The sequence below is a fragment of the Dipteris shenzhenensis genome, chromosome 1, assembly GCF_047967505.1.
Source record: "Dipteris shenzhenensis isolate YYH24624 ecotype China chromosome 1, Dip_SZ_1.0, whole genome shotgun sequence".
In the NCBI taxonomy this organism is placed as follows: Eukaryota; Viridiplantae; Streptophyta; class Polypodiopsida; order Gleicheniales; family Dipteridaceae; genus Dipteris; species Dipteris shenzhenensis.
Genome location: NC_141596.1, coordinates 57,925,313 through 57,997,401, shown reverse-complemented (window position 1 = coordinate 57,997,401; position 72,089 = coordinate 57,925,313). Strand labels below are relative to the sequence as shown.

The following is a 72,089-nucleotide window of genomic DNA, read 5'->3' as shown; positions in this document are numbered from 1 at the left end:
GGGGCAACAAAAGATGACAAGGAAAATGCCCAGCACTTCTATGGTACACATTGTTGATGATGATCTGTTGGTGTGCCCGAAGATTAGCATAATCACCCGTGCGTGTACCAAGCCGCAAGGGCCAACTCCCAATAAACGCAACAAGCTGCTGGATTGGCCAGCACAGGAGCAAGTATGACGATAAGTCCACGAGTTGGTGATGGAGGAGCCACCATTGATGCAACTGGCAAAGTCCACAAAGGTGCCCATTGGGGCACACGGTGCAGTTAGCAAAACTAGTTATCCAACTAGAGTCGGATGCACAAGGAAAGTTCAAACTTCACTTACTGGGGAACGGCCCGAATGCTGTTAAAGCAGCTCCCTTGCCGGTGGCTAACCAAGCCAAGAAGCAAACAAATTCTCCACAACGAGGGCCGGGGTTGGAATGCATTCTTGAAGCACCGATCCAGATCTCACTGAGGAGATTATGCAACTTGGTTCCTGGATTCCACTGGCAATTGTTGCACTCCCTTCACCCAAAGTCGGAGCTAGAAGAGGTGGATCTATGCCAAGTGGATTCCTCTCGTACTAGTGGCCCCTCTAATGGACATGAGAATTCGGGTGATATCCGCAAAAGCACAAGGTCGGACCTTCACTCACGTTCTAGTAGATGGAGGTTCAGGGGTCAATATAGTCACTTTGAATACCTGTCAAGAAATGAGATGGATGTCCTGGGAACCGGTGCCATTCCTAGTCTGCATGGCTGATCAACGCCGAGTTCAACCACTCGAAATCTTAAGGGCAGTGGTCTTGGAGGTGGCAGGCATCTCGTTCATGGTTTCATTCATGGTGCTAAATATGAAAGCAGCAACACCGGAGTATAGTGTACTCTTGGGCAGGCCCTGGTTGTGACAAGCAAAGGTCAAGCAGAACTGGGAGTAGAATGTCATCTCTGTGCGATGCAACTAGAAGAAAGTTTGGGTCACAATGGGAGTGGTAGCACCTTTGGCGAATGCAGTTAGACCCATGTTGGCCGAGACGGTGAACATGGCAGATGGTGGACTAGAGGATGAGGAGGAGGATCCTATCTCAAAGCAAATCCGGAACTGGTTCCGATATTCACCATCGATGTGGAAGGCATTACGAAGAGTTACCTGCATCTGAATCTTCAGGCGGGTTCAATCAGCATAGTTCCAAAGGAGGTGATTGCTTAGCCAAGTAGCAGTGGAAATGGATCTGTGGGATCTCCTACAGCAAGAGAGAGAGTTCGAGGAATGCATGAGCTACATCACACATGTGCAAGAAGATGCTCTGGATATGGTATATCTAGGGGATGATGTCACATCTAAGCTAGTCAAAATTAGCACAATTGTTGACGGTCGATTTTTGCAATGAGCTGATGGCCCTACCTAAGGATTTCTCCAATGTGTTTGCATGGGATCATGCTGACATGAAAGGTATGGCTCCAAAATTTTACCAAGATCGGGTTAACCTCAAGCCAAATGTGACTCCGACCAAGATCCAATGCTATCGCATGAATCCGCATGTGGCCAAGCAAGTATGAGAGGAGCTGGAGCACTTTCTATGGGTGGGATTCATTGCACCAATCGAGAACCTCGAATGATTCCTCCTATTTTCATTGTGCCAAAGAAGAATAAGAAATTGTGGATTTGTGTAGATTACCGCAAGCTGAATGCGGCCACGGTACCAGATCCCTTCCCTCTCCCGTACATGGATTCTATGTTGGATGAAGTGGTGGGGCATGAGGTATACTCTTTCCTGGATGGGTATAGTGGGTACAATACCCAAACCCCCCACCCTAAACCCTAAATCCTAAACCCTAAACCCAAACCCCCAAAGCCTAAACCCTAATCCCTAAACCCAAACCCTAAACCCTAACCCCCAAATCCTAATCCCTAAGCCCCTGAGGATGGCTATGGAAGACCAACCCAAGATAGCATTCATCACATCATGGGGGGTCTATGTCTATACATTCATGTGGTTTGGATTGCGGAATGCTCCCTCTACTTTTCAACGAGCAATGTAGGAGACTTTCAGCTCTTATTTGATAGATTTCATGCATATTTTCCTAGATGATCTCAGTGTGTTCGAAACATTCACCGAGCACCTAGAGCATTTATGAAAGTGCTTCCAACGATGCAGGGAGGTCTCCTTCAGCCTGAATCCTATGAAATGTGCATTCACAGTCTATGCAAGCACCTGCTCCCACAATGCCTAAAGAGTGCTTGCGCTTTCTTGGTCAAATTCGATGGCATGGAAGACATCTATAGTTCCTGGCTCATATGGCAATTCCCTACGACAGGGGGACTCACTTTGTCAACAAGGTCATCAAGCGGATGAGCTCTTTCTATATGGTGATTCACAAGAAGTCTTCCCCCTACTATCCGCAGGCTAATGGATTGGATGAATCTACAAATCATACTTTTAAGCATATTATTTCGCTGTTATTGAACGAGCATCGCATGGATTGGGATTGATAAGAGCACTGTGGGCTTACCGCACATTGTTCAAGGTGGCCACTGGGTTGACTCCTTTTAAATTGGTGTTTGGGTTGGAAGCAATTACACTAATTGAGCATATTGTTCCGAGTTTGCGGATTGCGGTGGAGGACGGGCTTCTTCCGCAAGAGTTTATGGTGTTCCGGTCAGATGTTCTGGATCAGTTGGATGATATGCAGCTAGAGATACTATTTGACTTTGGAGGTTCAAGCAAGGTAGAAGCAGAGAGTGGATTTGGCTTCAAAGAAAAAATCTTTTGAGTGCGGGCAATTGGTTTTGAACCGGGCAATCCTCAGAACAAATTGTGAAATAGGATCCAAGCACTTCATTGAGTTAATGAGTATACTGCTGATGCAACTAGAGTGAGTCCAAGTTGTGGATCATATGTGTTACCACTAGAGGTGGGCAAGCCATGAAATTTCCCATGGACTACTACTAGGGTTGATGTGCCATGGCCTCCAGATCACGGCTTGCTCTACCTCTGCCTCTACCTCTTCCAACATTTGAGAAGAAGATAGTTTCTTTTGAAGTTCCTCTTGAAGAAGATGCACCACCATTTCTCTACTCTTCAGAAATTAGAAGAGCAATCAACTCCTCAAAATCAAGAAATTTTTTACGAACAGCCATGGATGTCTAAAACTGTGCATAATCCTTTCCTAGACCATTCAAGGTCACAGAAACTAAATCATCATCTTCCACTGGCGACCCAATGGAAGCAAGTGCATCTGCAATCTTCTTTACCTTCATGTGGTAGTCATTGATGCTCATATTTTCTCTTTGCACATTGTGCAACTCCTGCTTGAGCTGCATTTTCCTAGCTTGCATATTTGTGCTGTACATTTTTGCCAAAGTATCCCATGCCTCCTTTGGCATGCTTCCATCCTCAATATGCACAATCATAGAATCTGAAATACCAATAGACAGCCAGTACATAACTTTTCTGGCTCTCTCATGCCAGCCTTTAAATGCCTGCATTTCCTGTTGATTGGGAACATTAGGAAGAATTGGTTCTTCTTCATTTCCTATAATGAACTCCCAATAGCCTTTTCCCATAAGGAAATTCATCATTCTAAACTTCCATGCTTGGAAGTTGTTCTTGTCAAGCTTTTCAGTGACAATCTGTGAAAGAGAGTCAGACGCCATTACAGAGCACTGCAAAAAACACAACTTCTGCCTCACAAGGCAAATCTACAAAACTGACAAAAGTTGTATTTGACCACATAGTCACTTCCTAGTGATGATTTTGCATCAACAGGCAATAAGAATGATACTGTCACTCCCAATATCTCTGACCATAGGCATACGATGCAAATTTTGTGACAACTTTTCATCGACCTGCAGAACAATGGTCGCTTAGCCAAAATAGGGCACTTTTTTGAGTGCCTGTGAAAAACTTTTGCCACCAAAATGGGCCCCGAAATGGCCTCAAATCTGAGACAGTGCACTCTTGACCTCAAAACTACCCTCTCGCTGCACCGCGAATGGTGTCTCAATCTGAGACAGTGCACTCTTGCACTTTTCGGCTGTGCTACCTATAGAGATTTGCTCCCAAACTCAAAAAAGGAAAGCAACACTGATCCTCTTACCAAGACACTACGAACTTGGTTTGACTCCTTGAGCTCCTTACCATGAACTAAGCTCTGATACCATGTGAAGAGAGTGGGAAAGAGGTAAGGAGTCTCACTTGCAGCTTTATCACATACACAATGGGGGAATATGCATAAAGGTGGAGGCTGAAAACAGTTTTCCTCTTTTTAGTTGTGAAAGCCAAAAAACTCTCTCTCTCGTACAAAAGGAATAGATGAACCCTATATGTGGGTCTCAAACCAAACTCAGCTAACCTAGGTGGCATACTAACTAAGCCACTAACTAGAGTACATAAAGATAGCTGTCATCCAGCTATTATTCATGGGCGGTGTACCAACTGCATGTGCAACTAACAAGTCGGTGACATAAATGCACAATAGTCACCCTGGCATATCACGAGTGGAGCTCGATATCTCAACACTATCCCTATAGGGATCATACCCTTGCCGCTCCACCCATGACCAACCCCACACCCTTGTGTGTGAGGTGCGCGACCGAGCATCTGTTCTAGGACTGTCCTGTGAGAAGATTGAAAACCTCGATCATCCCTCTAAAGAGCACTAGCCTTAAACTACTTAGCATTCAAGTGGCTAACGTGTCCCTAAAAGTCATCACAGGGATGCAAGCCAAGGCATTAGGCAAGGCAATGAGGAAACTAGCAAGAAAAGATAAAGGGTTTCTACTACTGCGAAGCCCTGAGATCCCTCAACATCCGCTGACCTAGTCCAAGAAAGCCATAAGGGTAGGTGGTGGGTCTAAGAAAATGCTTATCCAGGACGATTCCAATGAGGAGACATCCACTCTCACCACCTCCTCTGCTTTTTGACGTGCTTACACCCAGGGTGACCCCTGAGGTACTGTGACATGAAGTTGGGGATAATAAACTTCTTGCACCTCTTCTTTTCCTACTACTTTCAAACTCAGTAATAGAGATATTTATCACTAGGAAAGGGACATTAAAAGGAATCTTTTATACCAAGAGACCACACCATACTTTCCTCCCTTAGATGAGAATGAAGATGGTAACATTCCAAGTGCTATTGTACTCAAGCGTAGGGAGAAGGAAAGGATCAATGGAGGCCATAATCTCAGCAAGCTGGCCTGCACCAAAGAGAAGAGCGATACATTGTTGAAAGAAGATCTTGCGACTCAACATGACATGAATGATATATATCAAGGAGTTTGAAGGGGCTGATTAGGTCGGATGGGTAGGTTCCGAGGAAACATTGCACCTCCTTCATAGAGATACCTTTACAATTAGCTCCTACGAAATATCATAAGGCACAAAGACCCATAACTTCAGCAAAGACATGATATCAAATATTCAAAAACATATTAAGATGCGCCTTGAAATGGGCTTCATTTGATATAAGTTTTGTAAGAAACAGAGAAGCGGTCGTAAAGATATGGGTGGTTTACTCGACGAGGGTAAAAACTATCTAAAAACAAAGAAGTCACACAGAGAGCCATAGACTTTTGGTTTGACATCTAATATAATAGCTGAAGACATATGATGGTGCTTCTTGAAGAGAGCTTTGTGTTGATATAAGTTTTGTCCAAATCAAACCATCGAGCAAAAAGTTATGAGCAAAATACTGATAGGGGGTCAAACTGTCATGAAAAACACATACTCCTTCTACTGGTGCCGACTTGGGAGAATACTACCTACATGCTTAGACTTCATCAATGATCCAAGTCCCATACAGGTTGCCTAGGAGGGAAGGAAGAGCTCCCTTTGTGTCTTGGGAAATAGATAAACCATGTATGTGCAATGAGCAGCCGAATAGACAACACTTTTGAGCACTTCGGAAGAGAAAGCAATGGAAAAAGGGAAGAGACACTCAAGAGAGAAAACCTGAAGTGACCTTCATTTTACCAATAGAGTGAGACTCCACTCCAATGAAACTCAAAATACTATAAACACAAGGGAGAAGAAGAGGTTTCATATATACAAGAGGGAGTGCAAGCTCCAAGACTACTCATAGAGAGAGAATGAACTAAAGAGAGATGGACTCAAGAGTCTACATAAGAGAATATCTACAAGTGGGAGAGAAGGCTCATGGAAGAGGCTTGAGGAGACTAGAGCTACAGTAACATGAGGCCTAATGCTGGAAGAGATGATGAACAAGGGAGAGGAGGGCTCCTTTTATAGAGATTTTGTCACCCTCCTTCACCCATTTACAATAGTTGCCTATAGATTCCTTTCCCCATCAATAACATAAGCCCGTATGCCACCATCCATGTCCTTTTTGGTTACTCTTGCCATGTGTCCCATCAAAAGATGCTCAAGACTCTTAAAATGTTAAGAAAGTCAAGAGTCTCCCCACATGGAGCCCATAGGGACCCTCTCTTTTCCATATTTCCACATCTTCCTTATTCCACATAGGAATTCTAGAAGGATTCCTCTTGACTCCACACTCTTGACTTGCTGGAGAGGCATCTTCATCGACTTGGCATTGGGCTGAAAAAGTAAGTTCACTTGCGGGTGGACATTGAGGGGGGGTGTTAAATATCAATGCTCCACTCTCATGTAACTACACGGGAACCAACTAACTCTACTTGTAAGCCCCTCATATGAGGAGAAGGCATTTGAGTAGTTCGGTTATCTGGCAGATGGGGGCCATGTGTGGCCTGATGGCTGGACGGAGTTGGCACACTACCAACTAGGCTACATGCAAGTGCGGGAAGGCATCCCATGATTGACCGCATTGAGGGTAGATAGAGCATTTCTCGAGGCAGCCCACTCTCGAGTTGCGGGGCCTGTTTGGAGCCCCAGATGAGCTCGGATGGCTTTGGGCCGCCGAATGGACTCCGTAGGTTAGTTGCTCTATTTTGCACCACGGTTCTATCATGTGGTCGGTGGCCTATTTCGGGACCGACCCCTAGTCACGACTGTTTTGGGCAGACTAGGTCGGTCACCAAATTGGGTCTAATTGACTACGACTAGTGGCTATATAAGAGCAAGATCGTGGGCCCATTTCATCACTCGCTACAGCAACCCTGATTCCTTAGCATCCATCCTCTGTCCTCTACTATTTCCAGCATGCCATCGAAGCTTCTTTCACAGGCGCACATGGTTGGGAGGCAGCACCATCTATTGTATCAGTTCTGCAGTAATCAAATTTTTTATTCTCCATACTATCTGCTTTTCTCTCTTGCGTACGAGGTCCTGTTATCTATTGAGCATAGACGTTGTATTGTTTTCTTACACCTTCCACATGCTTGGCATGTGATCTCTCTTATATTGTTGGAACACATGGACATGAGCCCACCTCTTTATATAACTCTCTTCCTATTCTCTAAAAACCCCATAATATCCCATACGCACCCCATTCCAAGGTATTTATCATTCATACACATGGTATTTACAATGATCCATTCCACTCGTCCTCTCAATCCCATACAATATCTTAGAAAATAGAAATAAGTGAGAGCCGCTAGGCTATCACTTGATACTCAAACTCTTATCAAACATAGAGAAAAACAATACCAATTCCAAATAAAAAATATCAATTTTTGGCATCACAGTACCTCCAAGTCCAAAGGTAAAAAAGCCAGTTCAGGCCCAAGGCCTAGCACCCTCACCCTCCTATAAGGAGACCTATCTTGACCTAGTCCTAGAAAAGCAATATGTAATAGATGCTCGAGACTTGGCCAAGAGAAGTTTAAGCTTCGACTCAAAGCAAGCAGAGGGTTAGATACTATCCATCCAACCCACCTAATGGGCCACCGAGGGGCAAAATCACTCAAGGTGCCAGAAAAGGTGGAGAAAGAGCTTCAATCAATCAGAAGCTCTGGATCTTATGCAAAAAATGTTCCAAGAAGACCCAGTGTTGCAAAACCTATAGGAGGAAGGTGACCTTTACGGTTCTGAGGACCTATTATTTATGGAAGGAGAGTCTTCACAAGAACCCTATGATAGTGCTAGTTGGCTACCTTCCTATCGACAGAGATAAAAATGCCAATTGCCTCCCTGCTAAGAGGAAATCCCATCTTGGGGTGCAATCTATCCAATTGGATGAACAGATTGCTCTTGCCCCCAGGCCTTGCTAGCCCCCCTAAGCCCAACCAATCATCGTTGAAAAAGTGGTAGAACCTACCCAAGGTTCACATCAACAAGCTAGACTAGTACTTCAAGGGTGATGACACGAATGCCGCTATCCCTACCATTATCTATATCAACACCAAAAGGTTGATGCCATCCTCGATGGGGGAGTGGAAGTGAGTGTTTGTACCAAGGAATGCTAGGTGAAATGGGGAAATCTCATGCTCGAGCAAACCCATCTAGTATAAAGTTAGCCGATGGTAGAATTGCCGAGCCCTTGGGAGTGCTTACTGGCATAAACATTAAGGTATACGGATTCACGTACCCCGTTAGGTTTGTAGTCATGGACTTTACTTGGCAGCCAAGATATGAAGCTATTCTAGGCAAGCCCTTCTTACAAATGTCTGGGCTCATGCACGACTAGAGTACTGATAACATCTACTTGCGACATGAGGAGCAAATCATGCGAGTGGACTTGCACACCTACACGCAAAATCCGACACCACCACCCAAACCACATCTGTGAAGCTATTCCAATCCTGGGACGGGGAAGAGGATGAAAAGAAGTCTGATGAATTCTGGTATGCACCACTTCTCGAGACGGAATTCTCTCAAAATTGGATGCACATCTTAGCCAATATAGATGTCCCAGAGAGAATGTCCCAGAGAGAACAGGGTTCCAAATCACCACCCTAGAGCTTCAGGTTCTAACCCCAGTGGTTCTTGTAAGAATGTTTAACATGCTCAAGCCCCGAGAGGTAAGCAAGGGAACCATAAGGGTAAACTTCGATCTCCATTGGCTATCATATGTAGGTGCCATGATTGCTCACCATGAGTTCTCCTCTAATTGGGGAGCCAAGGAGTAAGATAACCTCCCCCATTGGCTCTATAAGCGCAATGGAAGAGCCCCCTTCAGGCCCAAAACTCCCTGTATCCAAAAGCTTGGCTAAGGCCAAAAGGGCCACTGCTCCTGCAGAAATAAATGAGGAGGCTGAAGAAAAAGAGGACCTACAATAGGTACCAGCCCATTACAAGGCCTACATGATTGAGGATTGCAAGATCTTATACCAACCAGCCAAGAGATCTCGGGAAGATCGGTGCTCCCAAGGGGATGTGCACATTTTTCGAGCAAAAACCTATAAGCAGAAAATTCCGAGCAATAATGTTCGACACTAACCATGCTAGTATATTTCTCAAAGGAATATACAATTCTTTCTTAATTTCTCATTTATGGAACCATATACTTACTTATTTATCATTATAGCCATCATTTTAGTGAACGTCATCTATATAAGAACAAATAGTGAACACTTTAGAAACTCCTATAAATCCCTCCCTACCATAGTCTCTTTTGAGGATTATATGGTAATTCAATCGATTTAAAAGGGTTTCCCTTAGCTTTATCAATCCCATATTTAAAGTATTGAGAAGATCTCATGTAACAATGTATACCATATTCCTTGGATGAGTAGGGAAAGGATATTGAAAATCTCATAATTGAAGCCATTATTATCAATCATAAATAAATCTCTAATACATTATCAAATATGGGAAGGCATGGGAGGTATTTTCAAAATATTCCCAATTCTCCAAACCTAGTACTTTTAAGGAAATGTGGTCCCTAGTCAACTCCTTCCTACCATAATATGAATTAGGAAAAAGTTGTAACTCTCATACACATCTTGAAATTTCCAATTTATCTCTCCTATAGCATTCGTTCCAAAGAAGTAAGTTCCTCCAATACGCTCAACATCTCCAAGTTTTTGCTCCATTCAGCATCTCCAGGCCCCTCTTCTTTGGTAGTCCTTGTGTTTTACATCCATTCATCTGTACAACAAACATAAAGCTAGGCTTGAACTTGCTACCAGTTGGCTCCCACACCAAGCCACTGTCCATACTGTTTGACCAAGCTTGACCACTAGATGCTTTGGTCCCGTGCCTTCCCTCTCTCTTTTGGCCATGAACTCTCATATATATCTTGAAATTTCCAATTTATCTCTTCTATGCCTATAAAAAAAATTATAATTTTAAGCTTACCATTGCATATATCTTGAAATTTTGAATATTTTTCCTTTTCACAGCTCCTCAATCTGAGCTAAGGAGCAAAAGTTATCACCCATTCTTTGTAGGCTCTCCAAGGGTATTCTGCCAACGGAATAGTGTTGGGGCAAGCTCTTCAAACCATATTCCTCTAGCAAAATACATTCAAAGGGTCTATTAAAAAGATGCTGTATATTTTTCTTAACTCATTGTGAGAAGCTGTGAAGAGGATATTTGCTCAAAATTTCATGATCCAAGCAATAGTGAAAGGAAAAGAAAGGATATTTGAAAGTCATAAAATAAGTCGCCATTTGGACATTATATATGTATATTATATAAAAGTATTTTTATATCTATCTTTGTTCATCAATATTTCATATTTAGTTACATATACCTTGAAATAATTGGGAATTTATTGCTCCCCAAAAATGACTCGAGCGTATATATTTTGACCCCTCCCACCTTTTGTCCACTCATCACTTGGGAGTTTTCGCTCGAAAAAAGGAAACCCCCCTCCCAAGGGTACAATAGGCTAGCCCTGGTCAAGGAGGTGAACCTAGCCCCAGAAGGGCAGGACCCCCAACCTGTATTCATCACTGATGATCTTACCCCCAACGAGGAGAACGCTTTAATAACTCTGCTACAAGCTTACAAAGACTGCATGGCCTGGAAGTACACCAACATGAAAGGGGTGCCTGCCGAAGTAATGCAACACAAAATCCCCATGTTAGATGATGCTAGGCTAGTACGTCAATGCCCCTACCCTATCAATCCCAAATACACACTCATAGTGAGGGAGGAAATCTAGAAACTCATAGATGCAGATTCATCTATGAGATTGAGCATACGGAATAGGTAGCACCCATCATGATAGTCCTAAAGAAAAATGGAAAAATTAGAGTATGCATGGATTTGAAAAAGTTTAGCACTGCCACTAGATGTGACCACTACCCTTGCCATTCAGTGAACATGTTCTGGAAAGGGTAGCCGAAAAGGAATCCTATAGCTTCCTAGATGGGTTTTTGTGTTACAACCAAGTGTCTATCGCCCCATCAGACCAACAAAAAATGGCCTTCACAACTAAGTGGGGTGTGTATGTAGCTAGGGTGATGATATTCGGATTAACCAATGCCCCTGCCATGTTCCAATAGATGATGATCATGGTATTCAAAGAATATTTGAGAGACTTTTTGGAAGTCTTCTTGGATGACATATGCATGAACTCAACGTGGGATGACCACCTAAAGTACCTTAGGCTCGTCCCTGAGAAGTGCAGCTTATACCACATATCCCTAAACCCTCTTAAGTGCTAGTTATGGGTCAAGCATGCTATCATTCTTAGCCACATAGTGTCCCAGAATGGAATCTCTATGGACCACAATAAAATCAAACTCATCTTGGAGTTACCACCCCCCACCAACACCAAGGGAGTCCAATGATTTATTGGCCACATGAGCTATTACAGGAGGTTCATCTTATTCTACATGAACATAGCCCACCCATTACTACTAGTATCCTTTGAGTGGACCGAGGAATGCTAGAAGTGCTTCAAAACCCTCAAACTAGCTCTAGCCACCGAATCGGTGTTGAGATCACTCGACTGGAATCTAATATTCCATGCCTACATTGATGCCTCCAACTTTGCTATCGGGTGTGTGTTAGCCCAACCAAGGGAGCATAACCTGGACTACCCAGTATACATTGTGAGCCACCAACTAAACAAGGTTGAGGTTAACTACACCACAACCGAGAGGGAAGGTCTCATGGTCTATGCAATCAAGAAGTTCAAGCACTACTTGTTGGCTAACAAGTTTGTCTGCTTTGTGGACCCACCAAGCATTGTTATACTCGGTCACACTGGCCAATGGCCTACCACTTGCCAGGGCCTTAAGAAGGATAGAGCCTACAAACTCATTAAGGATGCAGCGCTATATCAGCTGCTGATAGTAGGCCAACTATATTGCAAGTGCAAGGATGGGATCCTGCGAAGATGTGTGTGTGAATACAAATACATCAATGTGCTTGAGAAAGCCCCTCGGGAATCACAAGAGGTCATTTTGTCATTGATGTTATAGCACATAGCCATCTATCTTGACTTGGATTTGTACACGGCCAAGTTAAGCACTCTTGTCAGAGCCTAGCGAGCCTCACCAATAGAAGGTTCTTTGGTTTGTGAAAAAAGGGATACTATCTAGCTATTGCATCCTTGATCCCCAAATCCTCCCAAAGTAATGGTTAGGAAAGAAACACTGTTCACAAAAAAGTTCTAAACTATAATTTCACACTGCCTTGCATACGGTTAGAAAAATACACTAACTTGCATATGGTTAGAAAAATACACAAACTTGCATATGGTTAGGAATATACACAACCTTTAGGATTATTGAAAGACATGTAGATTGGCACAAACTTTTCCTTTCCACCAATAGATAACACAAAATCTTCTAATATTAAATCAGTACCCAAGAGCATCTCCTTTTCAAGATTTTGTATCCCTTACTTCCTTCCGTTGATTCACCTCACAGTACTGTAAGCAAATAGATTAAAAGGAGTTTGATGAAGAAGCTATCGACGCATCTCATGCAAGGCAAAATTTTTGGAGTTTGTGTTCAAAAAATCCGTGCTCTTGGCAGAAGCTCACAGGTTAATAGGAAGGGCAGGCCAAAACTATTGAGTCCACCCTTTCCTATTTGTATTTAGAGCCCAATCAATGGGATGAAAATGGATGTCCTTCTCAACTCTGCAGCTAAATGCTCCATCACAGTGACCAAATAAACAGGGGACAGAATGAATAGAGAATGATAGCAATCCCTGAAGCTAAATGCACCTTGGAGTCATGCACATGCCATGACCATGACCATACATCAATAGAAAATGTAGGTGACCTTAGGAGGGGTGTTCTTCTCTCACTTCACTTGACTAGAGCTCCTGTGCATGGTGGACAACGAACAAGACCTGGAAGGTAGGAATTGCTCCCCCACGAGCTTTGCTAGTTGTTTTCTGACATCAAGAAGGTAGTACTCGAGCACCAGGATCTCCTTCTTGCCTCTCTTGACAAAGTAGAGGGGGTGTTGGGGGATGGATTTTGAGATGAGAGAACTAAAGGTGCAGAGGTGCTCCAATTCATCGGACAGGAGGTGGGATATGCAGGAGGAAGTGGCTTTGTGCAAGCAGAGGTGGGCACTGCAACAAAAGGAGATGAGGAAGAAGGCATGCTCCATTATGCGAGGGGAAGGGCCATGATCATGAGGAGATCAAGCAGGTTGGCTATGTCAATGAAGCTCTGGTGATTTGGCTATGGAGGGATTGAAGAAATAGGGGAAAAAAAGAAAACCTACGAAATCAATTCGGCATTTTGAAAAAAAATCCCAAAATCCATTTCCCCCCACACCCCCACTACCGTTTAGTAAGTTTGGTTCAGCTCTCTAATCGACTTGTTTTCTAAAATTATCTTCAAATTAGTGTGCAACCTTATAGTTTCTTCAAGAATCCGATTAGCATGCAACCTTATAATTTCTTGAAGCATACATTTCTACCTAGCTATATGGTAGGTATATGTGGTGTGCAACGGTTGCACTATTACAATGTACAAGGTGTCCTCCTTTTTCACATCGTTACCTTCTTTTGCACAAGACATACGACTCCAAATCATCATCGTACTAGAAACAGGATCCAAATGCACAAATCATTACAATAAAAATATCCTTTTAATTCACAATAATCGATCCATCCAAAAGCTAGCATAAATGACCAGTACAATATTACTAGTCCCCCTAATCACAAGCCCAATTCCTTCAAGTGGGGGACAAATGCCAATAATGTACCTCAAATCCTTCATGTAAGGTGTCCTTATTCATAAACATTACAAAGGTCCCCCAGTTGGGGATGAGTCTGCATACCCAAAAATCACAAGGGACCCCAAGGGGAAGAGCGTGCATGCGTGCGTGTGTGTGTGTGTGTGTGTGTGTGTGTGTCTTGTGACCCCAAGGGGAAGAGCATGCATGCATGTGTGTGTGTGTGTGTGTGTGTGTGTGTGTGTGTGTGAAAATCCATATATAGTTAACTATAACTATGATGAAGAAAAAGATACTACTTCTAGACTAAAGTATGAATTATATAAATATAAAGGTCTATAAGTAAATATATACAAACAATTAGAAAGGTCGAATTTCCTTTACTTTTACGTAATTAATTGAATGTCATGACATTTATAACTAAGCTAAGGAACCTAAAATGTTTTATTTTAATAACTCAAATAAGTACTTTCAAATTCAAACAAATAAATATACTATAATCCTGGTATGAGCTTTCTTGTTCCCTGGTATCATATCCAGCATCCAATGCACCTTACACTATGCAAGGACATTAAAACAAATTGTTTGAATACCTTTACAAAGTTTGGTGCTGATCCGATGGGGGGATATACGGATGTCGGTGTCCGTTGCACATTGTTCTGTCATATCGCGTAGCATCCATGTGTGAATATGTGCATTTTTGCTCCCCGGTGACACATACAGCATCCAATCTACATAAAACTTTGTACAAACATTTAAAACAATTTCATAAGACCCTTGCAAATTTTTATATTGATCTGATGGTGGGATATATGGATGCGGATGACCATTGCACATCCTTCCTTCACATACATAGCATCCATATGCAAATATGGGCATTCTTGCTCCCCGGTGTCACATCCAGCATCCGATGCACCTTACACTTTGTAAGGACATTAAAATAACTTGTTTTAAGACCATTGAAAAGTTTGGTGCTGATCCAACAGTGGGATATAGGGATGTCGGTGTCCATTGCACATTTTTCCTTCATATCGCATAGCATCCATGTGCGCATATGTGCATTCTTGTTCCCCGGTGGCAAATATGGCATCTGATTTACTTGATAGTTTGCAAGGACATTAAAACCAATTGTTTTAAGACCCTTGCAAAGCTTGGTGCTGATCCGATGGTGTAATATACAAATGCGGATGTCCGTTGTGTGTTTTTCCTTCACATACATAGCATCCACATGTAAATATGGGCATTCTTGTTCCCTGGTGTCACATCCAGGATCCGACATAGATGTTAAAATACAAAAGACTAGTGTAAATTACAAAAGTTTCGGAAGGTTGAGAGAATATCCCAGCATGCAACATGGACATTTGCAAACTCTTTAGGAAGAGTGGTTTATGTCTTGTGACATAAAATGAGACCAAAACATTAAAGAAGGGTTGAAATCCCTACCCTGGATTTTTGTGGTGATATGTAGTCTTTACATTGTGTCAAATAATTTTCCTCTTACATTGTCTCTATAGGAAGGAAACATGATGATGTGGATTCAATATTTTGCATTTTTTATAAGATTTGTCGTCGTGATGGGAACATATGTCTAGGTTTGGTAGCTATGGATTATTGGTTCCTAAATCAAGGCCCTTTTTAAATCTATGGGGTAATCAAAGAATTGGTGCTTGTATTCTTTCCTAATTTGGATGTTAAAGTGTTAATGTTTCATACATGATGACTAGATAGATACTTATGATGACTAATTAGCAGGTGGTTTAGCAAAGTTGCTTCCATAGAAGGGGTCTAATGGATATATGCTCCTATATGTTATTGCTTTTAAAGGTCTTATTATATATGGCTCTAATTCAATTGGTGTGTACTATCAATTAAATTTTTTGGTAAGTTTACATATTTTTTTACAAAGTCTAAGGTGCATCAGATGCTGGATGTTTTATCGGGGAACAAGAATGCCCATATTTGCATGTGGATGCTATGTATGTGAAGGAAAAATGCACAATGGACATCTGCATCCATATATCCCACCGTCAGATCAGCACAAAACTTTGCAAAGGTCTAAGAAATTTTGGTATTAATTTTCTTCCAAAGTATCAGGTGGATTGGATGCCGTTTGTGCCATTGGGAGCAAGAATACACATATTCGCACGTGGATGCTACATGATATGAAGGAAAAATGTGCAACGGACCCCGACATTCGTATATCCCACTGTTGGATCAGCACCAAACTTTGCAAGAGTCTTAAAACAAGTTGTTGTAATGTCCTTGCAAAGGATCTTAAAACAACCGGGAGCAAGAAGCACATACTCGCAAGTGGATGCTACGCGATATGAAGGTAAAATGTGCAAGGGACACCGACATTCATATAGCCCATTGTTGGAGCAGCACCAAACTTTGCAAGGGTCTTAAATCATGATTTTGTAATGTCCTTGCAAAGTGTAAGGTGCATCGGATGCTATTTTTGCCACCGGGGAGAAAGAATGCTCATATTCACATGTGGATCCTACATATATGAAGGAAACAAGTGCAATGGACACCGAGATCTGTATACCACACCATCAAATCAGCACCAAATTTTGCAAAGGTATTAAAAGAAGTCTTTTTAATGTCCTTTCAAAGTGTAAGGAGCATTGGACGCCGGATGTGACACCGGGAACAAGAATGCCCATATTTGCATGTGGATGCTATGTATGTGGAGGAAAAATGCACAATGGACATCCGCATCCGTATATCCCACCATCATATCAGCAGCAAATTTTGCAAGGGTCTTAGAAAATTTGGTTTTAATGTCCTTCCAAAGTATCAGGTGGATCGGATACCATATGTGCATCCGGGAAGCAAGAATGCACATATTTGCACTTGGATGCTGCGCAATATGAAGGAAAAATGTGCAACGCACACTAACATCCATATATTCCACCGTTGGATCAGCATTAAACTTTGCCAAGGGTCTTTAAAAACGTTGTTTTAATGACCTTGCAAAGTTTAGGGTGCATGGGATGCCGATGTGCCACTGGGGCACAAGAATGCTCATATTCGCATCTGGATGCTATGTATATGAAGGAAACAAGCGCAATGGACTCCGAGATCTGTATACCACACCACCGGATCAGCACAAAACTTTGCAAGGGTCTTAAAACAAGTTTTTTTAATGTCCTTGCAAAGTGTAAGGTGCATTGGATTCTGGATGTGACTCTGTGGAATTCAAATGCCTATATTTGCCGCGTGGATGCTATGTATGTGAAGGAAAAATGCACAATGGACATTCACGTGTACATATCCCACCATCGGATCAGCTCCAAACTTTGCAAGGGTCTTTAATTAATATTTTTTTAATGTCATGTAAAGTGTAAGGTGCATCGGATGCTGGATGTGCCACCAAGGAACAAGAATGCTCATATTCTATGGATGCTATGTATATGAAGGAAACAAGCGCAACAGACACCGACATCCTTATACCACACTGCCAAATCAGCATGCAAGGGTCTTAAAACAAGTTGTTTTAATGTCCTTACAAAATGTAAGGTGCATTGGATGCCGGATGTGACACTGGGAAATAAGAATGCCCATATTTACATGTGGATGCTATGTATGTGAAGGAAAATTGCACAATGGACATTTGCATACCGTCGGATCAGCTCCAAATTTTGCAAGGGTCTTTAAAAAATTACTTTTAATTTGCTTCCAAAGTATCACGTGGATCGGATGCTGTATGTGCCACCATGCAGCAAGAATGCACATATTCGCACATGAATCCTACTCGATATGAAGCAAAAATGTCCCATGGACACCAAGATCCGTATACCACACCGTCGGGGATCAGCACCAAACTTTGCAAGGGTCTTAAAACAATTTGTTTTAATGTCCTTGCAAAGTGTAAGGTGCATTGGATACCAGATCTGACACTGAGGAACAAGAATGCCCATATTTGCATGTGGATGTTATGTATGTATGTGAAGGAAAAATGCACAATGGACATCCGCATCCGTATCTCCCATTGTCGGATCAGCACCACACTTTGCAAGGGTCTTGAAAATTTTGTTTTTAATGTCCTTCCAAAGCATCAGGTGGATCAGATGCCGTATGTGACACCGTGGAACAAGAATGCACATATTCGCACATGGATGCTATGCGATATGAAGGAAAAATGTGCAATGGACACTGAAATCCATATATTCCACCCATCGGATCAGCACCAAAATTTGCAAGGGACTTTTTTTTTTAAAAATTAATGTCCTTGCAAAGTGTAAGGTGCATTGGATGCTTTATGTGCCACATGGAACAAGAATGCTCATATTTGCATGTGGATGCTATGTATATGAAGGAAACAAGCGCAATGGACACCGACATCTGTATACCACACCGGTAGATCAGCACCAAACTTTGCAAGGGTTTTGAAACAAGTTGTTTTAATGTCCTTGCAAAGTGTAAGGTGCATTGGATGTTGGATGTGACACCGGGGAATTAGAATGCCCATATTTGCATGTGGATGCTATGTATGTGAAGGAAAAATGCACAATGGACATCCGCATCCTTATATCCCACCATCAAATCAGCTCAAAACCTTGCAAGGGTCTTTTTTTCTTTAATTTTTATGGCTAGAAGTACACTGATGCATGTATTTCAATGCTAGTGCAATTAATTGGGGGTCAAGGACTAGGCCAATTAATTTTTATGGCTAGAAGTACACTGATGCATGGTGAACAACTAGAAAATATCCATTCCAAGCCATGTAATTGACATTAGATGGGCATGATACTTTGCACAGGCATTGAAATTACCTTGTTTAAGGCTTGTGCAAAGTATCACTCCTAGAAAATACCATTTTTATTGTTAGAAGCACACCAATGCATGTTTTTCAATGCTCATGCATGATGCATTCCAAGTCATGAAAATGAGATGAGATGGTCATGAAACTTTGCACAGGCCATGAAATCACCTATTTTAAGGCTTTTACAAAGTTTTGTGTCTATGTAATACCATTTTCATGATTGCTAGAAGCACATCAATGCATGTTTTTCAACATTCATGCATGATGCATGGTGAAAAACTAGGAAATATCCATTCCAAGCCATGCAAATGACATCAGATGGCTACGACACTTTGCACAGACATTAAAATTACCGAGTTTAAGGCTTGATCAAAGTATTTTGTCCATCAAATACCATTTTCAGGGCTACAAGCACACCGATTCATGTTTTTGAATACTGATGCATGATGCATGGTGAAAAACTAGGAAATATCCATTCCATGCCATGAAAATGACACCAAATGGCCATGATACTTTGCACAAGCCTTAACTCACCCATTTTACTACTTGCACAAAGTATGATGCTTATCAAATGTCATTTGCATGGCTAGAAGTTGATAGATGCATGCTTTTCAAACAACCATGCATGATGCATGGTGTGAAACTAGGAAATATCCAATGAAAATGACATCAAATGGCCATGATTCTTTGCATAGGACTTGAAATCACTTGGTTTGAGGCTTTTGAAAAATATCATGCACATCTAATACCATATGCATGTTGAGATATCGAGCTCCACTCGTGATATGCCAGGGTGACCGTTGTTCATTTATGTCATCGACTTGTTAGCTGCAGATGTGGTTGGTACCCCATGAATAATAGCTGGATGACAGCTATCTTTATGTGCTCTAGTTAGTGGCTCAGTTAGTATGCCACCTAAGTTAGCTGAGTTTGGTTTGAGACCCACATATAGGGTTTATCTATTCCTTTTGTACTAAGAGAGAGTTCTTTTGGCTTTCACAACTAAGAAGAAAAAAAATGTTTTCAACCTCCACCTTTGTGTGTATCCCCCATTGTGTATGTGAGAAAGCTGCAAGTGAGACTCCTTACCTCTCTCCCACTCTCTTCACATGGTATCAGAGCTCGGTTCATGGTAAGGAGCTCAAGAAAGCAAACCAAGTTCGCAGTGTCTTGGTAAGAGGATCAGTCTTGCTTTCCTTTTTCGAGTTTGGGAGCAAATCTCTGCAAGTAGCACAGCTGAAAAGTGCAAGAGTGCACTGTCTCAGATTGGGACGCCCTTCATAGTGTGGCGAGAGGGTAGTATATGCTACAGGATAAGGGCAAAGCCCTTGGTGACATTATTTTTTTAATTCGAGGCCGTTTTGGGGCCCGTTTTGGTGGCGGAAGTTTTCCGCATGCACTTAGAAAGGTGCCCTATTTTTGCTGTGCGACCACTAATCTGCAAGTTGGTAAAAAGTTGCCACAGAAATTGCATCATATGCCTATGTGTAGAGATATTTGGAGTGACAGAATCATTCTTATTGCCTGTTGATGCAAAATCGTCACTAGGAAGTGACTGTGTGGTCAAATACCACTTTCGTCAATTTTGCAAATTTGCCCTTGTGAGGCAAAAGAAGTGTTTTTTGCAGTGACAAAATATTTCTGCAGTGTTTTGTAATGGCGTCTGATGCTCTATCACAGATAGTCACTAAAAAGCTTGACAAGAACAACTTCCCAGCATGGAAGTTTAGAATGATGAATTTCCTTAACAGAAAAGGCTATTGGGAGTTCATTACTGGAGCTAAACAAGAACCAGTTATTCCTAATGTTCCCAATCAACAAGAGTTGCAAGCATTTAAAGGCTAGCATGAGAGAGCCAAGAAAGTTATGTACTAGCTATCTATTAGTATTTCAGATTCTATGATTGTGGATGTAAGCACGCCGATGGAGGCATGGGATACTTTGACAAAAATGTATAGCACAAATACGCAAGCCAAGTGTTAATGGAAATGAGAGAGAGGGAGAGAGAGAGGATTGCACATGATATAGCTACCTGTACACTAATTGTATTCCAAGGAAAATAGGAATATATACATGGACCCCTTAGGGTTAGGGTTAGGGTTTGTCCCATAACCCTTATGGTGCAATTTACACACACCATTCTCAACACCCCCTCTTAAATTGCACTGCATAAGAAGAGGGTGAGTTACAAGACACAATTTTTGGATTTTCTGACTGTTGCATAACGGCAACAAAAATAAAGATCAGAAAAGATGCACAAGAGTGCAAAAAAGAGCACAGTGGAAAAAAGTATGTACAAAGGTGTACAACTTAGAGTTCACTTCCCCCTCTTAAGTTGCAATTGGCGAATGCCAAGATGATGTCGAAAGTGTGCAAACTTATCAAGGGAAAGTGGCTTGGTGAAGATATCTGCGACTTGTTCTTGTGTGGGACAATGTATCAAGTCGATTTCTTCACTAAGAACTTTCTCATGAACAAAGTGATAATGCATTTCAATGTGTTTTGTTCTGGCATGAAACATTGGGTTCTTTGCTAGTTGAATGCTGCTCATATTGTCCAAATAGAGCACAGTAGGGTCTCTAGAAAGTATCTCAATCTTTGAAAGAAGCCTTCTGAACCAAATTGCTTCACATGTTGCATTAGTGGATCCTCTGTACTCTGCTTCAGTGGAAGACAATGCCACTGTTGGTTGCTTCTTGCTTTGCCATGACAAGGTTGCAGAGCCAAGACTAAAGCAGTATCCACTGGTGGATCTTCTATCATTTACACTTCCTGCCCAGTCAGCATCTGTGTAACCATGGAAATGTAAGTCGGATGACCTGGCATAATGTAGTCCATGATCCCATGTACCATGAAGGTATCTGAGTACTCTCTTCGCTGCAAGGAGATGGGCTGCAAGGAGATGAGTCTTCTTGGGATTCTGCATGAACTGGCTAAGCACACCAACTGCATAAGATATGTCCGGTCTGGTGATTGTCAAATAGATCAAGTTGCCAATGAGTTGTCTGTACTGTAGAGGATCTGAAGCTGGAGAAGTGTCAAGTGGTGACAACTTGATATTGCATTCCATAGGAGTAGGGAGTGGCTTGCAGTCATGTAGATGAAACTGCTTAAGTACCTTTTGAGTGTACTTTCCCTAAGAAAGTGTGATTCCTGTGTCATCTCTCCATATTTCTATACCAAGAAAATCATGGAGTTCTCCCATATCCTTCATGTCAAACTCTGAGGTAAGCTGACTCTTTGTTTCTGAGATGAGATGTCCATTGGAGCTGGTGATTATCAAGTCATCAACATAGAGTACTACAAGAAGGATGTATTTTGTAGTTTTTTTGATGTAAAGAGATGGATCTAAATTTGATAGCTGAAAACCAGATGTTAGAAAGTGACGATGAATCCTTGCATTTCATGCACGAGGAGCTTGTTTCAAACCATAAAGTGATTTCTGCAACCTACAGACCTTCTTTTCCATCCCAGTAATAGCATAACCTGGAGGTTGTATCATGTAGATTTCTTCATATAAAAAACCATTGAGGAAGGCATTCTTCACATCCATCTAGTGGATGGGCCAATCAAAGTGAGCTGCAAGAGCTATGGCTGTCCTGACAATAGTCATCTTTGCAACTGGTGCAAAGGTCTCCTCATATTCTGTGCCATACTCTTGGGCATATCCCTTGGCTACCAACCTGGCCTTGTATCTATCAACCTTACCAATTGAGTTGAGTTTGACTTTGTAAACCCATTTGCATCCTATGGGCTTCTTCTCTGTAGCAAGATCTATCAAGGTCCAAGTCTGATTCTTGAGAAGAGCATTGTACTCTTCATCCATTGCATGTTTCCACTCAGGGACTTGCACTGCATCTTTGAAGGAGGCTGGCTCAACAAAGAGACAGTGTAGTAGCCAAACCCCATAGATCTGAATGGATGATCTAAAGAACATCGGTACTTCGAGTCGAAGATGTTGGAAAGTGCTCTCTGTGTTGCTTACCCATGCAACAAGCCTCACATACATCTTTTTGAAAGTACAATTGTGGAAGCCCCTGTACCATGTTTGTCTTTTTGAGGGCTACAAGGCTTTTGAAGTTGAGATGACCATACCTCTTGTGCCATAATGTACTCAAATAGGCATCTTGATTCTGATGATGAGCTGCTAGGGCTCTCTGGATTAGAATGGCAGAAGATAGCTTGAACATTTTTCCAATCTTAACACCCTGAGAAATGATGCATTCAAGACTCTTGAGCTCTCTCATGGTACATCCATACTTGTTGAAGACGACTTCCATGTCACTCTCAGTCATCTGTCCAACAGAGAGAAGGTTTTGTGCCATTGTGGGGACATAGAACACATCTCCAATGCTCCCTGCGGTGCTTGCATTACTGTGCAAGGGTATGCTACCGATCCCTTTGATTTTGTGGGGTGTGTCATCCCCCATCATGACGTTCTCTTTTGGATTTCGATTGGGACGGAGATTAGAGAACCATTCTTTCTCAGGTGTCATGCGGTTGCTTGCACCAGAGTCAAACCACCATGTGTCCTCATCCTTCTGAATCTAAGATGCGATATGAGAACTTTGTGTTGATAGTCCTGAGAGTTTTCATCATAGGCATAGTGGGCGGATTGCCGTTGATGATGGTTTCCTCGATGAGGGTTGTGAGACCTATTTGACTGGCCTGCATTGCCTAAGTCCCTTTGTTTCTTTTTGCATTCTAGTTCCCAATGGCCTGGGATGCCACAATAGTTGCAATTTCCCTCGCATCTAGGAGTACTTCCTTGATTTCCTCCTCTTCCAGAGTGACCTCTACCTCTGGGATTCCATGTCCCCCTCTGAGCGGGCGGACCATGAGAAGGCAACATCTACTTTATTTAGACATGGCTTATGTGGTGGCATTCAAGAGTTTACCACTGGGGAGAATACATTTTGAAAGTAAGTGACTTGAAAATTTTAACATTGTTAATCCATTAAAATTTTGCATCACTGCTTCCTCCTTACCAAAGTTGATTTCCTATTCTTGTGTAGGAGATGGAGGCTGAAGAACATTACCTTGCTCCTAGGACTAACCTGTCTGAATCAATATGTGGTATTGGTTGAGCACAAACAATGGCATCAAGTATGTGTCATTGTATGATGCATGCATCACTGAAACGACTATAGCAATCTTGCAAAGTAGTAAACAAGGATCCTACATGAGAGGCAAGCATATTGGTGAAGGTCCGACAGTGCAAAATTTGAGAAGAAGAGAATCTATGTGGAGTAAACAATCCTATTCGAAAGGAAATTTCATTGACCTTACAAATGATGTGGCTACAAAACTTGGAGTGGCACACAAAGGTGGGATTGACCTTGGAGATTTTAGAATAGTGCAAAAGAAAAGACCAAAGTCCATATCCTCTGCAATCCATAAAGATGACTCCCACAAACCTGAGTATCAAATAGTTAGCACACCAGTTCCAAGAAGAAGACATTCAGGTTCAATTCTAATTGACAATAACAATTCAGAAAAGGTCAAGGAAATCTGGGCAAGGCCATAAAAAACATTTAGAGAATCAAGCTAGACCTGAATTTCGAGAGGGCTAGAGAGTTCTTTAGAAAAACAAAAACTAAAGATATGAGTGCAAGGATGGATTCAGCAAGGGCTATGGAATGTGAGGTGAATGATGTGGAGCCTAAGGAGTATGTGGAGTTTGCTGTTGGTACAACTAGGTCTCGCATGAGGGGGCTTTAGTATACATTGACCATATCTATTTTTCCATCTTGCACTTGTGAAGACTTCCTAGGTCCCCTAAAATCCTCCTCAACCACACTGCCTCACAAGAAGCAAAACATGCTGATTTGTACTCAGCCTGCCTCAGTAGAAGAGCTCTAGAGGAGCCTTTGCCCTGCTGGCCTCTTTAGGAAAGGGCTGCCGATGCTGCTTGCCCATCATGCAAGCTTCACATACATCAGGCAGATCTGAAATTTTTGGTAGGTCTGCAATCATTCCACTTTTATGCATCTCCTTCAAAGAACTAAGGTTTAGATGACCAAACCTCTCATGCCACAGCTTAGTGTTCTTCCAATCTGCTCGAGCACGGAAAGCTGAGAGTTCGTAAATGTTGTTGTGCCGTGTACCTTTACCAACGACCTTTCCTTGAAGATCCAGGATCTGTGCACCATTCTTATCAAATTGAACCTTGAGGTCCCGATCCGTGATCGCAGAAACAAACAATAAGTTCCTCTTGATATTTGGCACATAAAGAACATTGGATAATTGTTTTACAACTCCATCTAACTTGAGAGCAATTGTACCTTTTCCTTTTGCTGGACCTTTTGCATCATTGCCGATTGCTACCATGATGTCATTGCCTATCGGCTGTAGAGAGGTATACCAATCCTTCTGACTGGTCATGTGGCGTGATGCACCACTGTCAATGATCCAAGGTTTATCCGCAGGTACATGAACTGCCTCCGTGCAAATCTTCTCAATTGCGATGAATAGCTCTATTGGTACTGCCTGCGCGCTGTTGCTGGACTCTTTCTTTACTCCGTTCTTCTCATCTGCAATCTTCTTTCGGCACTCATTCTGCTTGTGCCCTGCCTTGTCGCAATAGAAGCACTTGATCTTCTTCTTTCTCTTTTTATCATCAGAAGAACATGGGTTACTAGAGTCCTTACCCTTACCTTTCTTTGATCGGGTCCAAAAAGCCAAATCTTCTCCAGTCCTCGTCTTTTGATGCATCTCCTCCTCCAGAAGCATCACACTGAAATCCTCAAAGTTGAGGGGCGGATTTCTGTTTTGCGTATTTAGCACTGTAACAAGACCGTCGTACTTTGGTGGGAGAATCCGTATGCACCTTCGTGCTAGATTCTCGCTGGTGATGGTGATGCCAATCGCAGTCATCTGATCGCGCAGATTCTTTACCTCGGTGATGAACTTCTCTGCTGCTTCAGACTCAGACTTCACGTTCGCGAGTTGAGTCTCCAGATTCTGAATCCGCATCTGATTCGTGGTCTCGTACTGATTTTTCAAGACTGTCCATGCCTCCTCCGCTGTGGTGACATGTTGAATTAACGCCATGATGGAATCACTAACTCTGCAGACAATAGAACACAGCGCATCTGCATTTCTTCTTGTCCACGCGAGAATCTCATCCGCAGTTGGTACTATCTGTTGTCCTACATTGGCTGGATCCGGTCTCAGAACCGGCCTCACGTCCACCCCAGTAGCAGTGTCCCAAAGCTCATATGCACTTAGGATGGTCTTCATCTTGAACTTCCAGAGAGGATAGTTAGAGCCATCCAACTTTCCGCTTTCACCGAACGGTGGGATTCGCAGTCTTGCGGGCTGGGCCATCTCTCATAATCTGCTCGCAAACAAAAACACACTACCAAATCTTCTTGCTAGAGTCCAGGCTCTGATACCATGTAAGAAAATAATACAACGTCTGTGCTCAACAGATAACAGGATCTCGTACGCAAGAGAGAAAACAAGATAGTATGGAGAATAAAAAATTTGATTACTGTAGAATTGATACAATAGATGGTGCTGCCTCCCAACCGTGCGCTCCTGTGAAAGAAGCTTCGATGGCATGCCGAAAATAGTAGAAGATGGAGGCTAGATGATAAGGAATTAGGGTTGCTGTAGCCAGTGATGAAATGGGCTTCACGGGCTTGCTCTTATATAGCCACCAGTCGTAATCGATCAGGCTCAATTGGGTGGCCGACCCAGTCCACCCAAAACGATCGACTGGGGGTCGGTCCCGAAATAGGCCACCGACCATACGATAGAACCGGTGCGCAAAATAGAGCAACTAACCTATGGTTACCGTTCGGCCCACAGCCATCCGAGATCATCTGAGGCTCCAAACGGGCCCCGCAACCCGAGAGTGGGCTGCCCTGGGAAATGCTCCGTCTACCCTGAGTGCGGTCACTCAAGGGATGCTTTCTCGCACTTGCATGTAGCTTAGTTGGCGGTGTGCCAACCGTATCAGAAGCCGTCTAGCCATCAGGCCACACATGGCCCCCATCTAGTGTCTAAACCAGGACCTACCGGATAACCGAGCTACTCAAATGCCTTCTCCTCATATGGGGGGCTTACAAGTAGATTTAGCTGGTTCCCGCATAGTTACACAAGAGTGGAGCATTGATATCTAACATAATTTAGATACATTTTCTTTTAAATATCATATAATCTAAAAACAAAGGAAAAAACTATAGAAAAGTCTTCATATAATTTGTTTATAAAATTTTGTGTAATTTTAATACCAATAAAATGTAGTTTTTAATTTTAATCAACCAATGAATAATATCTTTTACAAAATGAAATTGTATGGTTTTATATGGCGTTCCATTAATGGATAATAATTCAGGAATAATTATTTATCATTGGAGACAATGTTATACAAGGAAACTAGAGGAATTTATATTTTCTTAAAATTTTACGATGCATTAAAGATAAGAAATAAAGAAAAGTATTGAGTTTCCTCAATTTTAACCATTATTTTCACTTGGAACCTAATTTAAAGATATCATAGCTTTTGTCACTTATTTTTTCTGTATAGAACATGTAAAATCAAGACTTTAATATAATTTTTTATGCATTTGGAATCCATTTAGAACATATCCCACTTTATTGCCATATTTAAAACCTGTATATAAAAAGATTAGTTTAATGCTACCTTTTAGAATTTCATAAATGAAAATTTTAATGCCACTTTTTTAAATCTAAAACATGAACAATGACATATTTATAACGCTTTTTTTCCATTAAAAATATTAAAAATGACACTCTTGTGCCATTTACGACATGAGAAATGGCAATCATGTTTTCACTTGTTGTTGTTCCTAGCATAAGAAATGGCCACTTATATGTCACTTTTTTTTTGCCATTTTCTACATTAAAATGGCAAAATTAATGTAAAATTTTTCCATTCCAAACGTAATAATCGGTAACTTTAATATCTTACATTTGTCATTTCAAACATAATAATCCAAAACTTTTACATTTAATCTCAATTCTAGTGCCATTTCATACAAAAAAATGGCAAAAACAAATGGCACTTTTTGTTGCCATTTCATACAAAAAAATGGCATTTTTATTTGCCATATCCAAAAAATGGACAAAGTATATGGCACTTTTGGTTGACATTTCATACAAAAAAATGTTAAAAATATATGGCACTTGGTTTCCATTTCATACATAAAATGGCAAAAACTTATGGCACTTTAATTAGTTGCCATTTTTTAATAGTTTTGTAGTAGTGACCCAAGGGTGTTGTGGTACACATGCAATGCCACAAAAGCACTGAAACATCCCAACCCATAGTTAGTAACTACACATATAACAACTTATACTTTAAATTGTTTTTCGGTACTTTTAGGGACACCATTACATCTATAGTTCTCTCAGGGTACTCTGGAATAGAGAACATTAGGATATTTTGACAATAGAGAATGCATATTGTGAATGTATGCATTAAACAAAACTTAGAGTATTCATCCAACAAAGGCACATGCGCATATCACATGTCCAGGAAAAAAAGAAGCATTAAACATTCTAGAATAATTAAGTTGTTCAACATTGAAAGATTCTCCCACACCAGCTCCTTCGTGAGCTCTGATATTCTTTTGAATCTCTCCTAGATGCCATTTGTTTACATCAAAATGTCGACATTTGTTAAAGAAACTATTTAAGGTACGATGACATCACACATAGTACTTAAGGAAGGTTGCTGCAATATTATAGGATAGCCATTCTTCTTCGGATATGTGAAGGCACCATATATGTAAATCATTGATAAAGGAAGAGGACCGAGGTCTACCCCTCTTGATCTCCCTAACTTTAACTCATCAAATATGTTATTAATAAGGAATTGCTCATTCAAGAGCTTGTAGTTGCAAATCAAGAGTCATATATTGATAAGAACATGAGTGATAATGTATGTTGATTGCAAAGTGAGTCCCTACTCGATCTTGAGGAGGGGCTTATTGAAAAACCAAAAACGAACCATGGAAGAGGTATATGTGGAAGGTTGTGATTGCTCTCAAGGGTAGTAATTTTGTGAAATTATTAACAATCCCCCCGCTTGATTTGATTCATGTGAACATGTTTTGGTTCCAAACAACCTTCCTGGTTGCAAGCGATATTCATCTAGAGAGGATAGCTTCTAAACATGTCTAAAATATTAGCAATATGATGATCATATATTTTTGTCTAATTGGATCTGTAGTTTGAACTTTGTGTCCCTTGAAGAATGCACGCGTCAAAAAACTTGTAGGGGAGAATTAATATGGATTCTCCATTGTCACCCATCCAAATAGACCACTTGGGCAATCTAGACTTATTACAAAACTCCATGAAATACCAACCCATACCAACAATTCCAAGTTCATAATTGGACAGCTGCATGGTTTTTTATTTCATTGTCAGCAAGTCTAGGCATGCTATTGACAAAGAGAAAGTAACAATATAGGTAAGAGACTTTCTTAAAGTATTGTTCCTCATTGACTCAGGTGTATACGCCCGGGATGACACCGGGGCAACCCTCCGTAGATTTTCCTGTAGGGCAGTCATGTTTTTGTTGGCAACAACGAACGCAGTAGCGATTGTTTGCAGGCTCGACCAAGTTGACGAAGAAAGAGTAGCCCGCACATGCTCCATTTATGGGGGAATTGTTGTGGTCATACTGTCCACCTTCGTCCGATTGATTTGTGTAGATCTGCCCATTTATACTACCCGTTACCTGCAGCACCGAGCACCACAAAGAGTTATAAGTAGATGTCACATGCATGATCGCACTCTAAACCAAAGAGGGCGCATCCCATACACTCGTGAGGAAGAAAGGTGCTAGGTTATCACCTGCGCGTATGTGGTATTGTTCTCAAAATTAGCCGTCTGGATGAAACCCGAAGGGAAGGACTGGCATGCGGAATCAGAATCAAGGTCAGGGCTCGTGCAGAATGCAATGCCATCGGCCTCATGATCGCCGATCAGTTGGCCGGGTTGTGGAGGAAGGAAGAAACCGAAATCGGTGTTAGACTTGACAATCACAGTTGTTCCAGTGTTATTAAGTACGCCGAGAGACAAGACAGGGCACCAGACCACAAAGATGAGCAAGGGCAGAGCATTGGCAATATGGGTATAGGCCATTGATCTGGATTGAAAGCTGATCTTTGTGGAGAAGATGACTGCCAAGCCACAAACAGAATTGGCTTTAGAAGCCGTACATCCTTGGGCTGCAGGCCTGGGCCAGCAAGCCTTTGATCTTGGAAAATAATGTAGGCCTCGGCCAGCTTGATTCCCAAAATTAGAAAATTCAATGTTTGTAGTCCAACGGTTTTCCAAAATAGAAAAATCAAAATGACGGAACTTGCAACAAACCTTCAAAGAAGCCGGTAGGCGTAAAGGTCCGAGCTTGGCTGAGATTACATCTCAACGATTCGATCGGTCCATTTTCGAAATGGGAATCAGCCTCCCCCATTTGTATTAAATGCCCACACTCGAAGCGGTTGCCACCCACCATGCAATTCAAAGCTCGCTAGTCCTACTACGCGATGTGGCGATTGTGTGCACCACGTCATCGATGCACTGTGCCATGTCATCGGCCCTCGCCTCACTCTGACCCTCCACATGGGGGGATTATTCAGAGTGATTGTCATTGATTTCGGGCTCGAAAGTGCTCGAAATCAGGCTCACTGTTGTTGGTCGTTTGTTGGATTCCACACAATCTCTAACCCGACCCACTTCCCTAAACCATTCCCCATTACATCACTAAACAAGTCTCAACATGCCCACAGATGGTTCTATCTTAGCCCTACTGGTGGTAGCCAACTTGAAGTGCCCATGGTACTTGCACTATTGCATTGTCTTTTTGCTCAGCTGTACAATGCCAACCTGGTAGCTATTATTTGAAGCCTTGCTAGCACACAATTCCAATGCCCAAGCATTGTGATTGGCCTACAAACATTGTTTCTTCCAAAATGCCCAAATATTGTGATTGGCCCTACAAACATTGTTTCTGCCATGCAATTAACTTAAATAACATGTCAAATCAGGTTATCCTACTCTGGGATCATGACAAGCCTCCATGGGGACCTATTTTTGCAATGCTAATGGAGCATCCCAAGGCTATAAACACCCATTTTATTAAATTTGGACTAGTGTGATGTCCAAAACAATTTCTATAAATACTTTTGAATAAAGGTAGAACACTCTATCTAACAAATTATTAAAAAAAACAACTCTTAAAAGTTTAGCTAAATTTGAGAGTTTTAAAGCAAATACAACTAAAATTATAGAATGAGTTGATGATATCAATTGAATGTGATATTCTTTAAGATATCAAGACTTAATAATGATGTTTATGAACACCTTATAAGCCTTCTCAAAAAACACTTAGTTCCCAAAGCAGGATGATTGGTAGATTCTATGTCAAATGCTATGCTTGCTCCATATCATCTAGTCATTAAGTAGACCATGATTATTAAATACTATCAAATAATAATCAAATCTCTCTATCTTTCTTCAACGGCTTGTGCTTCAACCTAAGGATATGGCCCAAAATGAGCACTACAAATTGACATTTTGAGCAAACCATATAGCTCTTCTCTACTTGCATTCATTTTGTGTACTTGTTATTTTGAATCTTTTCTTTTTCTTGAGCTCTTCCTTCTCCTAGATTCTTTCGAGGGAGGGGGGCCCTCATAAACATGTGAGCGTAGCATGTGGGTTTAACATATTCTAAAGTAATTTTTTACAGATAAGGGGTTTTACAGATAGGCGTTGAACAGAAGTGATATTATATAGTGTTTATACATATTGAGCCCCCCAAGCTTCTGGTGGTTTTGAGCAGAGAACTCTTCCTATTTGTACTCTCTCAGTGATTCATGTCTACCTTGTGCTCCTCATGAACTCTTTGTTGTGGGCGACTCATCATACTTTTCTCCATAGCAGATATTATTGTTAAGAGATCCATTTTGAATATGATATGGAAAGAAAGAGAAACTATAAAGATAGCTTTCTCAACTACAAGGAGCAGGAGATGAGAATGGAAGTGCTTTTGCAAATGAGGAGGAAACACGAAATGAAGTTTTCTTGCAATGACAAGTAAACAACTCGTTCACAACCACAAGGAGGAGGAGAAGATAAATGAAGAGCTTTCAAAATGACGAGAAGCCGAAGAATGAAGTGCATTTCGCAAAGAGGAGGAGATAAAAATGCTCTATTGGATGCAACTAGAAAATATTGTCAAATGAGAGATTTGAAATAAAGTTCTTGAAGAAAATTATATTCCCAATGATTCTCATTGGAAGACAGTTAATGCAATTTAAAAAGAGGAGTATGTTGAGATATCGAGCTCCACTCGTGATATGCCAGGGTGACCATTGTGCATTTATGTCACCGACTTGTTAGCTGTATATCGGTTGGTAAACCGCCCATGAATAATAGCTGGATCACAGCTATCCTTATGTACTCTAGCTCGTGGCTCAGTTAGTATGCCACCTTAGTTAGCTGAGTTTGGTTTGAGACCCACATATAGGGTTCTTCTATTTCTTTGTATTAGAGTTCTTTTGGCTTTCACAACTAAGAAGAGGAAAACTATTTTTAGCCTCCACCTTTGTGTGTATTCCCCCATTGTGTATGTGAGAAGGCTGCAAGTGAGACTCCTTCCTTCTCTCCCACTATCTTCACATGGTATCAGAGCCTGGTTCGTGGTAAGGATCTCAAAAGCAAACCAAGTTTGCAGTGTCTTGGTAAGAGGACCAGTGTTGCTTTCCTTTTTCGAGTTTGGGAGCAAATCTCTACACGTAGCACAGCCAGAAAGTGATGAGTGCATTGTCTCAGATTGAGACACCCTTTTTCTGAAGAGCAGAGAAATGGTGGTGCATCTTCTTTAGGAGGAACTTCAAAAGAAAGTGTCTTCTACTCAAATGCTGGAAGAGGTAGAGGCAGAGGTAGAGGAGGCCGATCTGGAGGCCATGGTAGAAATCAAAATATGCAGCAAACTCAAGAAAATCAGTCCTATGGAGGAGGACGTGGTAACTCTAGAGGCAGGGGGGCCAAAGAGGTCGTGGTGGATGGCAGAGAGGCCAAAATGCAAACAGCAATGTTGAATGCTACTACTGTGGTAAAATGGGTCATATGGCTAAAGACTGCTATAAAAAGCAAAATGACATCCTGAATGGAAAATTGCAACAAGGGAATTATGCATCTTCTAGTAGACAAGGTGATGACAAAAATGAGCATCTGTTTATGGTGTAGCACATGACCAATTCTGTGACAAGTGCAGAAGAAAGCAATGATGTGTGGTATGTTGACTCAAGTGCATCAAACCACATGATAGGTCATGCAGAATGGATGTAGGATGCAAGGAAAATGGAAAGACCAGGATTTGTCGAGACTAGTGATGATACTACACATCCTATTGTGCAGATTGGTAAAATTCCTTTGTCTATGCAGGATGGGAAAAAGAAATACCTGTCTGATGTATTTCATGTTCTGAATATCACCAAGAACCTGGTTTCTGTTGGTCAAATGGTTGAGCACGGCTTGTAGGTCAGATTTAATCCTCATGGATGCTTTGTTGAGGATATGAAAAATAAGGAGTCACTTGATAGCAAAAGGAAAGAAGAAGGGCAGGATGTTTATGTTGGATGCGGACATGCTTGAATTGAGTGCAACAATTTTTGCACATGGGAACGGTGTAGTTGCAGATATTGATATCTGGCATAACGCATTGGTCATGTTAATGTACTGCGACTTAAATCAATGCAGGACCAAAATATTGTTGCAGGATTGCCTAAATTCAAGGTTGCAGAAATGCATAAGGTATGTGAAACTTGTCAATTTGGAAAACAGGCAAGGAAACCATTTCCTAGACATGTTCAAGAGAGTAAGAAGCCATTGGAGAGCCATTGGAATTAATCCACTCTCATGTGTGGACTACTAAAGCTGCATCTATTAGAGGCTGTCATTATTTTGTCACTTTTATTGATGACTACAACAAAAAAGTTTGGGTGTATTTTATGAAAAAGAAAAGTGAAGTGTTTGGGCATTTCAAAGCTTTTAAAGCTATGGTTGAAAAAGAAACAAGCCTACAAATCAAATGCCTAAGGTCAGATGGAGGGGGAGAGTACCTCTCAAATGAGTTTGCAAGGTTCATGCAGGAGCATGGCATAAAGCAGCAATATTCATGTAGTCATACCCCACACCAAAATGGACTTGCAGAAAGGAAAAACAGGCATATTGGAGAGGTATCTAGGGCCATGCTAAATGAAAAAGACCTACCAGATTATTATTGGGTTGAAGCAATTGCTACAGCAGTTTACATAATGAACCGGACTCCCACTGCAGCAATACATGGCATGACGCCAGAGGAGATGTATACTGGTAGGAAACCAGATATTTCTCATTTGAAAATTTTTGGTTGCATTGCCTATGTTCATGTGCCAGATGAGTTGAGGTCCAAGTTGGTGGACCCAAAAGCTAAGAAGTGCATCTTTATTGGTTATTCTCTGCAGGAGAAAGGGTATAGATGCTATAACCCTTCTACTCGTAAGTTTACAGTATGCAGAGATGTTGTTGTTGATGAGATGAGCAGCTGGTATAAACCAATAAATGTGATTGATGATGTAGATGCACAAAATGGTAATGCTGCACATAATTCATAGTAGCAATCACAAAATATTAGTGGATATGCAGTGTCCTCTAGCAGTGGTTCACATACTTCGCCATGGACAAGCAGATTGAGATTAGGAGAATCTCCTCAAACCAATGCAGATAGTGGTATGCAGGTATCACGAAAAGGAAAAGAGAAGGTAGATCAGCCCATGTTTGATGTGAATGCAGGTCACTTTTATGTGGATGGTGAATCTAGTGGCTCAGAACAGAGCATTGATGATGAGTTGGGTATTCCTTCTGTTGTTACACCTTGAGTAAGGAAGACCAGGGATGTTTTGAGAGCACCAAGAAGTGAGCCTATTTTGCGTAGGTCTACCAGAGCTAGGTATCCTATGGATAGGCTAAATTATGATGGATTTATAGCCATTCAGTATGCCTATATGATCAAACTGATACAGGAACCAGAACCCACTTCTTTTGAGCAAGCCATGGCAAAAGAAAAATGGGAGAAAGCCATGGATGAAGAAATGGATGCCTTGGAAGCAAATGCTACATGGGAATTGGTGCCTTTGCCTAAAGACAAGAATGCAATTGGATGTAAGTGGGTTTATAAGGTGAAGCACAATGCAGATGGTTCTGTGAACAGATAGAAGGCAAGATTAGTTGTCAAGGGGTATGCACAGACATATGGCATTGATTATGAAGAAACATTCAGTCCGGTTGCAAGGATGGCAACCATAAGAGCAGTCATTGCTATGGCTGCATCAAAGGGATGGTCTTTACATCAGATGGATGTAAAGAATGCCTTCTTGCATGGTGATTTACAAGAAGAGGTCTTTATGGAGCAACCACCAGGTTATGTTGATGCTGTTCATTCTGGTCTCGAGTTTGTTTGCAGGGGTTGAAGAAAGCCTTGTATGGCTTGAAGCAAGCACCTAGAGCATGGTCTGACAAGATAGGACAATATCTTGTCACTATTGGCTTTCAGATTTCCAAGGCAGATTTCTCACTTTATTTGAGAAAAACAGAGAAAGGTATTATGCTGCTTGTCATTTATGTTGATGATTTGATCATCACAGGTGATAGTGATGGAGATATCCTTCATGTGAAAATGCTATTACAGCAGAAGTTTGAGATGAAGGATTTGGGAGAGCTACGTTATTTCTTGGGCATTGAGCTGATTAGATCACCAAGTGGGATACGGCTCTTGCAGAGGCAGTATGGATTGGACATGCTATCCAAATATGGGATGATATGCTGTAAGCCTATTTTAGTTCCTTTGGAGCAGAATGTGAAGCTAAGTGCAGATGCAGGTGAGCTTCTGGAAGACCCTACTATGTACAGACGCATAGTAGGAAGTTTGATTTATATGACTATTACCAGGCGAGATTTGAGCTACGCTATTGGATTGGTAAGTCAGTTTATGCAGGCTCCAAGGAAACCGCATTTGGATGTGGCTAGACACATACTTAGGTATGTGAAGTCCACATTGCAGTATGGACTATTTTGTGAGACTGGGGTTCAGATACAGTTGCATGGATACACTGATGCTGATTGGGCTGGTAGTATTTCTGATAGACGATCTACCAGTGGATATGTGTTCTCTTTTGGGAGTGTTGCAGTCACTTGGAGCAGCAAGAAATAGCCTTCAGTTGCCTTGTCGAGCACAGAGGCTGAGTATAGGGGTGTAGCAATCGCTGCATGTGAGGTAGCTTGGTTGCATAAGCTACTTTATGATATGCATCAGTCTACAGATGGGACAGTTGTCATTTATTGTGACATCATGAGAAATATACACTTGGCAAATAACCCAGTCTATCATGCTAGAACAAAGCACATTGAGGTGCATTATCACTATGTGCAGGAGAAGGTTTTATTAGGTCTTATTAATCTAGTTTATGTCAGCACAAAGGATCAAGTAGCTGACATATTCACAAAGGCATTGGGCGCAGAGAAGCTGTGCAAGTTCAAAGACCTGCTTGGTGTGTAGGAATTGGGATTGAGCTTGAGGGGGAGTGTTGAGATATCGAGCTCCACTCGTGATATGCGAGGGTGACCGTTGTGCATTTATGTTACCGACTTGTTAGCTGCAGATGCAGTTGGTACACCACCCTTGAATAATAGCTAGATGACAGATATCCTTATGTACTCTAGTTTGTCGCTCAGTTAGTATGCCACCTTAGTTAGCTGAGTTTGGTTTGAGACCCACATATAGGGTTCTTCTATTTCTTTGTACTAGAGTTCTTTTGGCTTTCAGAACTAAGAAGAGGAAAAATGTTTTCAGCCTCCACCTTTGTGTGTATTCCCCCATTGTGTATGCGAGAAAGCGGCAGGTGAGACTCCTTCCTTCTCTCCCACTATCTTCACAGAGTATATTCCCGATGACTCTTATCATGAGACAATTAATATAATTAAATATAAAGAGCACATGAAATATAATTGTATTTTCATTAAATTTGTTTTCCTTACAAGAAATGTTGGCTAGTTTGGATTAAGGCCATGCACATGCTCTCAACGGGCAAAATTTTCTATCGAGAATCTGGAGGAGACCGCATTTGATTTGTGAGCCTACAATAGGTGTTCAGTAGGCCTCATGAGTGGGCGTTTCGGCAATTTCATCTTCTAATTTTTTTATATATACCCTTGCACTCAATAAATTAGCCAAAACTAACGATAGTAGAGAAGGCGCATCAAACATGTCTTCTAGAGTTATGACCCTCAATTGTTTAAAGAGCAACTTAGGAATTTTGGCATTATTCAAGTACTATTTTAAAAATCCTTATAAATTCTTTAACTATTCTAGGGAAAAAATCTTAGGCCATTTGGAAAAGTAAATTTACCATTTTTAACCATTGAGAAATGGACTTCCATGGGTTTTGCTTGATGGAAAATTCTTATGCTCAATGAATCATAGTAACAAGGTTTGGTTTTCGGTTTGGCTTTGAATCCATAAATAATACAACACCTCAAATCAGTATCACCCATATAAGAATTCATCTCATTAATTATGTGGTATGGATTTCTAAATCTACAAATCTAGGACTAATAAAGTATTTACCTTGTAATATGTATCTCCCTATCACTTCCATCTCCCTACGTAGCTTGCTATCACTTCCATCTCCCCCCTCTCTTTTCAGCCCTCTGCTGATCATCCTACCACACCTCCCTTGCCCTCTTTCCCCCTACCCCTTAGTCTTCCACTCTCGCACTGCCATCTCTCTCCCCCTCTGTCCTTGTGGTAGCAACAAGTTTGGTATTCTTTGTGTTACATGTTCTTAGATGTGTAGGAGTTAAATTGCTACAAGAGTGCAATAACTTTTTATAGGCGCTAGAGTTGGACAATGAGAAACTTGAAAACTAAGCTAGAATAGAAGATTGCAAAGTTTATGGATGCTATCTGTCCAGTGAGAAACATTTGTGTGAGTGTGTAATCTGCTAGATGGGTTGAGGAGGGGATACAAATGCAAGTGGTCTATACCCAGCATTGGGCGCTGAAACATCAAGGGGATGCTATAGTAGCTAGTCCCTGCAATGTGTGATGGAGTTTATGGTTTTCAACCTTGTGAGTGACTATCATGAGATTGAAACTGCACTGTGTTGAGTTTTCAGAGGATGAGCTTTGGCACATTGCTAGATTCATCTAGATATATTTCTTGCCGTTTTAGCAGACATGCAAAGTTCTCCTTTTGAAGTTTTTGTCCATGTTCATGCTGTTGTTGCACTAACATTATTTCTATCTTAAGTGGTGTGTTGCACTATCAGCTAGCTTGTAAGCATTTTTTGCTTGGAAATACTTGTTTGGGAGAGACTAAAATAAAATTATATAGTCTTCACAAGTAGTCGTAGCTTAAATGAAGAGAATGTGGATTATTTTTTGATTAGCCTTCTCCATTAGTGCTATGTATGATAAGATGCTGGACATCTGGATGGGTCGGATGAGGTGATTGCCAATGCAAGATTTTGGACACTGTAGTTTTGCTCCTAGTGAGTTGCTGGATGCCCGTTGTTTGTGAGCGTAGTCGTTCATTGGTGTCCGTCTACTAGATTTGACCTCAAAGAGGGCATCATAGGGGGCTATGTAGCATGGTGATGTAATTACCACAGGATAGCGGATCTTGTAACCATGGCAGATCAGTTGGATTTTGATATCAGTACAGGACCAGACCAGAGGAGTTTGCCATGCGCATGTTGCTTGGGAGCTTGCACTTCAGGTTTCGAGTGATCATAATGAGACGGTTTGTGCCAAGGGGAGGCATCTTCCGACAATACATGTGTCAGTGTTCAACGATGGTGGTTCACGCGATGGATTCCTTCAGATACTCCAATGGCACACCCAGCTTCCTGGAGATGATGCTACATCTAGACAGATATCATAGAGCAAGGTTGATAAAGTATGGTATGGTTTGCCTGCCACGGTATCTAGATGGACCAGCTTCCCTCCTTTCAGTACAGTATGGATGCACTGATCGAGTTGATCCCACGTGATGAGATTAATTGTATCATACGGTTAGATCTCCTCCAGCTCCATACATCTCAACTTGGGGGTGGTTAGGAGTTGCCACCAAGATTTAGTTCTATCACGACCACTTTTTGAGAGTATCGGAGGATGGACTCATCATCAGACCCCCTGTACCCTCGAGAACAAAGGATGTTGGAAATGGATAGGTGACCTCCCCATTTGTAAGCCCCCATGTAAGGAGAGCATTGGGGAGGGTTTGGAAGAGTGCCACATGGGCAGAATTGTGGTTGCCATGTGGGCATCATTCCTACAGAGAGAGAGAGAGAACTATGGGGCTGCCACATGGGCAGCAAATAGACTGCCATGTGGCAGCACACCTCACAGCATACCTGGCAATGATGGCGTGGACCAACAACAACTGTATGGCGATGCTGGCAGTGGATGGCTAGAGCAGGATCTAAGGGTTGGAACATGCCTGAACAGATGCAGGACCAGCAGTACTACATGGAGGACAGAAGGCGCAAAGTAGCATGAAGGGCACTAATCAATGAGGATGCAATAGATTCTAGGGAGAGGTGGAGAAGGTGCCGTTGTATGTGAGAATGGATGTACACTACAAGTTGGCAAAGCTCAAAGAACAAGTTCAGCTACTGTCCCACTGAGGTGTCAATGTTCAAAGTTGGTTTAAATAGGCAAATGGCTTTGATGACCAGGATGAGTCGTAAACTAGAAATTAAGATACTCATAATAATTCTACGTTTCTTTTTGTAGAGGAACCCAAAATCCTTCTTGCTTGGGGTGTTCTTATCCCAACATTCCTTATTGCCCTCACCCAAGAATTGTCAGAGGTCCTAGTATCTTGGAGTCAGAATAGAAGATGACGATGCTAGGCAAGGTGCGGTTTTAGCTGCCAACGGTATTCCCAGTACGAATGGTAGAACAGAAGCTATAATTTGGAGGTGCTCAGAAAGGTATCCTGGGTTTCAAATGATCTGTCATTTGGAGGTGCTCTCTATCTGGAGTTGATCAAGTAGTTGTGTATGATTTTGAAGAAATAGACGCAAGAGATCCAATGGTCTTATCTAGTGATTCTCAGAGGACGGCAGCAGCAGTTGTGTAGAGGTCAAATGCAATAATGACTCTGTTTGTCACTTGCAGAGTAGAAGTTTGCAAAATTTTATAAAAGTTCTCTTATGTACACGAGTAACCTGACCCGTCTACAATGGGATAGAGACCCGCTCTGCTGGGTCCCCCCCCCTTCTCTCTCTCTCTCTAAAAATTAACGAAATAGGATTATATGTTTATATATATATTATATATATTGAATTTATTCATAGTCTATTTTATATAAATATAAATATACGTATGTACATAAATATGTATACACACGCTCACACACACAAACACACACACACACACACACACACTTTCTATGGTGGTGTCTCTCTATGGTACCTGTGCACTTCAGCTTGCTCATCTATATGTAAGCCGCCAAGTGATATTTTACAAACCACATGCAACAAGTTTACCAGATGTAGGTAATAGGGAATAACTTGAAGCCCAGTTGGACATTATTAGATGCACTAGCCAAATGTGATGTAGCGTCCAAGTGATGTAGTGTTACCTCTCCCCCTATTCCACCAGCGGAATAGGGTAGGGAGGCCATAAACTTGAAGCTTCCATGTGATCTTCAATAATCTTGTATGCTTGAGATACAATGAGATTGAAGTATTCTTCAATATTCTTGGATGATTGAGATGCAAGTGATCTTCAATATTCTTCAAAATCATGGCAATCCCCTAATACATCAACTTGAAGCTTTGACATAGCTTCCAAGTGATCTTTTAGATGCTTGAATGCTTGAGATCCAAGGATACTAATGGCAAAAAGGGACCTAACAGTCTCCATTCTCTTAAATTCATTTCATCAAAAGATGTATTCCTTTCATTAAAAAGCTATTTTAGTTTATCAAATGCATTCAATAAACTATATGATTCCTATCAAGTGCATTCCAAAAACTATACAATCCCCTATTCCACTGGTGGAATAGGGGGAGAGTGACATCAGGAGGTTTCTTAATAAGGGGGATAGATTCAATCAAAAGCTTTTTCAACCCAAAATGAAAGACTCTCTATCTCCTCTTCTAGTGCTACATACCTTCAATGGAAGACTCTCTATGTTCTCTCTAGTGCTGCATACCTTTAAGGCCAGAGACCCTATCAAAAGCATGCTAGAGCTCCCAACTCTTCAAACGCGTAGTCGGCCATCTTCAAGAGAGGCGCATCCATACAAGCCTCTAGTGGCTTCAACAAACCAAGGCCAGGACAATCTCCAAGGCTCCAACTTTGTGAACAAATCAAATCCAATGCCCGTAGCTCAGTCTCCATGGCCAGATTCCTTTCACCAACCGACCTTCAACGTCCTTGAAGGAGGCAAGTGGCACTATTCAAATCCCCTATTCCACTGGCAGAATAGGGGGAGAGAGAGACTCACAATGTGGGAAGAAGCAATCACTAAGCTAAGGAGCAACAAGCTATAACGACAGCATAAACTATTAAGGGAGAAAATGAACATTCCTTATAATGTCTCTCCCCCCTATTCCGCCAGTGGAACAGGGGAGATAGAAGCTTGAATTGATCGGTGGACTAAGCTTGCACACATCAAATGACTGCAAAAAGAGATGGATGGTGCGAACCTCGAAAACTAGAATCAAAGGAAAATAGGAAGCAAAGAGGAGTAGAGGAAAAGGAGGAGACAATGAACTTGGAGGCGGTGTGTAAGAGCTATCTGTTGCATGTCGCTAACTCATAAACTGCAAGATTCTTCCAAGAAGAACCAAACATTCATTCTCCTCCAATTGCAAAATTCAGAGCCCACACAATTGCAAAAGTCAGAGCCCAAAGTCGAGGAAAGGCTTGAGGGCATGTTCAGTAGAAGACCAAAGTTTGACATGCACTCTTAGAGCGATTCCTAGGCCATGGTCAGTGCTTGGGAGTGGTACAAAGCTCAGCTTGCATCCAATCCCCTCCGCATCTTGTGGGCTATGGGAGATGTCATGGCTCAAGGTCTCAGCTTCTGGTCGTAGCAATAGTAGCATCACCCTCTAGTACACACCACACATTCCTCATCCTTCGAAGAGCATGACGAGCTCAGAGAATCCTCGAGCTCCGATGCCTGCTGTTGCTACTTGCAACTGTGATTGATGAGGTTAATGATCTGGAGGTGCTGCTCTTCATTCTCTGCACCAAAAAGCTGAAGAAGCTTATTGCATCCGGCTTCATCGCCTGGACGGATCTCCCAGGCAGTAGGGAGGTGGGATTGGTGGCGGGATGAACGGAGCCGGAGAAACAACGAGGAGGAGGATGGGAGAGCTTCTTCTTCTTTGAAACAAAGAATTTGAGGACACGCATGATGCTCGAGGGAGAGAAGAGGATGCTTGAATCGAGCTTAATTCTCTGGATGTGCTGTGTGGAGCTTCACTAAGGAGCAATCTATATGATTAACAAAGAAGAAGACATGCTTCTACCTTCCTTTCCTCACTCTTTCAGTGTGCACTATTGCCATTCTCCCGCTGAGTTTGTGATCCAGTGATGAAATGCACAGAGAAACAGCACCAAACTTGCTTTGGAAAGATGACACAGAAAGTAAGGGAAGGAGAAAGAAAGAGGCAGAGAGAAACAGTTACACACCACACATTCCAACATGTCCCGCAAAGGTCTTTGTCCTACAACAGACTTACACAAGCTTTGACATGCATCTTCCCCTATTCTGCTGGCAGAATCTGCTGGCAGAATAGGGCAATCTTGAATGAACTGGTGAATGCTGTGACTCCTCAAAGGAGTTTGACATGCATCTCCCCCTATTTTGCCGGCGGAATAGGGCAATCTTGAATGAACTGGCGAATGCTGTGACTCCTCATCTGCCCCTATTCTGCCGGTGGAATAGGGCCATCTTGCGTTCAAGCTCTTTGTAAGCTTTGCGTTCAAGCTCTTTGTGAGCTCTTCGTCCCTCCCCTCGCAGTTAGAGCTTTTCGTAGCAGCCTCTCTTTGTAAGCGCTTCCCACCTCCCCTCTCAGTTATGAGCTTTTCATAGTAGTCTCTCTATGAATCATCATGCCTTCATTGTAGCTCTCATCATCATCCACAGTCCGCCTTGGCGTGGCAATGACTTAAGCAAGAATAGGGAGCACTCACTTATGACCAAGATAGAAAGTAAGGTTTCAAAAGATTTTAATTAAGATGTGAAGCTCATATGGTCACAAACCAAAGAGAGGGCTATGAGACACCTACATGCTTACTTTAGAAAACCTTGAGTAGAGAAGAAGGAGCAGCTCACATTACCAGCAACAAGAAGAGCTATAGTTGGTGTGCATTTTCACCACATCCTACAGAAGAGAGCAATATGGATCTAGTGAAGAAGTTTATTGCACCTTGAGAACCACATGAGAAGAAGCTCTATTAGGAAAGGTATGGAACGAAGTTAGCAACAAGGATTAATCGTGAACTCCTTGCTGAGAATCGTCAACTATTTGTCCATAATTTGTTTGGCAGCCACGACTTAAGCAAGAACAGGGAGCTTTTGACTCTACAGACTACCACCATGATCTTTTGAAAGCAAGAACAGTTTGTGGTTGAAAGCAAGAATTCCCATATCTCTTTCTCAATTTTGTGGATTACGATGGCCTCCGCAACCTATCTACCTTGCAACTTCCGACTGTCTTCAAGCATTTGGCTATGATGCCATGTTAAATGCCTGGCTTGCGACCTACCTTCCTTTTTACACCTCGGCAGTAGCAAGATCAGCAGCAGCAGTAGAGCAAGGAGGCGATCTAGAAGCTCCAACCTCCTCAACTCTACTTGGCACTCTTTCATGAAGCAAAGCAGAAGTGAGCAAACAGTTGACGAACAGTGCAAACAGCTTGGACATGGCTAATTTTGCTCATAAAATGGACGGCTAGAGTTTGATGAGAGTGCTAGAAAACCTCAAACCAAACCTTGGATGGCAAAGCTGCACTTAGAGACCGTTTGTTACAGTAGAAGACCACTTGTCGTAGCTTTGGCGTGAAGATATCGAATGGTAGAGGTCGAGTAAATGCATGCAAGACCACTTGTCCACTCCATCATATGTACAAAAATGGGTGTTTCTCGAGGTTGATGGTTTCAAATCTAGTGCTCGAGCATGGAGATTGTAGTCACATGCATGATTGCAATGTTATCTTTCTCACTCTGAAAAATGATTTATACCAAATTTTACAATTGGCTTGGATTAATTATTATCGGATGTGCACAGTTTCCGAGCAAAAACCTACGAGCAAAAAAGTCCGAGCGATAATTTTTGACACCAACCATGCTTGTATATTTCTCAAAGGAATATACAATTCTTTCTTAATTTCTCATTTATGGAACTACTTATTTTTCATTACAACCCTCATTTTAGAGAACATCATCTATATATGAACAAATAGTGAACACTTTAGAAACTCCTATAAATACCTCCCTACCATACTCTCTTGTGAGGATTTTGGTAATTCAATCAATTTAAAAGAGTTTCCCTAATCTTTAGCAATCCCATATTTGAAGCTCTCATGTAATAATGTATACCATATTCCTTGGATGAGTAGGAAAAAGATATTGGAAACCTCATACTTGAAGCCATTATAATCAATCATAAATTAATCTCTAATGCATTATCAAATATGGGAAGGCAAGCTAGGGATTTTTAAAATATTCCCAATTCTCTAAACCTAAGTACTTTTAAGGAAATGTGGTCTCTATTGAACTCCTTCCTACCATCATATGAATTAGGGAGAAGTTATAACTCTCATATACATCTTGAAATTTTTAATTTTTCTCTTTTATAACTATAAAAAGTATAGTTTCAAGCCTACCATTGCATAGATCATGAAATTTTGAACATTTTTCCTTTTTATAGCTCCTCAATCTGAGCTAAGGAGAAAAAGTTATGACCCCTTTGCATAGGCTCTCCAAGGGTGTTTCGCCGGTGGAATAGGGTTGGGACAAGCTCTTCAAACCATATTCCTCTGGCAAAATACACTTAGAGGGTCTATTGAAAAGGTACTATTTATTTTTCCTAGGTCATCCTCAGGAACTGTAAAGAGGATATTTGCTCAAAATTTTATGATCCAAGCAATGGTGAAAGCAAAAGACAGGATTTTTGAAAGTCATAAAATAAGTCACCACTTGGACATTATATATGTATATTATATAAAGGTATATTTATATCTATATTTATTATCAATGTCTCATATTTACTCACATATTCCTTGAAATAATTTGGAATTTTTTGCTCCCCAAAAATGACTTGAGCCTATATATTTTGACCCCTCCCACCTTTTGTCTGCCATCGCTCGGGGGTTTTTGCTCAGAAAATGGAAACCCCCATTATCAATGCAAATGAATTTCATATTTTTTTTCATAATTTAAAATAAAACATTTATGATATCAAAATATAATATTTAAACAAAAACAATGCAAGGCATACACTAAGTTTTGAGTCAATTTTATTTAAATGCAAAGTTGATAGATTTAAAAAATAACATTTCTACATCATTAGATAAATATTCCTTAGTAGTTATGCAGTTGTATGTGATCAATCTTTCACATTGTCATCTATCTTTTGCAAGACATGCATTATAATATGTTTTTCAATCACCCCCTTAAAATTTAGAAGAATACATGCATTTAAAAGTATACCCCATCCTTTCATTGGTGGCACACACTTTTCAAGATCGCGTTACTATATTACTACTCCACCACCTTTTACTACTCCACCACCTTTCATGGCATTTATAACTATATCAACACCTTTCATGAGTGCCATGCAATTTAAGAATTGTCATTATACTGAATCACTACTCTAGCACTTACCTCCAAGTTTCATAGCTCTGTTCGCACCTGCCTCCATGTTTAACTTCAACCATCATTTTTTCTTGGGTAGGTCCATATAGCATTTGAGGTGCATGTTTCACGTTCAATACTACCTCAACCACTTACTTTTGTGAGTTGCAGCCGCGTTCTTGTTCTTTTGCTTTGGCACCATTGAACGTCCCTAGCATGTGAGGTATCTCCACCTTCAAAAACTTTCCCTCCCTTTTTTGGCATTATTTATGGGGCATCGGATGGTAGATACTTCCTGACTTCTACAGTCTACTACAATTGCTTTCATAGATTTTGAAGCTTCTTCTGTAAAAGGAAAAGCATTTATCCTTGTTCAAAAGCTTTTTGATGGAAATGGAGAGTAGTGCTATGCTTCATGACGAGAATGGTGTTTTGTTGCTACAAAAGGTTGCTCAAAATGGTGTGTGCATGCTTGAGGAGAATGAAATAGTTTTGGTCTTCAATTTGATTTCTTCTACCATCAGGATTTACTAGTGTATGGATGTGTCACAGTGAGAGGTTGTGTTTGAAGTGCCATTTGCAATGAGAGGAGATGGGAAGGAATATACCTTGGACATTCAATTCGGGAATAAGTTCATTGTGACTGGGGATAGATTGCCTTCGACAAAAAGAGACAAAGATAAGCCATTCCACAGTGTCGTTGACTTGTTACATAAATTGCCACCTTCTAATTCTCTTTTTATTTCTTTCCAAATGGTCTCTTCAATTAATTTATCAAGGAGATACCTAAGTCATATGATGGAAATATTTTCTTCGAGCTGCCTCCAACATTCCAGGAGCAAAAGACAGTAGGATTGGAAAACAAGTTTGATGGTCATGTATGGAGTGAGGATGTTACAACAAATATTGCTAGCTTCAATGGGATAGTTAGATTGAGGAAATGTGCAGGTCGATTGCAATGTGATAGTAAGATGTGTCCTTTCTTTTTGAGATCAGCTGTTAGAAATGAGAGTCATTGGGGGACGATTAATAAAGATTACAGAGATCCACCAAGTCACCGGTGACACTCTCCAATGCTATCATTGCAAGACTAGTCTACTTTGCGTTGTTAGCTATCCTTGCAAATTGTACATATGTCTTCCAAGAGACACCATGGAGCATCTAGTGAGTAGATGTGCGATTCACATTGGATTTCATATGCATTTGGTGGCAAAGGGATTCATCTAGGAGTGAGTTGGATGAGTTGAAAGGAAAGGTTTCTAAAATGGTGGAAAGTAAGCATCCTTCTAGGCCTAAGGCTTTGCAAAAGATGGTGGCGGAAGAGATGGTGTTGGAAGCCATCATTCCAAACAATGATCAATCCAATCCTTTGACTGATACTGAACTAGATTTGTTGCTAAAAAAGATGGAGCCTTTGATTGACAATAAGAGGTGAGGTGTTTAGTACTTTTTCATTACTCTTCTTCTTGAATGCACAGTTCCTACCTTTGATTTTAACGAGTTCAGTTTTGTGCCTATGTGTAGGGTGTCTAGATGGAAGAAGGATGTGGATGAACAAAAGGGTGGAGGTGAACAAAGCCTTGATAGATTTTGGAATTGAAGTCAAGGAGTAGATATGAATACATCCAAAGTATTGTTTTCCGAGGACAGTTATCTTTTTCATCCTTCAATAGATGCCGCATTTTCAAGATGTCTACAAAGGGTCCTGGTTCTGGTGTGGACCTAGTCAACAAAATGCGACACAATGGAGAGCTTGGGTAGTGCTGGGTTTGCTTTGATCATGTGAAGAGGATTCGAGGTCGGTCAACCATGGCTTGCCATGTTTACAACCCTCATCTTCAAGAACTCCAAACAATAGCCATTAGGGATTTCAAAGGTGAGGACACAGAGTCAGGTGATTTTTTGGGAATTGTTGAACCCAGTCATGGGGAAAGAGGGTTTTCATAAAGCACAGTTTCATGGTTTCATGGGGGATGAAGCTCAGGCAAATTGGAGGGCTGTTAGGATTGTCTTTAATGGGGGCCCAGAGAATGTGATGATGGGAAAGGAGCGCACTTGTTTGTAACATTGGGAGGATAATCTTCATAAGCATGCTACAAAATGCATCCCACCTCATGACCAAGAGGAGTTCAAGATGAGATGTAGACAATGGAAGAATTCTCCAACCTACCATGCATGCATTCAAATCATTGTGTGAATGGCTTGAAAATGGTCATGCATTGAGGGCAACATCCACTTTATTTAGACATGGCTCATGTGGTGGCACTCAAGAGTTTACCACTTGGGAGAATACATTTTGAAAGTGAGTGACTTGAAAATTTTAACATTGTTAATCCATTAAAATCTTGCATCACTGCTTCCTCCTTACCAAAGTTGATTTCTTATTCTTGTGTAGGAGATGGAGGCTGAAGAACGTTACCTTGTTCCTAGGACTAACCTATCTGAATCAATCCATGGTAGTTGGTTGAGCACAAACAATGGCATCAAGTATGTGTCATTGTATGATGCGATGGGAATGCCACTTTGCATGTAAGGCAATTCCACCTAGTAGTTGGTGTGTGCAAACTATTGTGCCCATCAGATATGCTTGCATTGTCGATCAAGCATAAAACACCGTTTTTGCCTTAGTGTCATGCACAACCATATAAAAACACGGCCCTAGGTGTGTTATTTAAACAAGTACTTATCGGATGGGGGCTCCACTTTGCACACAAGACCATTTCAACTCGTTGAGGTGCATGCAAAGTATTGTCACCATCTGATATGCTTTGCTTGGTCGATCACGCATTATACACCATTTTTTCCCTAGTGATATGCACATCCGCAAAAAAACACGCCCTTAGGTGTGTTATCTGACCAAGTACTTATCGGATGGGTGTGCCTCTTTAAGAACATTTCAATACCACCTAGGTTAAGGCGTGGGAAAAGTATTGTGCCCATCGGATATGATTTGCATGGTCGATCGAGCATTAAATACCATTTTGTGATGGGAAAGCCACTTTGCATGTAATTCAATTCCACCTATTTGAAGGTGTGTGCAAAGTATTGTGCCCATCGGATATGCTTTGCATTGTGGATCAAGCGTAAAACACCGTTTTTGCCTTAGTGTAATGCACAACCATAAAAAAACATGGTCCTAGGTATTGTCTTGAGTGGCAGACCTGTGGGTAGTTAAAGTCTCCACACAAAAAAGCATTGGATAGCCATGGATATTGTTTGAGGGAGACCCACATTTGAGCTCTAGTCGTAGCATTTCCATCTTAATTTCTCAATTCTTTTTTCTTGTACTATCTTTTGTAAAAGGACTCAAACAAGACCTTGAAATAGAATGCCGTTAATGTTAGTGGGCTATGCAAATTAAAAATGATACTTCCAACTTTCATTGATTGAACTGTACAATTGGAGCGTGTAGACATTTCAAGTGTGAACCTATGTAGGTTGAAATCAAGGATTTCACAACCTAGATGATGTGGAAATGCAATGCAGAGGCCAAAGCTTTTAATAGGTCCAATACATGGACCAACTATTGTAGCTCAGCTTTAACTATGAAGTAAAAACCACCACTGATTGGTTGAGAGATGACATTAGAAGTATGTAAAATGAACCACTAAACTAGAACACTCGTTGAATGTTGTCTTGCATGTTCATGCACAATTTAAACTCGTTGCCACCTAGGGCCTTGTGAAGGTATAAGTTGCTTGATTTGTGAAATGTCATGTTACCATATTTTTCTCGATAAATTGGAAATGCACTTTATGTGCTTTGTTTTGGGATGAAATGTGATATAGCTTTTGTTATCACAAAGAAAAGTTGTATTACCAATATGATTTACATGGTGAGCATAAACATATGTGGTTTTCCAATGGTCTTATAGTCCTTTGGGAAGGATGGCTAAATGGTTTGCAGATACTATATGGAAGGTTGTAATGATGAAAGTTTAGCTACATGAGCAAGAGCATATTTATTTTTGTCACACATAGTTTTTAGGATCTTTTTCTTTCTTCTTCCTTGCAGCTAGGCTTAAGAAGAATAAAAAATTAGCCAACTCAATTCTTAGTCACATTAGTGGAGCTACTAGATGCATGGACACTATCAATAAGTCAAATTTCAGATTGGCAAATGGCCTCCACCTTTGTGTGTATTCCCCCTTTGTGTATGTGAGAAAGCTGCAAGTGAGACTCCTTACTTCTCTCCCACTCTCTTCACACAAATAACATCAAACTTCAAAAACTTTAAATTTATTCAATCCCAGTATGAATGTCCAAGATACAAGGAGGCTACCATTTGTCGAGCATTGATGTTTCTTCAAGACGCCTTCTAACTATCTCCCATTTAGTGTAAAGAGAAAATCACTATCATCAAAGGTGAAAGCATAGTATTCTCGAATGTGCTTCAAGATCCAACTATCTGTGACCTCAAGATATTGGATTTCCCCATTCGGCATAGTGTATCTCTACCTCTATAGTGTCCACTATATCACAATCCAGCAGGTATCCATGTGCCATGATTATTTTTTCAACGTCTGTAAGCATATCTCATGTAGCAAGTACTACGTACTTCTTCAAATCTTATTACTAAACGTTTTTTACTAACAACACATCAAAAGTGGTCTCCCTTCTACAAACCTTCCCTAACATCCCACATTGGGTATAGGAAATTATCAAGAAATTCCTCTACTAGGTCCTTGCATACCCACATGGTATTTGTTTTATGGAGGAAGACTGATTTGATGCAGTAAATAAATATAATGGAGGGCATGAACCAAATCACACCCATAGATTTTGAGCAGAAAGTAAACTTCATTGATGATTGAATATCGGATCTCATCTTCATCCTAAATGCATCTATAGAGAATGGATCAGAAAGAGGCCATTTTGGACTATCAAAGTTAGGAAGAGGAATAGGATAGAGGCTTCCATATGCACTTTTTCATCGAGGTACTTTGTAGCATGAATTATAGAATAAAATACTAGACTTATTTAAAGAGGAAGAACTCTATTTGGAGAACATTAACTCCCCAATGTTTGAATGGAAAGCTTGAAATGTTCTAGTAAGACTATCCAAGGGTTGGGTTTCCACTTTGGAAGAAGGAAAGATATCTACATAGGAGCTAAAGAAAGATGTCAATGAGCCAATCAATCTTTTTCTCTCTCACTCTCAATCTAACCCACCCCCCAACCCCACTTTTTTGTAAATCTCTCTCTCTCTCTCTCTCACACCTCTCCGTCACATTATTCTCTCTCTCTCTCTCTCTCTCTATATATATATATATATATATATATATATATCTATATCTATATATATATATATCTGTATCTGTATGTCTATCTCTATCTCCGTCTCTCTCTCCACAACACATCCTCTCTCAACATACATGCATATACACAAACACATTAGAATGGAAAAATTAAGTGGCATAATGAAAATATAATAATAGAAAAGAGAGATACAATTTGAAGGAAAGCAAGTTGGACTTGCAGGGTCCAAGTTCATGTCTTGATCCATGTATATGTGCTGCACCTTCACCTTGAGTCCTTTTTTTGTATTATAAAACCAAACAATGCAACCCTTCCAATTCTTCTCTTTATTTTGCACTATCCTTTCTAGAAACCTTGAGTGGACCTATTGTGCAAATGGTTTCATTATGACTCAGGACATTAGCCTAAACACTTGAGGAATCCAAACATCACTGCCATCCTTCAAAATGTGACCCACACAAGATTGAATTGATAGCTTTGGCCTAGGGGAAGGGGAGCGCTTCACCATTGTAGAAAGAATAGGAGCAAGCAAAGAGAAAGAGGTTCGGATTGAGAGGAGGAGGCTGAGAGGATATTGAGAGAAGGAAGAGGTTGAGAGGAGGAGGCAGAGGCTGAGAGGAGGTTGAGAGGAGGAAGTGGCTAAGATGAAGGTTGTGAGTTAATGGGGATAGTTTGGGGTGACTCTTGGGAGGTGTTTGGGGGGGCTGGGATACTTTTCCAAAATTTTGAGTTTTCTTGGAGGGAAAAAATCCGTGAATTTTGAGGCCCACCAAGAGAGGGAGGAGGATAGGGGGGATCATCCAAAAGTCAAGGAGGGGAGTAAGTGCCCCAGGTAGTGGTGGGGGCAAAAGGGAGGCAAGTGGGAGCCTAGTGGGGACCAAGGAGTTCTCTCCACAACTGAGAGGCTAATATGGAATCCTCCATTCTTATAATGCCCAAGCCTTCCCATGGTTGGTTTGCTAATCTCAAGTCTTAAGGGCTTAATACAAGAGGCCCTTTTTGAGTCAAAAATTGCCCTAATGGTAACAATGGTATTGAAACAACTGATCAGTCTATTGATGAAATTGAGATTTATTTAGATGCACATTAATATGTTTCTGCCTCAAAGGTATGTTGGAGAATCTATAAATTTGATCTGCATGATGATATTATCATTAGGGGAGATTTGGGGTCTCAAAAGGGCCTCGTAAGGAATGGATTAAGTTAATTGGAAGTGAACCTACTATGGTAACCCATGGGCTAAGGGCCCCATAGTAATGAATCAACTGACATGGGTACCTTTATTTTGAAATAGAGCAACCTTGGCCTTTGGATGGAGGTGGATGTTGGATAGATCAAAGGCCTAGGATGTCTTTGGTGGATGTTGGATGGCCTTTGGTGGACTCCAAGCTGCAAAATTTGACTTTGGGGAGGCCTAATTCAGAGGGAGAAGGTGCTTTTAATGTGGACCCTTTATCTAAATCTAAGATCAAGAGCTAGGACAGAAGTACCTGTTTGGAGGGCTAGGATACAAGCAACTTTTGGATCATGGAGATCAAGATTTGATCGGATTCAAGCGCCTATTTGGACATCTCATATTCAAGCGCCTTTTGAACTAACCTCCTCCCTGATTCCCTTGCCAATCAATGGCCCAAATTGGAGCGCATTTTGCACTCATCTCCTCCCTTGGATCTCTATCTTGATCAAGGGCTTACATTGACTTGTCCTCTCTTTTGATCTAATGGCTGGGAGTGCTCTAGATCAATTCGTCCACTTGCTTTCCAGGGCTCCCAGAGCCTTTTGATCCGTTGATTGCTTCCCAGAATATTTGAAATAAAGTGGTTGGATAATGCTAATGAGAGAGGAAGAGATATCGCTATGATGATGATAGCACTTGGTACAGTAGGAGAACGAGATGTCGCTATCATGATGGTAGCACTTAGTATGGTAGGAGAATGCTTTGAATTTGGAAAGTGTCAAGACATGTAATGTATTTTGTAGCTCCATTTGCTAGTGAAAGATTTTATCTTCACGTCCTACTCACAATTTGCAAAGGATGCAAGTCATTTGCGATCTACACACGTACAATGGTACAATCTATCCTATGTTCAAAGCCACTTGTATTGCTAGAGGTATATTGGAAAGTTAAGAGTATCTCACCTAAGTTAAGAAGGGAAATTTTTTATATTAAGATAAAATTTTTCTTACAATTTGGAGAGAAATGGAGTGCCCTTAGTTTGAAACAATTAGGTTAAAATTTTGAAAAAACTTTTGTGTGCCATGTAATGTGAGCATCACTGCCTTTGTCTTTTCTTCCCTCTATCCACTGTCTCAGCCACCACCACTTCTTCTCTAATTATCTCCAAGATCCTAATTATCTCCAAGATCCTTCACTCTTAACCGTTCTCTCATAGCTTCATCTCTTCCTCTAAAGCCCCCTCTCATATCCTTCTTCTTCTTCTTCTTCCTCCAAGATCCTTCATTCTTCTGTGCTCTACTCACTATGTATCCATTTGAGCTTCTCCCTTGCTCAGCTACCTGTGCTATATCTCCACAAATTTTTTGTTTGGATTTCATCTTGTGCATGCAGCTCTACACAGATCCTATTGCATGAGTGGCTTTGTCGCAAATCTAACTCCTTGGAATACAAATTTTCAAAGCTTTTGCTAGTTTGTTGAGCCACTACTCATGTTGGTCCTAAGGATGCACAATTTCAATCTCCAAAAGTGCTCCCAATTATGTACCTTTTTAGTGCTAGAAGCTTGACCACTTAAAACTACCCTCCTCCTACCCTCTAGAGTCAATTTCATCAATGTGCTTCTATAGTGCTAGAAGTTTGACCACTTAAAAGTACCCTCTACATCAATGTCATTAGTGCTTCTACCATGGCTTCACTTGATGCCTACTACAATATGTCTCATTTAGCTAACACTTGAGCTAGCATGGGGATTACGTCGATAAATCTCCTACTTCCAAATAATGCCATCTCAAGCATTTCTGGCAAGAATTTGATGGCGTCTATGTTTACATTCAAATCTTAGAAGTAGAAAGCCTTCAATTTTGGGCATTTTTGAGCAACATGATAATCTATTGGAGTTTATTTTGGAGAAGTTCTAGCGAGGATTCAACAACCTCTTTGACTTCTAAAAAATTGTGTACACAGATTCCCTCTTCTAAGCAGTGGGAAAACTCTGAATGCTTGAATTAAAGGCATGCTCAAAGGGCTTTTGTCGTGTAGTTGCGGCCACTGGGGAGCTAGGTCTTCCCTGCTGATTTCAATGATGATGAGATGGGAGGATGTGTGTCCTCATGCAATCGAGAGGAGAAAACAAGCCACTGGCTCAAACCACCTCTGCAAGTTTGGACAAATGGCCAAGTCGAGGAGATAGGGTAAAAGGAATGTCTACTAACACCCTTGGCTCTTCAAGGTTGGGTTGGCCAAGCATTTTCGACCATCACTGGGTGGGCACTAGAATGCCAAACCTAAGAGTCAATTTGCAAGCATGTAGTGGTGCGACGACCAATGTTGCTCTTACACTACAACTACAAAGGTCTTGCGATTTGGAAGTTATCATGATTCATCATATTACTAGAAGCCCTCTCACCATGCCATAAGGCTCTCATTTCCTCTTCGAATCATCGAAACAAACTCTAGATGCTCCAATGAAAAATTTGCTAACTATACTATAATGCTTTCACACGCAATAAGTTAGTCAGCTTTCTTTTTTCATCTATATCACTATTTGCATCCTCGTTAACAAAAGCATAGGAAATGTAACAATGTTTTTCAATTGCTTTGGGGTGTTTTTCATGGAGGCTATGGAAGCACAACACTTTTGGACTAAGATAAAGTACAAAGCAAGAAGATGCAATGCGACACAAGTACACAAGGACAGATGGCTCAAGGAGAGCTCACCTTTTATTTTCATTGCACTTTGTTGGTTACTTAAAAACCCCACGAGCTAATAAATTGCATGCATTTTTTTACAATTTTATACCTGCCCCTGAGCTAAGAGTTGCATGCATTTTGTCAATTTTATGTAATCCATGATGTTTTAGGTTTTTGTTGAAGAGGAATTGTTCAAAGCTTCAATCCATGCTCCAAGATTATTTTCCTATTCTCATATGAAATGCCTACATGAAATGGGTTTTTAAAAATAGGCTAAATCCATATATTAAATCATCCTATATGGGTTTCAAGGGTTTCTCTTGTAATGTGATGAATAGTGTTATGTTTTTCTTGGAGGCCCTATGATAACAATATGGAGTAAGGTGATTGAGAATAGAGTAATCTACCTTTCACAAAGGATTGAGAGTATTAAGTAATTTACTTTTCAAAAAGAAAGAGATTAATTATTAAAAGGAGAAGACTTACTAATAATATCATTCAAAAAAAGCGACAACAATTGCAACTCGTTTTTTGCTACGTTTCTAGAACATTTGTACACACTATCTTCAACTATATAATGAAAATGCAATATTGCATGCTATGCATGTGAGGTTTTTGCTACGTTTCTAGCAGCTTTGCTACGTTTCTAGCAGCTTTAAGTATACAATATACAGATGACTTGTAAGGCATGTATAGAGACTCCATTTCAAAACTATAAATGAAACGTATTATGCCCAAACATATTTGAATACGGGTCATTTATACGTCTCAAAAGCAATTACATTCTTGGCGATAAATACACAATATTTAGGCAGCCCATTAATATGTTTTCATTGGCAACACCGATTTTTTATAAATCGGAGAATACTACTATCAACAACGAAACATACACTAGCCTTTAAGTCTTGAAGAAATACTTAACAAGCATCCTTTCTTCAAAGAGCTAGTTGTAAACGGTAGGCATTGGTCCGCTGGCTTTTCTAGTACACAGTGCGCCAAAAACATATGTAAGCGCAGAGTATGGTGAAATAAAAGAAGCCTGGAGAAGGTCTAAAGCCTGCATTTAACCCATCAATTGTTTGGTGAAAGTGCATAACATCTTGCCTCCATTTATGAAAACGCAGAGCGCACAAAAGATTGGCAATGCTTACCTCCTTTTCTGTGATGAGGACCTTAATACTGTCCAGATTACGGATCTCCACTTTTCGTTTGTTTATAACCGTGATGCTTTCAAGCTCTGAAGATGGCTTCACCTCAAGGTCATCCGTAATGATGAACGGCAAGTTTTCTTTTACAAATCCAGGCGGCACGTTGGCAGAACATGTTTGTCCAAATAGCGAAGAAGCAGGACCTCCTTGTAAAAAGTGCGAAGAAGCAGAACCTGTTGATGAAGTGGTGAAATAACCTGTTCGTAGCCAACACCATCAGGACAAATCCGTCACATGGGTGCACCTCAAGGTCATCCGTACTGATGAACAGTTCATTAGCAGAACCTGTTTGTACAAAAGGCGAAGAAGCAAAACCTGGTTGTGCAGAAGGCGAAAAAGGAAAACCTGTTTGAGCCAAGACAATTCCATGTCATTTTTGAAATCGCAACATATACGAAGATAAGTATGATGGACCTTGAAAACTTTAAGGAGAAAAACGGCAATCGTCTGCCATAATAATTCAGCCCAAAAGTGGGAATTTCCTTCCGAAATTTGGGACCGTAAAATTCTCTTTTTACTGAAACAAATCCTAAGTTACAGCTCAGAGGCATCAATACACGTACCCGAGTGATAAGAAGAGGACGAGTGAGAGTTCTCCCTTAAGAGTGAGCTTCTGGGGATCTCATCTGCAAGCCGAGGATTTAAGAGCAGATTCTTGTTGGCCGTCAAGCTGGAGGTTTCCAGAGCTTCGACGCTTGCGTACAAATTGCCGATACCACCAGAAAACCGATTGCGGGAAGTTTTTGAAACGCGCTGAATCACAGCACCCGCAGGCATCAACAGAAAGCTGAACAGCAGATCCACCAACTCTTTCCGTGCTTCCATGTATACGATCTTTCCTGATTCTTTATCAAAGAGCAGCTTGGCAGACACGGCGGCCATGAATGTAGAAGATGTTTGATTTGCGAGAATGTAGAGTCTCTAAAGACTCTTAAATGTAGAAGATAGCAATGCAAATAGGTATAAACTGTAAACTTTAGGCATGAAAACTTTATACATATTACCTGAAAACTTTGGACATGAAACCACACGATAAAGCCATCAAAATAAAATTCATCAATGCTTTTAATGTCCTCCAAGTCATGAAGAAAATCTATGCAAATTCCAAAATGCCCAACCTATAATTTATGGACAGCTTGTACTAGTCAAACACATTGTTTGATGTTGCACAAGGGATAAAATGGACATTTTCATGCATTTCTCTAGATTCTTGCCTGCTATTTCACCATTTCAAGTAAAAATGAAGGAATATACATTTGTTTTGCCATGACTAAAAGGTATTCGTGCACATAACTTACAGACAGTCCATTGTCAGTTATATCAAAGATTCCACTACTTCCCACTTCTATGTTAAAATAGGATCTTGTAAAGAAGATAGGCAAGGAAGGTACATAGTCTAAGAAATACATCCTTCCTCTTGGGAAGCTTATGTCGACCCTTGGTAAAACCTTCCATGACTATCTAGTTAGTCAATCTATAAGTTCAAGTCATCCAATGCATTTTTCATGTTCTAGAACACACTAAAGCTTACAATATTGTCAACTTTTATCACTTTCTTCTTGACCATGCCTCTAGAACACACTAGAGCTCACAATATTGCCATCTTTGGCCACTTTGGTCACTTTGTTCGTGACCATGCCTCTACAACACACTAGAGCTCACAATATTTTCATCTTATGTCACTTTCTTCCCAACCATGCCTCCAGAACACACTAGAGTTCATAGCATTACCACCTTGTGTCACTGTGTTCCAAACCATGCCTATTGGGAAAACAATAGCTGTAGGAGAGGAAAGGAGTTGTATCCTATATGAGAAGGAAAAGAAAGAGGGAAAAAGCTCCTGTAGGAGAGCAAAGAGTTACTATAGCAGAATCATAGTGAACTTGCCTATGAATGATTCAACTAGTTCCCACTCCTCAAGGTCCGAAGGGAAAACATTTTCCACCATGAATAAAAGCTCTTAGAAACCAAACACAAAATTTCCAAGTGGACTCATTACACTTACAGGTGAAAAAGGTACATAGATAGAAAGGGTCACAGTTTGATGGTATCCTAGATTGATTGAATGATGGAGGAAGCCGCATATCTTTTTCCATGTAAACATGTTGCACTTTTGTGAGCCATCCTTTCTTCCCAAACTTGAACTTCAAGATGCGCCCCTTCCACTCATGCAAGATGTCACCTCTCTTGCTCTTGGGAAGCTTATGTGGACCTTTGGCCGATCCTTTCATCACTATTTAGTCATTTAAGCTATAGGTGCAAGGGATTCACTCATCCAATGCATTTTTGGTGTTGTGGAAGACACAAGCGGTCACATCATTGCGTGGTCTTGTAGCCTTTCTCCTCACCATGCTTGCAGAGGTTGCAACAGCAAGAATGGGACTTCTACACAAGGCAATGCAACTCCAACAGAGGCACAAAAGAGGGAGAAGGAGAGGGACAGAGTAGCAGCAATAGAGGCACATGACAAGGAGAAGGAGAGGGACAGAACAGCTCCAACAGAGGCACAAAAGAGGGAGAAGGAGAGGGACAGAGCAACAACAACAGAGACACAAGGGAGGGAGAAGGAGAGGAATAGCAAGAGAGGCACAAGAGAGGGAGAAGGAGAGGGATAGAGCAGCTCCAATAGAGGCACAGGAGAGGGAGAGGGGAGAGAGAGAGAGAGAGGAGCAGTAGTAAGCAAGCCAAAGCAGAAAGGAGCAGAGAAAGAGAGGGAAGAGGGAAAATGCATGGGATTTGTTTCAAATCTAAGTGATTTGGCAGGATGGACCAGAACAGTGGGAGGCAAAGGCCCTAGAAAGAGAGAGGGGAGAAGAAAAATTTGCCAGAAGGGCCCTACCATCCCATTGAAGGCAGTTTTGGGCTCATGTGGGGGAGGTGCAGCTGGTAGGAGGGTCAAACATGGGTTAAGAGGGGGGGATGGTTTGGGTAGTCCCTAGTGTAAAGGGAGAAACCAATAGGGGCTCTCTGCATGCCTGCCCACCCTCCACCTCAACATACCATTGCCCCACACCTTCTAGCACTCTCATTGGTATACCTCAAATCACTCTCTAATACCTTGAAATTAGGAAACACTAATTGGAGGCCCTTTTGAGACCCCAATTCTCCCCTAATGTCTCATGGTAAATGGGAGCTCAATGCTGGTATAATGCAATTTATCGTTGGAATGAAAACCCTTTCACCAATCTTGTTGCTTGTGATAATTACTCTTTCTAGGACTTTTGAGCGAAACTCTTTGCATAGCAACCTTGTCCCATCAAAAAGCCCATGCTTTGGATCTATGTTGCAAAGCATGATTATAGGGGAAAAATTTGAGTCATTGCATTGAAGTCACTCAAAGTTTTACCCTTATCATGAAGAATCCCTTAATTAATTCCCTCATCTCATTATGGACATGGCAGACGATTCATGTAGGCTAATCGAAGGAGGTTTAATAGTATAGCATATAATTCAAGAGCTATAACATCAAATTATAACTCTAGGGAAACCTTCCAAAGATCCTTTTTGTTTCATGTGAATTTTAGATTCTTTTGAGAAATAAGGCATTTTTCACTATGACTTTTGAAAAAAAACATAAAATTTTTAAAATCTTGTTGGCAATATTTTCTAGAAAACGGGAATTAGAAACTTTCCTTGGAATACCAAAGTGTATAAGCTACAATAATTTCTCAAACCCATTACAATATGGTCCTATGCATCCAATGCAAAAAAAAGGGACATGGCATAGCACATTTCAAAATCGTAACAAGGTACAAATAACATTGCTTCACAAACATACATGCCATTGATCCTACAAAGAAAAATACTCATCCTATGATCCTACACCTTCAAATGCACTAGAGTCAAAGCTTTGTGGGGTAAAAGTTGTAGATATTTCTTCTCCAAGCCATCCACTAGAACGTTCTTTGAATTAGCATGGGCAATCTGTGCCACCACCCTCTTTTTTGCATGGTGTGTCTTGGCTTCCATTTGTGCACTACATCCAATCAATGCATTTGGAATCTTGTTGGGATATATGTATTGTGTGCCCTTTGGCAATTGCCTCGCTTGTACTAATTGAAATTCATATACCAAATATCTACCTCGTCCAACTACATAGATTCAAGTCTTGGACAATTCTCTGTTTCCCTGTTCCTTTTTTAACCACGCTTCCTTGTTACCACCATGTCTGGGTTATATCAACCCGTGAAAGCATCCTTGGACTTGGTGAAAAACCAATTCACCTCTATTGAATTAGTCTTTGATCCTTCATTTTCAAATTTCACAACTTTAGCAATCCAAAAAGGAAATCCAATCTCATATGTCGCTAACATAGTGACCATCATAACCACCACGAAGTCCTCGGCACTACGATTCCATAGTTCTAGAACCTTCTCCATGGATTTTTTGGAATTCCATTTTCCAAGGTACATTTCTTTCTCCTTCCCAAGGTAGTTCTTCTTTGGCAGTGCAAGAGAATGGGTACTTGAAGAAACATTCATACGCACATCTACAAAACTTCTTTCAATGTATTGTGGTCAAATTAAATCTGATATATCTTGGGTTCATTCATGTGCTCATTGATGAAATATTGGGATGCAAAGAATGGATTCCATCATGTCCACACCACATCTTTAAAATATGTTGCAATATGTTGGACTATGTCTATAATCTCATTGACTAATCTTGTCAGGTCTACATCTCTATGCTTTATTTATGAAAAAATCACAAATTTGTTTTGTATGTTTGCTCCTCTCATCAAATATCTTTTCACATTCTGCTCGTATCTTCGTTGCATCCAATGTAACTTGATGGCACTGCAAATGCTACACCTTGAAAACATGCTTGTATGAGAAATATAGCCATTTTGAAATCTGTGTTCCAAAATATATTGAAGTTTGATTTTTGCACCTCCTTGTACCCTGGAGTTTTCATGGCTAGATTCATCTCAATGTGCATGATGCCTACTTGTTTATACATATCCGGAATTATGAGTGTGTTTCTCTCTTACCATCCATAGTTGTTTGAGATTTATGAGGCATTCTTTCAGAATTTTTATTCACAAAGTCATGCACTGTACAACCCTTTCTATGTCCACATGATCCCATCCTTTTCTAATGATTCTTTTGTTTCCATGCATGGCATTCATGCATCTAACAGTATGTTGTTCCCTATATCTATACTTTAAAGTTTTAGAAATTCCATGCAATTCATACCATGACCTGCAAAAACAACAAATTTCCTTCCCGCCAAATCTAAACAAGTGTGGCACCATACCCTTTGCATCAATTTAAACAGCATTAGTGAAATTATTAAAGATATAGGTCATTCGATTCTCCAAGTTTATGTTCCAACTTTCCAATCTCATTTGCGAAACCAAACCATGATTTGCAATTTGGCACAACTTCAACTTGCAACAATCTATAGGTGCCACTGAACATCTTCATATGTGCACTTCTTCTTCTAGATGCATTCAATGTCCTCCCTAGGCTTGCGATTGACCATATGATATTCTCTTTTTGTGCAAATTAGTTTGACACCCCACTAGGTACCAGTACTCCTATCTTGTACTTTGGAATTACCTAACAAATCATCCATGCATGCTTCATTAAAAACCAAAGGTTTTAACATTAATCCATCCTCAAATGCAATTTGGTCTATTGGCCATGCCTAAAGAGTTGGAATTGAAATTTCAACCATGTCATTGCTCGAATTATCCAAGTGAGGAATAATTTCTTTGAGTATGACTCCAATGTCTTTTTCACCGAACTCTTGAAGGTTTACAACCTTATAATGTTTTACTAGAAACACAACTACATTTTTAGGTGCTTATGTCTTATTCTTTTCCCATAGCAAAACTTCTCTTATGTCTTATCCTTTGAGAAAGTCAAGAGTCTCCCCACATGGAGCCCATAGGGACCCTCTCTTTTCCATATGTCCACATCCTCCTTATTCCACATAGGAATTCTAGAAGGATTGCTCTTGACTCCACACTCCTCCACATGCCTTCCACAGGCTTGGCATGTGATCTCTCTTATATTATTGGAACACATGGACATGAGCCCACCTCTTTATGACTCACTTTTCCTATTTTCTAAAAACCCCATAATATCCCATACACAAATAACTCTCACCCCATACCAAGGTATTTATAATTCATACCTATGGTATTTATAATGATCCATTCCACTCATCCTCTCAATCCCATACAATATCTTAGAAAATAGAAATAAGTGAGAGCTGCTAGGCTATCACTTGATACTCTTAAACTCTTATCAAACATAGAGAAAAACAATACCAATGCCAAATAAAAAATATCAATTTTTGGTGTCACATCTTTCCTCCCCTAGCAGATCCTCTCTAGTGATAGAGAGGGTCTGCTGGCCCTCAAGGTGGTCGAGCATAGAAGAATTTAAGGTGATATTGGTGCGTCTGGGTATCACCATGCCGTCAACATCCTCAAGCTAATAGGTTCCATTCGTGAACTTCTTTTTGACTCGATATGGTCCCTCCCATCGTTTGATAAACTTTTTGTCTAGCCGCTTGTCCAAACAGCTATCAAATCTCATGACCAAATCTCCTTCTACTATATCTTTCTTCTTGTGTAGTTTGGTGTCAAAACGGGCCTTGCGTCTTTTTTTAGAAGCTTCCAAGTCTTGTAAGGCATGTAATCTGCATTCATCCAAGGCTTGTAGCTGTACCAAGTGTTGAGCAAAGGCATCCTCCTGTCCTTCTTTTCTTTCAACAGTAGTGCGAAGACTATGCATCTCCAATTCAATGGGAAAAATGGCTTCTATTCCATACACTAGTTGGAATGGTGTAAACCCAATAGCTAGTTTGTGTGTGGTTCTGTAAGCCCATAAAACTTTTACCAAGTGCCTATCCCAATGCCTTTTCTTGGTGTCTACAAGCTTTCCCATTGAATTGCACAACAATCCATTTGTTTTCTCAGCCAAGCCATTACATTGGGGATAGTATGGCATGGACATGCTATTATTTATCTTTAGCTTATGCACCACATCTTCAATTAGTTCATTTCTAAAGAGGTTCTTCCATCAGTGAGAATTTTCAAAGGACAACCAAAGCGTGAACAAATTTGATCAAAGAGAAATTAAAAGTATAGGCCTTTAGCCATTCTCTCTCTAGTTTTAATATTTCTCTCTCTAGATCCTAGTTTTCCAAGTATGATTGGATCTTTTCTAGATATTACTTTGGCTATTTGTATCCGATTAGGTTTCTCACATCTACTTTCAAGATCAAGATATTACAAGATGAACTTTGCCACTAATCCATACATACACCAATCTCATTTTTGTTGCTCTAGACTATGCTCTCAATCCTTGCTGCCACAAAGTAAACAATTTCATAACATGCAAGTTATTCCCATTAATAATATTTTTTGGCACATGAAATTATCCCACAAATGTCATTTTGGTGATGAATCAAGGACTTGTGCACAATGACATTTGGTGGTCTAATTCCACTATTTGCCAAGTTGCCTAAAATTGCCAATTGAGAAAAGCATAACGAAGAGTGACATGTGCTCTCCATTTTGGTTGAATTTTTTTCTCCTCTAGAATTTTGTGCTCTGTGCCAAAGATAAAGCAAATTTTGGCATTTGATCACCAAAAAAATTTCCTTGGAAGACACTGAAGACCTTGGAGCCCTGGAGAATTTTGAGAGCACCAATTTTAGATCTTTGCCATGCAAAAATGACTTTTGCTAATAAAGATTTGGAGATTTGAATGCTTCACTTGAGCAATTTTGGACGTTTTGGGTTCAAAAATCTACAACATAAAAAATATCTCCTCAAGTGCACTTGTGATAGACTTGGACCCATGAGCACCTATACATAACTTGAGTGACTTACCTCTAAGTTAAAAGTATCTTATATGAGTTAAGAAGGGCACATCTTGACACCAAGATAAAAATTCCTTGAAATTAGGAGAGAAATGGAGTGCACTCATGTTGACCCACTTAGGTTAAAATTTTGAAAAAACGTTTGTCTACCATGTAATGTGAGCATCACCACCTTTGTCATCACTTCCCTTTCTCCATTATTTTGCCACCACCACTTCTTCTCTTCTCTGCAAGATCCTTCACTCTTTACCTTTCTCTCATAACTTCTTCTCTTACTTGAAGCTCCCTCTCATATCCTTCTTCTTCTTACTCCAAAATCCTTTGTTCTTCTCCACTCTCCTTCCTTGTGTCCATTTAAGCTTCCCCCTTGCTCACCTACCCAAGCTATATCTCCACAACTTTTTTTGTTTGGCCATCCTTGTGCATGAAGCTCCACACGGGTGACAGATCCTATTGCTTGAATGCCTTTGTCACAAAGCTAACTCATTTTGAATTAAAGGCATGCTCAAAGAGCTTTGTCGCACAGTTGCGGCCGCTAGGGAGCTAGCCCTGCCCTACCGAACTCAATGATGATGAGATGGGAGAATGTGTGTCCTCACACAAATGGGAGGAGAAAACAAGCCACACTTTCTCAATCCACCTCTATAAGTTTGGACAAACAGCCACCTAGAGGACACAAGGCAAGAGGAATGTCTACTGACACCCTCATCTCTTCAAGGTTAGGTTGGCAAAGCATTTTTGACCATTAGTAGGTTGGCACTAGAATGCCAGAGCTAAGAAGAAATTTGGAAGCATGGGGTAAGCAACAACTAGTATAGTTCTTGCATTACGGGTACAAAGGGCATGTGATTCGGGAAGTTATCATGATTCATATGCAACAAACTTTGAATGCTTGAATGAAAGATTTGCTTACCATACTATAATGCTTTCATGTGTAATAAGTCAATCACCTTTGTTTTTTCATCTATATCCTATTTGCATGCTCATTAACAAAAGCATAGGAAACACAACAATGTTTTTGGATTGCTTTTCATGGAGGCTACATAAGCACAACACTTTTGGAGTAAGATAAAACACAAAGCAAGAAGATGCAATGTGGCACAAGCACGAGGACACATGGCTCAAGGAGAGCTCACCTTTTATTTTCATTGCACTTTGTTGCCTACCTAAAAACCCCTCGAGCTCATAATTGCATGCATTTTTTCATTTTTATGTAATCCTAATGTTTTAGGTTTTTTGCTGAAGAGCAATTGTTAGAAGCTTCAACCCATTCCCCAAGATTTACTTTCTATCCTCATATGAAATTCCTGCTTGTAATGGGTTTTTTTTTTCAAGCTAAATCCATATATTAAATCGTATGATAAGGGTTTCAAGGGTTTCTATTGGAATGTGAAGAATAGAGTTTTTTTTCGCTTGGAGGCTCTATGACAAGAGTATGGAGTAAGGTGGTTGGACTATTGAGTAATCTACCTATCAAAAAAAGCCATGACGACATCTGAGTTTTTTGCTACGTTTCTAGAAGATTTGTGCACACTATCTTTAAGTATATCAATATTGCATGTTCTGTGGTAGAGCTTGAGGTCCTAGATTATGAGCTATCCAACAATGCATTTCTCAAATTGTATCTGAAAAAGGACCAAGGAAAGAGAATACACATGACTTGTAACGCATGTACAAAGACTCCATTTCAAAACTTGTACTTTCATGATCCACTTATAAACTAAGCGTATTGTGCACATACATATTTCAAGTGTAAATGCTATTGGACATCTATACGTCTCAAAAGCAATTACATCCTTGGTGATAAAACCAGTAAAGAGGTAGATATCACACAACCCATTAATATGTTTACAACGATTTTGTATAAATTGAAGAATACTACTTTCAACAACGAAACATATACTCGCATCTAATTCTAGATTAGCTTACCCAAGTCTTGAAGAAATACTTAACAAGAATCCTTTCTTCAAAGAGCTAGTTGTAAACAGTAGGCATTGGTCCAGTGGCGTTTGAAGTACACCGTGCGCCAAAAACATATGTAAGCGCAGAGTGTGGGGATATAAAAGAAGCCTGGAGAAGGTCTAAAGCCTGCATTTAACCCATCAATTGTTTGGTGAAAGAGCATAACATCTTGCCTCTCACGTAGCGCACAAATATTGGCAATGCTTACCTCTTTTTCTGTGATAAGGACCTGAATACTGTCCAGATTACTCGTCTCCACTTTTCGTTTGTTTTGAACCGTGATGCTTTCAAGCGGTGTAGATGGATTCACCTCAAGATCATCCGTAATGATGAACTTCAAGTTTTCTTTTACAAATCCAGGCGGCTCGTTGGCAGAACCAAATAGCGAAGAAGTTTGTGTAAACGGCGAAGAAGCAGAACGTGTTGGTGAAAAGGCGAAAGGACCTGTTCGTAGCCAACATCATCAGGAAAATTCCGTAAGATGGGTGCACCTCAAGGTCATCCGTAATGAGGTCATCCGTAATGACGAACATCAAGTTCTGTATAACAAATCCAGGCGGTTCGTTAGCAGAACCTGTTTGTACAAAAGGCGACGAAGCAGAACCTGCTTGTGCAAAAGGCGAAGAAGCAGAACCTGCTTGTGCAAAAGGCGAAAAAGAAAAACCTGTTGGTAGCCAGCACAATCAGGAAAATTCCGTGGAAATCACAACATATACCTTGAAAACTTAAAGGAGAAATGCGGCAATTCTGCTCGTTGGAAGTTGAAGGCGACAGGTTTTGCTTGCGAAATTTGGGACCGTGAAATTCCCTTTTTCCATTTTCTACACTGAAACCAATCGTAAGTCACAGCTCAGAGACATCTATACACTTACCCGAGCGGTAAGAAGAGGAAGAAGACAAGTGAGAGTTCGCCATTAAGAGTGAGCTTCTTGGGATCTCATCTGCAAGCCGAGGGTTTAAGAGCAGATTCTTGTTGGCAGTGAAGCCGGAGGTGTCCAGAGCTTCGACGCTTGCGTACAAATTGGCGATACCGCCAGAAAATCGATTGCAGGAGGTTTTTGAAAGGCGCTGAATCACAGCACCCGCAGGCATCAACAGAAAGCTAAACAGCAGATCCACCAAATCTTTCTGTGCTTCCATGTATACGATCTTTCCCGATTCTTTATCAAAGAGCAGGGTGGCACGCAAGGCGGCCATGAAATTTGTAGAAGATGGAACTCAAGGACGCTTTGACGATGAAATCTCTAAGGATCTCAAGGATGCCTTGAGTTACAGAGGACAATAGGTGGTGTGTGAACTTCACAAAAGAAAAGAGCATGTGAGAAAGCGCTCAATATGACAAAAAATATATCATTTTCTTAAAATTTCCTTAATATGACAAGAAATATATCAATTTCTAATAAATCCTCAAAAATGTCATTCATTTCACATCCCGCATGTGACACGGCCAGACAGCCACTAAGTCCTTTTGTCACGAAAAATGTGAAGTTGCTCAGTTCAATAATAAAACAAAATCTTCCACCACACGTAATAATAACCTGTCATTACATAATGTGTACATTTTCGTAATAATAACCTACAATTACATAATGGGTACACGAGTACTGAACCCGTGGTGTGGTATCTTGTCATAAAAGTTCTTTTAATGTCCCTTTCTCAATTATAAATATATTTGTCACTCAGTTCAAAAGCAGTAGGAAGTGAAGAGGTGTGTGAAGTTTATTACCCCCAAGAGCTCCTTCGTTGTGACACGTGACAGGCTCTTCTCCTCCAAGCTGCCAAGTGTCCTCTCCTTTTTTTTTGGGTGTCCGTGGTTAATAGGTTAAAGATTTGTCTCTAAAATATGTAACTCACAATTAACACTCGAATCATCATACTACATTTTTTAATTTTTGAGTAGAAAAATGCTAGGACAAAAAAACCAATTTGATAAATAGAACTTGAAAATTCACATTCAATCGACCAGGGATTTAAAAAGTACATTTTTTAAGAACATAATATGTACATCTTGATGCCTAGTCAAATACCATGCGGTATATGAAATACCGCACGGTATATAGGGGAATTTTGGACTCAAAAAGGGCCTCATAAGGAGTGGATCAATGTTCACAAAAAACATTTTTCTCAATAAATCACAAAACTTGGGGTTTCAAATTTTGAAGGTTTTTCTTGAGAATTTGTCGACTTTTTAGCTAAAATATAACTAAATTGCCTAAAATTTTGTAGATTTTACAAAATTGAGAAAATATTTGTTACGGGTGAAAATGAAAATGTTGCAAGTTCATTGTATATAGTTTGCAGGTTTTTTGTGAACACTAGAGTGGACTAGAAAAATGGATTAAGACCTAATAAGGCCTACAAAGTGTCCCATCACCCCATATGGGGACAAAAAAGTACATCTCCCTAGGTCCTTGGTGGTCCCCAAAAGTGCACCTCCCTCTTGCAGTTGGAGGGCTCCCCCACTCTCAAAAAGTTAACTCTCTTAACAACCTTTAGGTGGTCCACATTCCCAAAAAGTATCTCGCGGGTAGACCCAAGCCCAAAATTTTCAAAAGTGCCCAAAATGGCCCAAAACTCTTTAAAACTTTCCCCCAAACCATGCCTATGCACCCAAATCACTTTTCAACATCTAAATCCTACTCTTTCTCATCGTAATCATCTTCCAATCCCACATTCACACTCCTTCTATCGTAAGCACTTTGCAGCACCCAAATCCAATTTCTTCTCATCATTTTGTCCCAAACTTAGTTCCATTGATCCTATTATATCTTTCCATTGTCCCAAACTTGTTTCCATTGATGCTATTCTATTCTTTGAACTGATCCAAGGCCTTATTTTTAAAACCCGCTCATGGCTTCATTGGAAGATCGCACCAACAAGCCACGAAAAAGCACCTTGCACATTGAAGTTACACCAGAGTATGCCACAACTCGTCAATGTTATGGCCACAAGGTTGTCAGCAAAGATACACTAGATCAATTATGACAACAAGGAACAAAGCATGTCGACTTATGGAGTGTTGGTGGACTCTATCTGGTGGATCTTGCTCCACCTTTGTTTGAAAATGTGACGAGTTTGATTCAATACGTAGGTGATGGTCTTCAAGGCTTACTAGGATATTGTAAACGCATCGGCCATTCCAATGATAAAGCACACTTTGCGAAGGTTCACTTGTTGAGAATGGAAGGAGAGACAAAGATACTTAGAGATACCATGCATAACCTCCAAGAACAACTAACCCAAGAGCAAAAAAAACTTGTTGACTCAGAAATTGCAAAAGAGAGGTCACAAGAGACAATCACAAGATTAATAGATGAGAAGAACAAACTGTTGAAAAAGACTTGGTGTATCCAACAAGAGCTTGCTACATTGAGTAGGAGATTAGAAAGGATAAAAAGAACCCCTCTAGGTTACAAGCACAGGATCAAGCCCGTGCAACCAATGGAGAGCTTGGCATATGGTGGTAGAGCAAGGAAACGTAGGGTGAAAGCTACAAGGTTTGTATATTTGGACTCTTGTAATTATGAAGCATTACTTACAAATGAGTCATTTATTTTTCTAATGTTATCGTGATTTTTGCAGAAATTTTATGGAGAAGGTTATTGGAAGAAATTCCTCTGACAAACTTTGTGCAGTAAAGAGTGTAATTAAGAAGAAAGAATTCATTTCTATTCTTAGGGACCCTCGTCAGCGTGCATTGCAACATGCAATATTACAAGAGGTTGCAACTGATTTAGAGAATCTTGTAGATCCATAGGAAGTTGTCCATGCATGTGATGCTGCTGGCATTAGTCGACAAGGGTACTTAGCTATGCATAATGTCTTTGTAAATACACTTCGAGGTCAAGGCATTAAGAACCCTCTATTGCCGAGACCAGTATACATTAGAAATGCAAGGAAAGAAATAAATTCTGCTCAAGATTTGTTGGGTGGATTTATACACATCTCAGAAAGCATGGCATTGGAAGGCACAAACAAGACAAATGTCCATCATAGCAAAAAGAAAAGAGGACCAACTACCAAAGGGGTAAAGCAAGGACCAAGAACCTTTGAGTACACAGAGCATAATAATGTTTTTTTGGATGTACGTAGGGTCCAAGTTGCAATGGTGGAGTTTTACAACATGAAAGCATGGGGTATGTGAAAATTATATTGTTTAGAGAGCTCGAATTTTTACTAAAATCTTTTCTAATCATGTAAATATTTTAATCTTTCATATTGTGAAGCAAAGTTAGTATTCATTATCAGATTGGATGAGTGTGAGGTTGTAAAAGGCCACAAGTTGGAGAGGGTTAGTATTAATTTGATGAATAAATCCCTTGGACATGCCAAAGATAAGGAAATTAGGGAAGATTTTAGTGTGCAATCGGAAAAGCACATTTAGTGGCTTGCCACATTTGAACTTCCTAAAGAGACACACTCATTCTTGAAATGGGTATTTGATAGATCTCCAATTCCAAGTGTCATAGATGCGCAAATGGAAGGAGAGTTGCTTCAAGTTGAAGGATTCGGATCATTTAAAGTTGAATGGCACATGGCAGGAGATCTTAAGACATTGAAGTGTATGTTTGGAATGGAATTGAGTGCAAATGTGACATATCCATGTCTTTATTGTATGCACTCACACCAAACTCGAGGCACTAACATAGGAATACACAGAGAGAAAGAGCAAGTAAAAAGGGGAAAAGACTTTGGGAATGCTAAAGATGTAATGAATGACATCACAAATGATGAGGCTAACAAATGGATGTATTAGAGCAATGGAGTAATGAGCTGCAATCAGGATGTTGCACCCAAACACACCATGTAGTGAGTAATGTGTGATTCACCCCGTCCATCTACCATGGCTTTAATGAACTCTTTCATGATGACTTTATGTAGTTGCACATCATCATCATCTATGGAAGACTTTCTCAAGATCTTTACTAGAGTATCCAATTCTTTCCAAACACATATTCTCACGGTTCTGACATGAGGACCAGCTTCCAAATTAGTCGTGCAATCACATAACTTTTTCCAATAATTCCAATGCAGATTTAATTGATGTTTTCCATGATTGGACAAAAACCTTCGTGCCTTAGAGCCTCCCATGGACACTTTATTTGGAAGATTTCCTGATTTTCTGACAATTGTGCATCTTTGATTAGCTTTACATTCCCCCCATGTAGACCCATGCTCGAGAGTAAAGCTTGGACCCTTGCTATACATGATGCCACTCTCTCCTTCAGTTTCATGTTCCATGCATATACAATGTGCAAGTAAAGCAATTTATCAATGAGCCGCATCTCCGCATGTAACACATAGAAATGCACTCTTTGTAACTTTGCTATTTTTAAAATTTTAATTGCAATCACTTTATTCTTATTTACCTCATGTGTTTTTTCTATGTATGCAGCACATTCTTTATGCTCATGGTTCATGGTTTCTTTGCCAATATGGTTCCTTGAATGCTTGGAGTGCCCAAGGGATGGAAAAGTCTCATTATAGAGCTCGAGGTGCTTATTTCAAGAGTACGTGACATGGAGGGGGGATTAATGGAAGTAATGCTCTTCATGAGATGTTCGAGTGGTTCTATTGTAGTATAGTTGGGTCCTCCTATGTAAGGAATAAAGCTTTGCAAATGAAGTTAGCCCAAGCAGTTCGTCGAACTCAAATGAGTAAAAGAAGGCATTCATGTGGATATCTTTGCAAGCTTCCCAAAAACATAGAAGTTGGATAGCAACCAAAAGTCGTGTTGGAAAGCGTTGGATCACTAAACCAAATGTACTTTGATGTTAATTAAAATTGCACTTCAATATTTCTTGTGGACATTTGATTAATTGGCTCTTTTTTTTAAAAACAAGCGTTAAATTTTGTACTTGTGGACCCAACAAGGACGGGCGATGAGAAAAGGTTGGGGGAGCGACCTCACGGGAGTTCAAGGGGAATTTCAAAAACCCCTTAAATAAGTTCTTTTCCCCCAAAACAAACACCCCTCCTCTTTACGTAATTTTTTCCTAAAATTGAATGAAAAAACCCAATGTTTTAATAAACTAAGTAATTTTTTTTATAAATATCACTTCTTTACAATCCACGTGGTACACTAAAATTTTGTGAGGTTAACCCCCGAGGGGACGATGACAAATAGGGGGGGGAAGGAGGGGTTAAGGGGGGGTAAAGGGGGAAGGGGGGGGGTTCTAACTAATAATGATGCACAAAATAAATATACCCCTATATATATATATGCAAATACCTTTATTTTCTCAGTACCACCAGTACTCTCTCATACTAGTACATTCCTTCCTACCGTCACATTTCCCATAGCCCCACCAT

The 72,089-nt window shown here is 40.6% G+C and overlaps 3 protein-coding genes across 4 annotated transcripts; all 3 read right to left on the bottom strand.

Annotated features, from left to right (window-relative positions):
* Window positions 1-29,215: 29,215 nt before the first annotated feature.
* On the bottom strand, window positions 29,216-29,856 carry LOC147906107 (uncharacterized). The gene is made up of 2 exons (XM_087386248.1): window positions 29,566-29,856; window positions 29,216-29,449 (listed from the first exon to the last, which is right to left on the bottom strand). The coding sequence occupies exons 1-2, from the start codon at window positions 29,854-29,856 to the stop codon at window positions 29,216-29,218; spliced, it is 525 nt and encodes a 174-aa protein (XP_087242374.1).
* A 25,672-nt stretch (window positions 29,857-55,528) lies between these two features.
* Window positions 55,529-56,916, bottom strand: LOC147906106 (uncharacterized). Its single transcript, XM_087383353.1, has 4 exons — window positions 56,540-56,916; window positions 56,292-56,321; window positions 55,920-56,173; window positions 55,529-55,825 (listed from the first exon to the last, which is right to left on the bottom strand). The coding sequence occupies exons 1-4, from the start codon at window positions 56,856-56,858 to the stop codon at window positions 55,712-55,714; spliced, it is 717 nt and encodes a 238-aa protein (XP_087239479.1). The 5' UTR covers window positions 56,859-56,916; the 3' UTR covers window positions 55,529-55,711.
* An 8,590-nt stretch (window positions 56,917-65,506) lies between these two features.
* On the bottom strand, window positions 65,507-67,074 carry LOC147906105 (uncharacterized). 2 transcript variants are annotated; one of them, XM_087383158.1, is made up of 4 exons: window positions 66,650-67,074; window positions 66,352-66,441; window positions 65,986-66,221; window positions 65,507-65,903 (listed from the first exon to the last, which is right to left on the bottom strand). In XM_087383158.1, exons 1-4 carry the CDS (start codon window positions 66,972-66,974, stop codon window positions 65,790-65,792), a joined length of 765 nt encoding a protein of 254 aa, XP_087239284.1. In that variant the 5' UTR covers window positions 66,975-67,074; the 3' UTR covers window positions 65,507-65,789. The 2 variants fall into 2 exon arrangements, with proteins under 2 accessions (XP_087239284.1, XP_087239289.1); XM_087383163.1 differs by having other exon boundaries at window positions 66,382-66,441.
* Between the last annotated feature and the right edge of the window lie 5,015 nt (window positions 67,075-72,089).

Bases quoted from the DNA above. Each gene is read 5' to 3' on its own strand.
- LOC147906107 (XM_087386248.1), bottom strand. From the start codon at position 29,856: ATGGCCTATACCCATATTGCCAATGCTCTGCCCTTGCTCATCTTTGTG. The intron at 29,450-29,565 runs GTGATAACCTAG...TCGGTGCTGCAG, and splicing joins ACAATACCACATACGCGCAG to GTAACGGGTAGTATAAATGG.
- LOC147906106 (XM_087383353.1), bottom strand. From the start codon at position 56,858: ATGGCCGCCGTGTCTGCCAAGCTGCTCTTTGATAAAGAATCAGGAAAG. The intron at 56,322-56,539 runs GTACGTGTATTG...TGGCTCAAACAG, and splicing joins GTCCTCTTCTTATCACTCGG to GTTTTCCTTTTTCGCCTTCT. The intron at 55,826-55,919 runs GTAAGCATTGCC...GGTTAAATGCAG, and splicing joins TCCTCATCACAGAAAAGGAG to GCTTTAGACCTTCTCCAGGC.
- LOC147906105 (XM_087383158.1), bottom strand. From the start codon at position 66,974: ATGGCCGCCTTGCGTGCCACCCTGCTCTTTGATAAAGAATCGGGAAAG. The intron at 66,442-66,649 runs GTAAGTGTATAG...GGCTACCAACAG, and splicing joins TTCCTCTTCTTACCGCTCGG to GTTTTTCTTTTTCGCCTTTT. The intron at 66,222-66,351 runs GTTCTGCTAACG...GGCTACGAACAG, and splicing joins GTCGCCTTTTGTACAAACAG to GTCCTTTCGCCTTTTCACCA.